Here is a 69,137-nt window from a genome sequence, read left to right on the forward strand (position 1 = left end):
TCACGCCAGGGGTGTATTAATAGCACAAGGGGCTCGCGGAGCTTCTGCGAGAGCCGAGCCCATATTTTAAATGCAAGGAACTAATTAGGAGCGAGGGAATAATTAGTGCTACACCCGGCTTTCCTTCCCCTCCCTCCCCCCCTCGCTTCATTTGCAAAGAGCTAAAGCAAATGTCTTTGCTGGAATCTTCTGTGGCTCTTGAATATTTTATGGCTTCCCTGTGCATTGCTATTCCATGAGGCTGTCAAAGCCATGCTGCCTCCCCTGCTCCATCCCAGCTGAAGCGGCTGACTCTGGCGCTCCTGAAATGTAATTAGTGCATCTCACGTTGGCTCACATGCGCAAACCCGGCCGTAAAGCCGTCCTTAGCGCTTCTCTCGCAGCCCCTCGCCGTGGCCGGGTGGCGCAGCTCGGTTATTTTGGCACCTCGAGGCTTCCTCGAGTGGCAAAGTTCTCGGCGCTCCATATGGAAACGCAGATACGGCGCTGCGGGTGCGAGTGGGAAAGCGGCGAGGATGCTGAGAGCAAGGAGGGGGAAGCGAGGCAAGGAGACCTCCGGGCCGGCTTTCCCTGCGTGTTTCTGGGTGTCGTGGGGCTGAGACCACGTGTAGGGAACTTCTCCAATCGGGCAGGTTGCTCCCAGGACCCCACAACTGCCTCGGGGGATCTGCTGGTGGCACGAAGGAAACCACCGGCTCCGAAACATTCCCCGCTGCAGGGAGCGGCGGCTCTCCCCGGCGCGAAGTCTCTGGTCTCTAATAATAGTCGGGCTTGTGCTGAAGCCTTTCCCTCGCTCTTGCCTCTCCCCAGCCATCTGTTTTCAAGAAACTTGTGGAATTCGAGCCGCTGAGATCTCATCCATATTTACTGGAGGGGCAGAGAGCGGCTAGCAGAGCCGAGAGCTGGGACGGGAGACGAGGCCGAGGTATGGAAGGGGTTCGATTGCACAAAGCCCCATTTTCTGTGGAAACAAAGAGCGAAAAACACGCCAGGAGTCCAGGCAGTGCTCCTCCGTGCCCCGGCTGAGCCGCCTGGGAGGAAGGCCAGCGCTCCGACAGCCACGGGGCTGCACCCGGGGTGAAGGTGCCCACGAGCCCAAACCGCAGCCTCTGCCAAACCTTTAGGGTCTGTCACCATCCCCGTGTGCCGGGGGTTGTTTGCAAGGACGGCAACGTGCTCGTGGAGCCTCTGCCATTAGTACGTTAGAAGCTTATCATGTCTTTCCACCCTCTTTAGAGCCTTGGAGCTCCCATCACCGCAGTATGCCGGCATCGCGCGGTACCGTCGTGTGGCTGCGTGTTAAGAGCTGAGTATGATGTTTCAGGGTTGTATTGCCCCAGTATCAGAGCAATTAATTTATATTTTCATCTCTCTTATTGCAGGCGCAATCGCCGTCTGTGGTGAGTGCTTTTACTCGTCTCATTTTAGGGAGGAATTAAGTGAGTTCGAGTGAATTTCTCGAAAAGCAAAGCAGCAGTAGGAGCCAGGCGGCCTGTCTGATCTGAAAAAATTAAATCATTTCCAACAGCACGTTGGCAAGTGCGTTTTTTTTTTCCAAAGGGAATATTTTCTTAACGGTGTATTTCAGCATAAATATAGCATCAGCCTAAACCCCACCAGTAACCAAGTATCAATTACCTTACGCGTTCCTTGCCCGCAGGAGAGCTTTCACGGGGAGGCAGGCACTCCCTGAAAGTCGTGTTTTACTCCACATTTCCACGGACTCCTAGGATTGCACGTGGACTGAAACATGCCTGTAGCTGAAGATCAGGGAGAGCTCTGCAGCCACGGGTTTTTCCTGCAGGACTTGTGTCAGGCAGCAGCACGGAGGTGCCAGCACCACGTCGATGGGCAAGCGGCCGAGAGGAGAAAGATCTGCCGGCGGTGAACACAAAGCCTGGAAAACATGGACAGGAAAAAACCTTGCGGCCCCTCTCTCTACCTCTGAGAGCAATTTTCGTTTCAATTACCGTCTCCTCTAGCAGGTTATTTATTATGGGAGCATGGTTATGGCTGACTCAGGTCAGTGTATTGGATTCCTGGCTTTCAATCGAACTTTACTAACGCGGTGCCTGTTGCCAGCCTCAGAAACGCACTTGCTGCTCGCATTACTTACAGAGGCGCTTTACAACATTCCCTGCCTAACAAACAAGCTGTCAGTCCGTGCGCCGTGGGTGCTTAAGGGTGGCAATTTTATACTCAGAAAGCGCATTTCCTTATTAAATATTTTTGCAAGTTAAAAGAGCCGCCGTGGGCTGAGTTGTCACCTAATTCTGTCAGTCTCTTTGTGGGGTATTGTGAGAAGCGCATCAGAGGAGACTCTGTAATCTTCGTGCTCAATCTCATCACGCCACGGCCTAAATTCACACGTACAAGGAGTCCTCGGGATGAGACCTTGACTTATTTGTTTCTCTGGGAGCGGAGCGCGTGGAGACGAAGCCGAGGGGTCTCGTGCTTTGTGCTGGGAGCGAGCCCCGCTTGAGCCAGCGGCGAGCAGTTGCTGTGACCGGCACGAGGGCAGCGATTTTATGTGGGTGCAGTTATCACCGGCTCGCGAGCACGACAGCCACAGACCCTGAGAATGGCTCAGATCCCCAGGCTGTAAAGCCTTCGCCCCTTCCTGCTCTGGGAATATCTCCTGCTGTGGTCCTTTATTGTCCCAGGACGCTCAAATTCATCTGATCATCTGGTTGGATTTGGGCTTGAAACAGTGTGTTCCTTCTTGAGCTTTTTTTTTTTTTTTTCAGGTTAAACAGTGGCATTTTGAAGGCAATTTCTCATAATGACGCTTGTTCTTTTTTTTTGGAAAAACTGGAATTAGAGCAAAAAGCTCTTCTTGGTGATGAGGAGCCCAGGAGACAAAAGCTACTGCAGCCACACGCTGCTAGGCTTGCCGAAAGAAGACTCTGTTTAGAATCCCAGTGTTGATAAACACAAATCAAATGCAAATTAAATAAACGCCTTTCATATACTCCATTCTCATTGAGATCCGACAAAAATACATTGCACATCAACAAGCGGGTCTTATGAAATGTTCCAAAAATAAAAACCCTCTTGCAATGAGGCCAAAAATGAGTTCGTCTCCGTGCATTTCCAGCTGCTAAGGGCTGTTATTCCTCTTTGTCTTACAGCAGCGCTCAAAGATTTGGGCTTAAATTGAACCCAATGGTGGCAGGTGTTGTAAAGAGGTTAGTAAAGGGTCTCCGTGTAAGCAACACGGAACGGAAAATGTCAGAGCTGAGAACAGATCCCTGATCTGATTCCCAGCACATTGCCTCTTACAGATGAGAGCTCTTATCTGAAATAAATGATTTTGGCTGTAAAGCTGGTCTGCAAAGGAAGGTAAGTTACATTCACGTCTTGCTCTCTCTCTTTTTTTATTTTCTTTCCTTTTTTTTTCCCTGCGAGAAGCCCAGGAAATAAGATGGAAACTGCTGGGAACAGCCCCTGCCTGCCTGTAGTTGTATCTCAGTCTGCATCCCTGCTTCAGAAGCTGAAAATGATGTTTCATCATCATCTCTCCAGGGGTTGAGGAGTGACTAAAGGCAGTCACAGAGGTACCAAACAAAAAGCCCCAAGCCCAGGAAGATTTATTTCCTTCGGGAAATCCTGAGATCATCCCAGGATAAGCGCACTGATTTTACTAAAAAGCATTAATATTAAAGCATCCGGCACACTGTTGATCTACATGGATGATAATTAATGAATGATAAAGCAAAACACAAGCTGACGACATGATCTCTTGGCTTCTTTGTCTTCCAGCACCATTTAATGCAATTTAATCCAAGCACTCAAGATGTTTCATTTAAAAACACGCGTTGTGTGTGGTATCAATGCGTACACTGCTGGTTTTGAGCCAGGAACCCTGTAAATGTACCAGGCGTGATCCTGAATGGCCAGGCAGGCGAAGCGTTTTGAATCTCCATCCTACAAAAGCTCTGCCATGCTGCTGGAAAATGGCTCTTCCCATACCCAGCCAGCCACTCCGACAGCAACCTCTCCCAGTTCTAGCAGCTCGGCGGCTGGATGTGGTTTCCATGGAAATAGACGTCAGATCAGCAAAAAACAGGGCAAGTGTTTAAAATAATCTCTGTTTTGAAAGCTTTATATATTTCTGTCACAATATTAACCTTCCTTAAGGTAGGATTTTTATTTTTTTGGGTGCAAAATCCGTGGTTTTAGGATTGTGCACAAGAAGGGTGGGTCCCCTCGGAAAAGTCCTTTCTTTGGTATTTTGGGTACAAAGACTGCTCTGCTGGGCTTGTGCTGTAGCAGAAGATTTGTGCTTTTCTCTGGCCATCTGCCTTTTATGTGTATTGACTCTTGGTGTTAACTCAAGTGACTGCAGCATGAGAACGACCGCAGCAATTGTACACGAGTCACTTGTACAGAACATGCAAAAATGCAGCCAGTTCATTTAAAACACATTTGCGAGCAAGCCACTTATCTGTGCGTGGTAATGGTGTTATCCGGGGAAGGGAACCGCTCCTAATGCAGCCCGTAGGACAAGGGAGGCTCCTCTATACGCAGCCATTGCACGTTGTGTGGTACGGAAATTGTGTTACGAAGACAACTGTGGCTTTTCTGGACCTGCTGGCGTCACCTCATAGGAGAGGGTGGCCGGGTGGCCAACCAAAAAATGTCGTTTGTTTGGGTGGCCACCCAAAAACATATCCCCAAACGTCATTCCAGGGGCTGCGGGGCCAATGCGTTGCCCGACCCAAATCCCGTGGGGTCAGCCTCTGGTGGCTGCGGCCCGGAGGTGCACAGAGGTACACGGTGGTCATCTTGGTGATGGCCAGGGGACCTGAGGTGACCACGGCCATGAGATGACCAAAGGCGCTGAGACAACGGGCTGGCCTGGAGGTGAACAGGGCTCCTCGGGTGGCCGTGGCTCTGCAGCGACCGCGGGCCCTGAGGTGAGAGGCCGTGGCCCTGAGGTGGCTGTCGCCCTGAGGCAGATGGCTGTTGCCCTGAGGTAGCCATGGCCCTGAGTTAGTGGCCCTGAGGTGTAAGTGGCCATCCCTGAGGTAAGTGTTCCTGAGGCACAAGTGGCCATCCCTGAGGCACAAGTGGCCATCCCTGAGGCACAGGTGGCCATCCCTGAAGTAAGTGGCCATCCCTGAGGTTCCTGAGGCACAGGTGGCCATCCCTGAGGTGTAAGTGGCCATCCCTGAGGCAGGTGGCACTGAGCTAAGCGGCCATCCCTGTGGCACCCTCCCTGTCACGGCTACATCCCCCGCGGGGCAGGGCCCCCGCTCCTTGCCAGCACCGGGGTGGCAGACAAAGGGAGTCCCGCCGCCCTCAAGGAGCGGCAGGAGGGCGCCCCTCAGAGCCGCAGAGCCCCCGGGCCGACCCGCGGAGCCGCCGCGCTCCGCGTCGCGACCCCGCAGCCTCCCCCCGGCCGCGATCGGCCCTCGGGGGTCGCCGCCCCGCATCGCCTCCCCCCGCCCCCCGCGAACTACAACTCCCGGCATGCAGCGGGCGGCGGGGAGCGGGGCGCGAGCCCCCCAGCCTCGCCCTCCTTACCCCCTCCCCTCCCTCCCGCGGCGGGCGGCACGTGCCGCCGGGCTCGGCCAATAGGGGCGGGGCGGGGCGGGTCACGTGCCTTTGTTTGGCGCTTTTGTGCGCGGCGGGGCGGGCGGGAGCGGAGTGGGGCCGGAGCGGCGGAGCGGGCAGGTGGGTGCGCGCCGCCGCTGCGGGCCCGGCGGCGGGCCGAGGGTGGGCGCGGCGGTGGCGGCAGCGGCTGAGAAGGGCCGGTGGGCCGCGGAGGGGGCGTCGTAGCGGGGTGGGGAGTCGGCGGGAGGGGTCTCAGGGCGGCTGTCAGGGCGAGGGAAGGCGGTGCGGGGGGCCCTGAGGGGCCCCGGGGGGCTCTGAGGCGCCGTGGAAGCTCTGAGGGGCCGGGGGGGGGGCGGCGTGGGGTCGTCGGTTTTGTCCGTGAGGGGGGTCGGGGGTCGTGAGGGGGGTCTGTGGGGGTGCGCGACGGGGTGACGAGGAGCCGGGGGGCTGCGGGAGACAATGGGCGGGGGTCCCATTGTCCCGCCGTCGGCTCTGAGGGGGAGCCGCCCTGATGGCGGCTGAGGAGAAAGGCGGCGGCGCCCCCTCCCCTCCCTGACAGGACCCCGCCATTGTCAGTGGGGAGGGGGCGGGGCGGGGCCGTTCCCCCGGGGGGCGGCTGTGGGGAGGGGGGGGGCGGGGGGGGATGGGAGGGGAGGGGGCGCCGGGGGGTGCCCGGATGTTGCCGTTGGCCCCGCCCCCTCCCCGAGCCCCCCGCCCGCGCGCGCGCGCTCCCCCTCCCCCCGCCCGCCCCTCTCCGGCCGTTTGAATTCGGTGCGGTTGGAGAGGCGCGTGCCGGGGGGGCGGGGCCTCCGCCCCAGCGCGCCGCGCTCATTGGCTGGCGGCGGGCGGCGCGGGGAGGGGACGAGGCGTGGAGCCGGGTCCTAGCGCCGCCCGCGCTGCCTGCGGTGGGCGCAGCCCTGGCGGGCGCTAATTAAATCAGCGGCGTCTCCGCTCCCACCCGTGCGGATCAGCCCCGCCGGCCGCTAATTACCAGGTGCAGGCACCTGTCGGCCCCTTGTTCCTTTTCCCGCTGCTGTGGGGCGTTGGGAGGAATGGCAGCCGTGTGCCTGCTGCTCAGAGCCGTGTCTCTTTGTTACCCAGGGGTCCAGCTGTCGGAGGTGTCGCGGAGCAGGCTGCTGGAGGCGATTTCCCTCGGTCATGGCTACTTCTGGTACGTAGCATTGTGTGCCCGATGTGTTTCTCCTCCACCCCTCTTAATTTCCCATGTAATTGTTGTGCTGTGCTAAATTTAACTGTTGTCGCCAGGCTTTTCTACCATCTCCAGGCTGCTTTGGAGAAGCTGTTAAAGCAGTGCTTGTGGAAACAGAACCAAAAGCCATCTCGAACTAGGCTGATAGCAGATGGGCTTGGGTTCATCTGCACGCCATCTGCTCAGTTAACAAAACCGACTGTCATCTAGACATCTTGGTGATCAAAACTGGTGTGCTGCTGCAGCTGAAGCCATACGGGGCTGACATGCCTATGCCCCTGTGGAGGTGTTTAAATGGCAGGATGCTGGCTTAGGTGTCCCTTGCAGAAAGGATTTCAGTGCTTGGCCCTCTAGGTCAGGTCGTCTGAAGAGATTCTAAGTGCTCACCTCTGACTTCTCATTGAAGAAATATATATTTGTTTTCCATTTGGAAGTAGTGCTGTGCTTGTTTTTGTGAGTCTGGATATTAAAAGCTAAAATGAAATGCCAGGCACTTGAGTAATGTACCCAGGAAAAATTGCGAACAGAACTGCCCACTGCACTTTGCAATGGTGCTGCTGCTTAGAACAGAGTTATCTGCTCTGATACACCTGTATCCTTAAGGGAGCTTGGTGGCTTTCAGCTCTTGAGGATGGCTGTTCCAGTTAGCTAAGTCAGTTTCATGGCTTAAAATCCCATTTATTTCTCATGTTCCTAGATATACAAGTGAAGGAACTGGAGAAGCGTGCCTCTGGGCAGGCATTTGAGCTGATACTCAGTCCCCGCTCAAAAGAAGCAGTCCCGGAATTCCCTCTTTCTCCCCCAAAGAAGAAGGATCTGTCATTGGAGGAAATTCAGAAGAAGTTGGAAGCAGCAGAAGAGAGACGTAAGGTAAGTTTGCAATAACAGGTTAAAGGAACTCTGCTCGATTAATCTGTGGGGTCTTAAATTTGTGTTACGTAAGAAAAATGAGTGGCTTGCATTATGATAAATGGAATATTAATTGAGCTTGTTAGACTATTGGGCTCTTAGGGAGACTTATTCCTGAAGTTATTTGGAATGGTCAACTGAAAAACTGGGGAGTTAACTGAGAGGTGATGCTCTTCCAGAAAGAAGCTGTTCTTTTCTGTATTTGTGATGTCATTAAAGATTGACCTTTCTCCTAGAAAACCTAGCGGTGAATCTATAATTACAAAGCTTGTGGATGCCGTATCTTGCTGTAAGATCTTGCTGTTGATGTGGTTTAGAGCCCTGGGCTGTGCAGAGGCTTAGGAATTGAAGTACAGCCTCACGTGTGACTGGAATCACAACAGCTCACTGTTCTGAGAAGCGAGAGTCTTCTAGGAAATCTTCTAGGAAAGATCGATAGGTATTAATGTGAAACTGTACCCGTCTGGGAAAAATGCCACTTGGGGATTTGTGAGTAATGACAGAAATTGGCTTCCCTGTGTCATCGGTAATAGTGAAATATGGGCTACGGAGGTGAAGCAGGTACTGGGGGGCTTTGTACTGCATCAAGAACTTGTGCAGATTCCCATTAAAATAGCAGAAAAACCTCTGCTCAGGAGATGCAGGCACCTGGATTGTAGCTGCGTAGTTTGTTCTACGTTCAAAACACGCCCGGTCTGTTTTGTTAGTCTCATGAAGCAGAAGTCCTGAAGCAGCTAGCCGAGAAGAGGGAGCATGAAAAAGAAGTGCTTCAGAAAGCCATTGAAGAAAACAACAACTTCAGCAAAATGGCAGAGGAGAAGCTGACCCACAAAATGGAAGCCAACAAAGAGAACCGTGAGGCACAAATGGCTGCTAAGCTGGAACGCTTGAGGGAGAAGGTAGGTGTGGAGTTGTGGCTGGGAGAGGAGGTGTCAGTGCTCCTCACTCCCAAACCAGATAGGGACCAGTAAACGGCTGCGTGAGGGAACTGGTACCAATGGACAGCCCTGGGTGTCCTGTGGGTCCGGTCTCAAAAGATTATTAAATCTATGGGGGACCTTGTAGAAATCCTCCTCGGGGGGGAGGAGGGTGGGTGGGGTTACAGCCGGCTGCTCACCTTCTCGCAGGCTTTTCTCAAGCTGGGGCAGGTTTCCTGCTGTGAGCCGGGGATGGGATGCAGGCCGGGGCGTGCTCCGCTGTGCGCTCTGCCGCTCACTGCTCCCCTGCTGTTGTCTTTCAGGACAAGCACATTGAAGAGGTTCGAAAGAACAAAGAAGGCAAAGACCCCGGTGAGGCCGAAACCGACTGACTTCACCCTGGAAACTGACACTCTCCCCCTCCTCTAAATATCCAAAGACTGTACTGGCCAGTGGTTTTACTTTTGGTTTTGTTTTTTAAGTTTCTAGAAACTGATGTAGAACTGTAAAGTTAGATCCAAACTGTACGCTTTCTTTGGGGGCTAGAGGGGAGACCTTCCATGTTTCACTTTTTCTAAAGTGTTGTCTTTCCAGTGTAGCTATCTTCTTGTTGCATCCTTTTCTACTCCAGAGCACTTGCTACTGGGTTGATGGCTAGTACTGTATCAGCTCTGTAAGACATTTGTGAAAGGAATATGTAGTAAACTGTTCCATGCTCAATATGTTACACTTCAAACAAATCTGACTCTGTCCCAGTCTTCTAAAATACTGCTGTAACTGAGTGACTAAATAAAGCTGCACAGTGCTGTTACCATGAGAATCATTTCTGGAGATGACCTGAGGAATAATGGGTTGGCTGATGCCTACAGCAGGCCTCCTTACCCAGCGCTGATCGAAAAATCTGTAACAGCACTTTTCCTTACACCCATGGGCATGCTGCATAACTGTCTCTTCCTAGAGCACGCTCATTGTCTCGGTTGCACAGTGGGAGCTTTGTTTGGACACCTCAGCAGTTGTCAGCTGTGGGGTGTTTTTGTTCAAAGGGCTCAGAGCCACCTCCCTTCAGATGCTGATGCCTCGACAAACGAGTCCTTGTTGCCACATGACTCTGATCTGACCCTCTTATGTTTTTGGTAAGGGTTTCTGGAAGATAACTTGTGCTGTTGAATCGGGATCTGTGTACCGCTCGCTGCAGCGTCACGGGGTAAAAGCCAGACCCGCTCCGTGCTGGGACCGTGCACGTCCACCACCAGAAAATGCCGCTGAAGACTTAACTTGGGTGTCTGCTGCAGCTGTGTTGGGATCAAAAACTGTGCCCTGGGGCGAGTCTGGAGATAATGCCTGCCCGCAGAGATGCATGCCGTGCTTGTTTTTCTGGGAAGTGAAACGTACAACTGTACTTGTGCTGTGAGTAAAGATGCTTTTAGGTGGCGCATGGCTGTATTGTACGGTTGCCTTAAAAACAAAACCAACCACCCTGTAAGATTAACGCAGTGTCTGGCGTGTCCACGAGTGCCCGCGCAGCTTGGCAGTGAAGATGAGGTGGTGATGGTGAGTATAAATAGCCGTCCATGAATGAAGCATGTCACTATGGAGTGTGACTTCCTCAGCTGAAATAGCTTGGCATTAACGATCGCCTTCCCTCGGAGGAGGGGGGCTGTGGCTTCTCAACTCCTCGTGCTCTGCTCCGAGGCTCAGTCCCAGCTCCCCCTCCTTGCTTGTGGGGCTGGTTTTGCTCCGTGCCCAGAGCTCCTGGCCCTGACCACACACCAGCCACCGGTATTCTGAGGATGGAAAACCTGGTAAGGATGCTTTTAAAGGGGCTCAGTGAGTCCTGGATCACTCACCATTGCCCTGGGGCTTGCCAAAGAGGGAGGCTGACTTCAGAAAGCTCTCGCGTATCGCACTTCGTGCTCTTGGTTGTATTGGGAAAATGCAATAAAAAGGGGGGGATGGGGGGGAACACAGGGACACAAAGCCAGGCTGTGCAGAGGGGGTGGCTGAGCTCTTGCTTAAAGACCTTTTCATCACTTGTACCTCACGCTTCAAGGCAGGGAGGGCCGCACTTCTGCCTGCTCAGAAGCACCGGCAGCAGGGGGAACAGCAGGCTTTGTATTTTCAGTGGCACCAAGCACAGGGCTGGGAGCTGCGATGAGCTCAGCGCAGGGAAAAAGACCTCAGGCCTGTGAAAGAAGGTGAACAGCTCTGGTGCTGCGTTGTGAGGCCGCCGGTCACAGAATCAGTTCCCATCTTTATGCTAACTGAAAACCTAAAAGCTCTGCTGCTTAACATGGTTGCTTGCTGCTTGAGCGAAGTCCCAGCAGCCCAAATCCTCTACGCTTTCCCCCTTCTTTCCAAGGATGAGAAGGATGCCAAAACCCAAACGCTATTAAGAGCACGAAGACGTTAAATACACGGCTTTGACTTGCCAAAGCTGTCACATGGGAGCCTGGGGCCTTCTGTTCCCTTCAGTTCTGCTTTCTGTGCCTTCTTGTGTGAAATGGAGCCTGAGGTGTGGGGCTGGGGCTTCTGTGGGGGAATGGAGCGGTGGATGCACATCCTGAGGGGAGAAAGGGGTACGAGGAAAAGCCCTGCCCTTGCGCAGGGGCAGCAAAAGGGGAAAATTCCTCTGCTTGATGAGGAGAACCTGTCTGAACAATGCCCAAAATGACAGCAAAAACCTGCAGCTTCCTTGTTCCTTCAGTGCCCCTTGCGCAGCAGCGAGCTGCACGAACAGCACCGGGCCTTGTAAGGGCGTAACGCCGATAACCCCATCACGCCAATTTCCACCACCACCAAGGGAATAACGCCAATAACCCCCATTTTCACTGCCACCCCCCATAAAACCCAGGTTTTTCAGCCGGGCGGAGGCTGCGCATGGAGCCCGCCCCCCCCTCCGCGGGCATCCTCCGCTCCCGCGGCCCGGGCGAGGCCCCGGGGGCGGCTCCCGGCGCTCGGCAGGGCCGCGGTGCGGGTCCCCCGTTTCCCCCCCTCCCCCCCGGTGCCCAGCGGACCCCGAGCTCCCCCCCGGGGGCGGCGGCACCGAGCCCCGGTGCGGGGCGGGCCCGGCGCAGGGGGCGGCCGCTGCGGAGGCTGGGCGGCAGCCGGGGCTCCGCGACCTCCGGCGGGCAGCGCGGCCGCGGCGGGGCTCTGCAGGTGCCTTCGTGGGCAGAGGGGGGAGAAACCGGGGACAGCTCCGGGCTGGGGGGCACCGGGACGGGAACCGAGGGGAGGAGGTGGCGGGGGGAGGGGGGGTGAGGCTCCGCCGAGCAGGGGCCTCGCTCCGTGGGAGCCTCCCGGAGGCGGGAGGCGGTGGGGGGGGGGGCGAGGCCCGGTACTGAGCCGGGTTTGCGAGCAAGGTGCTGGAGCTGCGAGGGGCTGCGGCTGGGGCTACGGCCCCGAGAGAGGCTCGGCCGGGGGGGGATGGATGCTGCGGAAACGCTCCGCAGGAAATCCCGGGTGCGACAGGGGCGGGGGGGGGGGGGGGGGGGGGCTGGAGCCCGGCCCGAGCAGGGCTCGGGGTTCCCAGCGCTGCCCCAGTGGTGCTCCAGCCCTACGCAAGCATCCCTTAAGGCTTCGTGGCTGGGAAGAGCTTTGGAGGTGAATCCTGTTCCTGCGGGCCTGGGAGGGCCTGAAGCGATCTCCAGAGCTTCCCCTACCTCCAGCGCGGGGATCCCGCTGCCTGTGCCCCAAAATCTCCCCGGGGGCACCTTTCCCGTGGGAACCATCATGGGCCAGAGCTCCCCACGCATTGCAGAAGGGCCTTGTCCTGGAAAGGTTTGGTTCGGTCAGTGCTGCTCTCGCCCACATCCACCCCAGCGGGACCCGAGGCTGCTCCAGACCAGCAGCGCGGGGCGAGGGCTGGCGCAGTTACCTCCCCACGGCAGCCCACACACGTCACAGCATCACGGGAGGGCTTGGGTCAAAGGGGAGCATCCTTAGCCAGACAAGGTGGGAAAAGAGCTCTCAAGAGGGGATCTGAGCAGCAAAGAGCCGATTTTTATCCCTATCTGTGCTCCTCAGGCAGGCGTGGGTTATGGGCCTGTCTGCTCCACTGTGATGAGGAAATTCTGGAGTGTAAAAAAAATACAAAACAGCCCCACTCCCTCCTCCTGTTTCCAAACTTTGAAAAGCTTTTCCTGTCTGAGCCGTGCCTGAAATGACTGAACTTGCCAGGAGTTAAGGCTGCAAAGCAGCACCGGGGCTGGACGGGAATTTGGCTGTTTTCCTCCCCACTTGTCTGAGCAAGAGCAGGTAAACGGGCGCGGGGGAGCTCACCTCGAGCGAGCGCTTTTCAGTGAGCCTTTAAGGCCTCCATGCACAGGCAGAGCGGGGCTGCCTTTATCTCGGCAAGGACAGCAGCTTCAAAAGCATAAATATAGGAAGCTTGCTCGGAAAGATTACGCTGCTGGATGTCAGTGATGCAACCGGATAAACTCACTCAGGCTGCATTGTTTTTGTGTAGTGTCATATGGCAAATGCGGAGTTCAAAACAGACGGTGAAAACCTCAATCAGATTACGTCCGTGCTCTGTTACTTCGTCCCCCGAGGCAGCTCCTCGTGAGGTAGGGCAGGGTGCCTGGCCAGAGCCTCCAGCATGGATTCTGCAGGCGGCTGGCAAGGGAAGATTGGGGCCGCTCCTGGAGCGGGAAGTTTTCTCAGGATGTTGTGGGAACGGAACATCCCGAATCCCTGGGAAGGGCCGAGCCGAGCTTAGCTGGGAGTTGGTGTATCCTGGTGAGTTAATTATTTTGTTGATTAATGCCGTGCTGGTGTCCTCTGCCTCTGTAGTCTTCCAGCCTGTCACCTGCATGGGGCACTCCAGCAGGGCTGAAGTATCACATCAGCCTCCTTCATATTGCTATTTTTGGTGGCTCTCTTATTTCAGCTACAGAGACCACGCTCCAGTCATGCAGGATTTTACCTATTAAAATAAAAAAAAGCATTCAAACAGCCCCTGTTGCTGAGTTCGGTGAAGTCGCCATTAACCTCCCCAGCAAAACTTTCTTTTTGTCCCAAAGGTTGTGCCGGGTGGCGGCGAACTGGACTTTGGCAGTGTCATGGCAACGGCCGTCCCTGAAAAGCTCAGCCGCCTCTTCGTTAACGTGCGGCAGGTCCCTCAGCTGCTGGCCCCGCTCTCCCCCTCCACCGTCAGCAGCGCCGAGGTGCCGAAGGTCTTCTGGAAGCCCTACATCCACGCCGGCTACCGGCCGGTGCACCAGACCTGGCGCTATTACTTCTCGACGCTCTTCCAGCAGCACAACGAAGCCATCAATGTCTGGACCCACCTGGTGGCCGCCCTCATCCTGCTGCTGCGGTTCCAGCAGCTCTCGCAGAGGGTGGATTTCGGGCAGGACCCGCACGCCCAGCCCCTCCTCATCATCATCGTGGCGTCCATCACCTACCTGACCTTCAGCACCCTCGCGCACCTCCTGCAGGCCAAGTCCGAGTTCTGGCACTACAGCTTCTTCTTCATGGACTACGTGGGGGTGGCCGTCTACCAGTACGGCAGCGCGCTGGGGCACTACTACTACGCCATCGAGCCCAGCTGGCACGAGAAGGTCAAGGGCTTTTACATGCCCGGGGCCGTCCTGCTGGCGTGGCTGTCCTGCGCGGGCTCCTGCTACGCCAAGTTCCGCTACCACCAGTCCGCCCGCCTGCTGAGCAGGCTGTGCCAGGAGATGCCCTCGGGTCTGGCGTACGTGCTGGACATCAGCCCCGTAGTGCACCGCATCTACACCGCGCCGCCCTCTGAGCACGCGGACCCGGCCCTTCTGTATCACAAGTGCCAGGTCCTGTTTTTCCTCATCGGCGCCTTTTTTTTCTCCCACCCCTACCCAGAGAAGTGGTTCCCTGGGAAGTGCCATTTCTTCGGGCAGAGCCACCAGATCTTCCACGTCTGCCTGGTGCTCTGCACGCTGGCGCAGATCGAGGCAGTGGTGCTGGACTACGAGTCCCGGCGGCACATCTACTCTTCCCTGCACGGTGACCTGGCTCACAACTTCTCTGCCCTGTGCCTCTTCACCGTGACCTGCTCGGTCCTCACGGCCACGTACATGGCCCGGAAGGTGCAGAACAAGCTGAGCTTCAAAGAAGATTAGGAGCCCTGCGGGAGAAGTTGGGGCGCTTCCCTGAGCGGTTCCTCTGCAGCTGGTTGCGGCGATGCCGTGGCAAAGGCCACAAAATTCGAGGAGAAGAGGAATGAGACGCTTTGCGAGCTGTTTCTCGGCACTGCCCTGGTTAGGGAGAGGGGGAATAAGAGCTGCTCTTCGTGCTTTTTTAATTCACAGTTAATCCCAGCTTGTTCTCAAAATGGTACACTGTTTTCGTTCAAATGTCTGAATAAACAGCTGGAACAAAACACTGGTGGTGGTGCAGCCCTGTGCCTTCGCAGATGGGGGCTGGGAACGTTTCTGGGATGTTCCTGAGTCTTTTGGGCAAAATGTCAGGAGCTGCCGACCGGCTTCCCTGCTAGCGGTGGCAGCATCCGACCCACTAAAGCAAACGGAGCCATGGGGGCCTGTATAAATCATAATGAAGGGTAAAAGGTTTATTTATAATCAGTTCAGGCCCTTTTTATATAGGTTAGGGAATTGTGCAGAGCTGCCCAACCAAAGAGCATGCTTGGGCTTGGGGTGGTGGCATCGGAACAGCTCGGGTTGGAAGGGACCCCAGAATATCACCGGGCCCACGCTGGATGGGGACAGGGAGCCTGGGTGGGACGTCTGGCACCATCCCCTCATGCCCTGTCAGCCTCCATCAATTAGGCTTCTGTCACGGCCCTGGGGAGGTCCTGCCCCCAGTGGATTGTTCTCACTGTAAAAAAATTCTTTCTTATCTCAGGACAAAACCTCTCCGGGTGCTGCCTGCGCCCATTGCCCCTTGTCCTCTCCTTGTGAGGAGGGAGCCCCCGGGCGCCTTGTGGCTGCCCTCCAAGTACGGGAGCCCTGCGGTGAGGCCCCCGGGCCTGCTCCTCACAGGGACAGACCCAGCTCCCTCAGTCCCCACTGCTGGTGTGAGCAGCAGGCTTTTGGGGGCCGCTTCCAGTCCCGTCACCCAGAGCATTCAGGAAGGTGGCGAGCAGCGAGGGGTCTGGCGGCGATCCCTGGGGGACCCCCTTTGACAGGGGCTGCCGGCCGGGGTAAAGCCGTGGATCGCCCCCTCTGAGCATGGGCTCTTCGCAGCCCCCCCACCCAACCCCTATCCCACCAGTTCGTCTACAAAAGGCTGCGGGAAGCAGTCTGTTTGCTGAAATCCAGGCGAGCAGTGAGGAGCTGCTTTGTTGTGTCAGCCCCACGCCTGCTGCTGCGGCCTGTGGAGGCACGGTGAGACAGGCCGGGCTGGAGGTGGCAACCAGAGGGAGGTGAGGTCTGCCAAGGCTTCCTTCTGTGGCCCCTTCTTCCTGGGAGCCCCAGGCGGCCGTCAGCTTGTTTGTCACCAGATTGCACCGTCGGCTTTTTTGGGTTTGGTGCGGAGCCCTGGTTGCCTCCAGATCTGCCAGGAATTTACAGACGAGTGGAGGACTTGAAGAGCTCCTCTTATGTGACTGCCGCCATGGCCTCTTCAATTTTTGGTGCAGCCTTACTCCTTGCTCTGATCAGGTTTATGATTTTTCCTCTTTGCCTTCGCTATTTTGGTGGAAAAACAAACAGAGAAACCAGTTTTACTAAGACCAGTGAAGGCTTCTCTCTTCTGTGATTCTCAGATTTCCCTAGGCATTGGCTTCTTGCTGTACCAGACTTTTGCCCAGTCCCGTTCCTTATAGGGTCCGATTAACTGCTTTATTCACCGGGCTGCAGCCGGACAAACAGCCACGTGGTGAGCAGCAGCTCTGCACGAGCACTGAACGAGCTTTGCTCATCAAGGGAGAGCTCCACACAAACACATCTACGGTGTCTTCAGGGACAAGCAGTTGCCTCCTCTTTAAACGTGCTGAGGCACATCAGATTGGACATTTCTTGGCTGTAGGAATGGGGTTTAAATATTGTCAGCTTTGATCTACAAAATTGCTGTGGAAGAAATTCCTAAATAGTACTAAGCTGGTTGTGAGCATTCAGCATCTTAGCAGGGAGTGTTTTGTGAGTACAAGCACCCTGCTTGCTTTCCAGGAAGCTTTTTGCAATATAGCAAAGAACCTGAGCAGCAAAAAAGGGCGTCCTAAGTAGAATTGTTGCCTGAAAGCTAAGCTTAAAAATAACTAGTGACCAAAAAACCACCTTAAACCTCTTGGGCAAATGCCAGGGCATCTTCAGAAAGATCCCTTGGGAAAGCAAACCCACAAGTCTGCACCTACTAATTCGCACGTATATCATAGCAATAAAAATTGATTCTATAAACCAGCACAGAAAAGTAGCCAGAGATCGAGCGCGTGTGCCTCTCTCTTTATGTGCTACTCTGTCACCTGCCTCCAGCACCGCTGGATTTTGCAATCATAAAGCCAGTACTGAGTAGTGTGCCTGTCCACATTTCTCATGACCATTTGTGATCCTGATGTCACTATTGAATGAGACTCCAGGAGTGAGTCTGCGTTGTCCCACAAGCCTGTAGGACACGTGGCTGGTGTCTGTGCCTCTCGCTATCCAGCTGGCCGTTGTGGGTCAGACGAGTGCAGTAGAAAATCAAAATCAATTGTACACATAAAGTGCACATTATTGATGAGTAGGAATGAAGAGGTCTTATCTTAGGAGAATATTTCCACAATGGAATGATTTTTACGCTGTTTGACCCTGAGCTAAGAAGACATAATGTAGTAGGCAGATGAAATTTGGAGGGTATTTTGCAGCAAAACCAACTACAATGAAATGTGGGTGATGTGGCTTCCTGACCTGGGAGAAAATGAGTATTCTCTCTTTATGTCACTACACGTGTTATTGCTAAACACTGAATGCTGGCAGGACAGTCTGTGTAAATATCCCTATCTGCACAATATCTGGACTAAAGTAAAGAGCAGCGTATTGCTGCCATAAAATTGCCATCAGCACTTGAATTCATTTTCCCTCCTGACCGGTCAAGTTGTCATTTGACTGAAATGCCCTTTTACATGAGATAATGCATCTTGGAACACTAAGTGCAGAGTGATAAAGGTTCCTCCTAACATAAATCTTTTACAAAACGAGGAGATCCCCAGGCACCATAGCTCAGTCTCGTCTAATTCTTGGGATTTTCAAACAAAGCTTCAGAATCTGTGCTGGGGGTGTCCATGGACCACTCAGATGGATTAAGAATCTTTTGTATCAATGGCAGAAAAATGCTGGAAAACCTACTTTAAGTCTTTAATAGAAATGGTTGGCTGGAGACCAATAGCTTGCCAAAAGGACTGAGTACTTCCAGCACTCTGTCATTTAACTGTGAAATCGGACATGACCTATTGACTGGTCCCTAGCACCAAAATTAAAAGATATTGATGAGCGTCGGAGTTTTCAGCAGAGGAAGTTTATTCATCCTGTACAGGCCACTTGTATTGGCGATACACTTTAGCAGGGCACTGATGAGAAAAATCTAAAAGAGCATTACGGTGCTGGTTATACTTCTCGACGAATATTGATCCTAGCGCAGGAGTAGCATCTTAATACCAAGTGTGCATAACAGGTCTGAATTTTTGGCTACTGTGCTGCTAACACAAGCTCCAGGAAAACCTCTGTACACAAAGCAAGCGTATTTCTTTCCCTAGCTTCCCTTTTCTACAATGAGGTCTCTTTCTCTTCCCCCTTCCAAACATTTTGCTTGCATTTACTAAATTTTAGAGTATTTGAATGGGTGTCACCTGCTCCGTTTTTACAGGCTATGTATAATTATCACTCCATCTTCAGTGTGTCTGACAGCTAGACTGGGGTGGAAATACCACATTATAAGGGGTGGGAAAATGGAGTAGCAGTTGCAATGTTTAAAAGAAGTCAATATGACAAGAGAGGTGGTGTAGAGAAAATAAATGAGAGGTCAGGAATCACAGAATATAAGGACAGGTGCTGAAGGATTGCGTTTGGAGCTGCCCAAAGTAATGTTACTGTGTTCTGTTTTGTTTTGTTTTGCATCAGGAGTGCAGCACTACGCTGTTATAACAGATTTTCTGCAGAACGTTACACCACATTCCTTTTGGGAGGATTTACTTTCTTATATTTTGCACAGCCAAGCTGAATGTTGCTATTGTGATATGTAAAATATAGCTTGGTTGTAGTTAGCCTTTTTATAACCCTGTGTTAAAAGAACGAAAAACAATGCCAGAAGGTAATTCCAATGCCTTGGCAGAACCAGCCACTGAAAATCAGTATCGATAATTATGCCGTTAATTGACCAAGTTAATATGGATACTGTGGTCACATAATTTTTCGTAAGTAATGTCTCATGGGATTACAGGGATAAACCATCTTCTGTTGGTCAACAACTATTTCATTTAAATTGATACAGGAAAGCTTTCTATTTGCTGTTTTTTGAAGGCATAAAGAGTAGAGTTAATTGTAGGGCACTACTGCCATGTGCATCTGTGTAGTGACAGAGGTCTTCTGAAATTCCCATTTCAATTCAAAATAAGCAAGTTTCCTTTAAAAAAAAAAAAACAAAGCAGACCACAAATGAATCAGACAACAAAACCCTCTGCCCCAGGCAACTGGAGGGTCTGGTAGTATTTTGTCCTGATAGTCTGAGCTGTATAGCCTGTGTCGCTTGGGAACTCCACATCGTCGTTCATCGAACCAATGAAACTCCATTCCCAGACACCGAAGGGAATGAAATTCTCCCGGTTCATCAGAGTAACTCTGCTTGATGTCTTTGATCACCCATTTACCCTGTACCAAGGTTCACAAAGGGCAAAAAGCCTCCAAAGGTGGAGGCTCGTGGAGCACCCTTCTCTCCCTCCTTCTACCCTCTGTTACGAGCTCCTACCTTGGGCAGTTTATGGCGGGGCTGTTTTCTTCTTTTGGAACCGTACACATGAGGTGCACGGGCTCCTTGTTCCACCACGCTGCGCTAGGACGCAATGCAAAACTTGAAGTTGTCTAAACCAGGACCTCAGCATTCCTGCTGTAAGTGAGGTCGCTATGAGGTCCGATCGCTCCAGCTGAAAGGACTGCGTTCATGATGCCTACGTTCATGATACCTGCCTATGCCCAGCATCAGAACAAGCAGCGTTTTGCAATCAAATTAACAGGTAAGGGTGTGGGACGGGGTGGGGTGGCCTGGGGTATTGCTTTCTTTTTTTTGCTGTTCACCTGATGCTGAGATGGTTCTTAAAGCTTGGGAAGTGCTGGAGAGGGGAAAGGGAAGATCGTCTGAAGGAAGTCTGAACAGTGGATTTTTTAAATATATTTTTTATGGGATTTTTCCCCGTAGATGTTAATTTGATTAAGGTTAAATTATGCTTGGAGCTGTAGCAGACTGGCCAGCAGATTGATTTTCTCCTCCCTCCATCCCTAGCAAGTATAAATTCAGTGTGCAAAGCTTGCACTCCGTCGGTTGCTCCAGTAGTGAACCGAACTGTTTATAATGTGAAATGCGCTCACACGGATGGAAGATGTCAGGGGTCGTAAGTTTTCATTGGATGCCATAGAGCTTAATTTTACAGATTTTTGTAGCGAAAGGTATGTTTTATTTTCAATGTGCTGTTTATTTGTCATTTGTTTATCTTTTTAAAATGTCTAACACCTATTTGTCTACCAATACAAAAGTGTATTGTCATGTTTAATAGGCTGCCTTAACATCAAATTTCCTCTGTGGTCATCAGGATTGCAGCCAAGACTTTAACATCCATTTACTTTCTTAATATTCTTATATTGCAGGGTGAAAATTACTTACATATGAACTGAAAACTCTGTTAACTCATCCTTATCCTTAAAAATCAGACTATTCTGTTTTTAATATAACTGAATTCTGAACAAAGTGAAGTTATTCCCACAAATGTAACTGTTATCCCTGCACGTACAGAAGACAGATATTTTTGTTAGTGTGTACACCCACAGAAGTGCTGAAATGGAATTTACAATCTTGTTCACTACATAGTATCCTGTAACCGAGGAAGAACCAAAAACATGAAGTAAATGCAAGGTGTGTGATCACACATATATTACCAGTTTATCTGTACTCAGATAATGATTTGTGAAAATGCTGGTAGGTAATTTTTGCATAAATCATTCATTTTTCATAGAACCGCAGACAAAGATAGCAACACTGGACACTCAGACACTCCGTTCTGTATTTCATATGCAGGTATCATTGAGCAGAGGAAGGTGGTCCGATTATGGTGATTTATTTATTTGCTTATCACTGCGATCCACAAACCAAAGGCTACTGTTTGCTCCCAGTTATATGTTCAAAAATACTTTTGTAAAATTTAACACTGCATTTTTAGTGAGGTGTTTTATTCCCTCATGGGAGTCTTTGTATAACCAGTTTTCACAGCAAAACAGTTAATTGGACATTACCATAACCCCAGCTGCAGCACGGGGCTCAGAACACCTGAAAACGAGGACCAGGAAATATTTCTCTGTTTGTCTGCAGAGAAATAAAACCTCATTACCTTCACTTCATGGGTCACGTTGCCAGCTTTACAATGTGGGATAGGACATTTCCTCCCACTAATTATTTTCATAATGCATTAAAGAAGGACTGCAGATTTGATACTTTTTCTCTCATACGTTTCAGTGTTAAGATGGCAGAATAACCATGGGAGACTGGAATTTCCTTGGAGGCATTTTAGAGGAGGTCCACATTCATTCCACCATTATTGGGAAGATTTGGCTCACTATCCTCTTTGTATTTCGAATGCTTGTCCTCGGAGTGGCAACTGAGGATGTCTGGAATGATGAACAGTCAGAATTTATCTGCAACACCGAGCAACCCGGCTGTAGAAACGTGTGCTATGATGAGGCCTTCCCTATCTCCCTCATAAGGTACTGGGTCTTGCAGGTTATCTTTGTGTCTTCCCCTTCCTTGGTGTACATGGGTCATGCCTTATACAGACTAAGAGCCTTAGAGAAAGAGAGACAAAGGAAGAAAGCTCAGGTGAGAGTGGAGCTTGAAAGCACTGAATTAGAAATGACCGAATATCGGAAAAGGCTGGAGAGAGAACTCCGGCAACTGGATCAAAGGAAGCTGAACAAAGCACCCCTGCGAGGCTCTTTGCTCTGCACTTACGTGATACATATTTTCACTAGGTCTGCAGTGGAAGTCGGTTTTATGATTGGCCAATATCTGCTTTATGGGTTTCGGCTGGATCCCCTTTACAAATGTCAGAGAGATCCATGTCCAAACGTCGTTGACTGCTTTGTATCAAGACCGACAGAAAAGACGGTGTTCATATTATTCATGCAATCGATAGCGACTGTGTCATTGGTTTTAAATGTCTTGGAAATTATCCACCTAGGATTACGAAAAATTAAAATGGGTCTTTGTGGGCAGGAGGACAACAAGGGTGGCCATGGCAATTTCTACATAAACAAATCTAAGAAATACTCTGTGATACCACGGTCTTCTTTGGGAATGCCTGCAACCCCTCCAAAAACTCTTCCTTCTGTACTTAGTGGTTATGCATTTTTAATGGAAAAGCAAACCGACACTGCCATCTACCCGGTTCTAAATTCTCCTCCCATGTTTCAGTCTCTTCAAAATAACCATACAGAAAATAGCAGCAACTACACCCATCACAATCAGGAAAATAAATTGCCGAGGAAAAGGCCAGCTACAAGTGCTTTAAATGATCAGAATCGAAATATTAGCACAAATAACGAGGGCTTGCCTAGCAGGCCTGAGACTGAAGCAAATAATTCTCAGAAAGAAGCTGATCAGAAACATTTCCTTGCTGGTACTCAGAACGCAGATACAGCTCCAAGTATGTGCTTGAGAAGCTTTGCTGAAATGCCGTCACAACCATCACTGCAACCTTGCACTTTTCCCGCTGCCAGCTTCAGAAGGCAGCAAGGAATCATTTCCTCCTGGAACTGCTCCGCAGCCGTCGAGAGTGCTGGCTCTTCCACGAATTCCCTCACAAAGAGCAGCAGCAGAAGACAAAGTGGTCTCAGTGCAAACCAAGGGCAGCCACCTTCCAAAACCGACGCCAGAAATCGCAGCCGCCCAGACACTCCCGACTCCGTTGGGGAGGTGAGCTCCGGCTCTCGCCAGAGCAGGGGCTGCGGCAGCCCCCAGCTGCTCCCCGTGTCCGGGCGCCCGTCCCTGTCCAGCAGTGCTGGCAGCCGGCGTGCCCCCACCGACCTGCGCATATAGCGCGAGCGCGCCGGTGAATCACGCTACCCGGTGCCGGGGTAGTGACTGGAAGTTGTGATATACGAGCTTTTTATAAGAGTAGCCGCCTCGTTTGACTTCCACCATCTGTTTCACAGAAGTGAAAATAGAAGTTGTGTAGCCCTTTGCTTATTAGCTAAGTAACTTTTAAACAGTCTGCTTCTTGGCAATGAAAGGATGGCTTGAAGCTCAGTGCCAAACTTGTACGTTAACACCCCAGACAAGAAGGAAAACGTACATCATATAAACCCATGCATTAGGAAGTCAGGACTAAAATTACAGCTGTACCTAAACAGATAAAAGTAGAAGACAAAATTACAGTCTAAAAATGTATTTTACAAAGACCAGTAAATGAAATTAGGCTAAAGAAAGCACTAGAACACCTGAGAAACATGAATTATCAATAAATAACTTCATTCTTAATCTAAGAATTCACATAGTTGATAGCTCTTTGGAAGAAGAATGTCAAGTATATTCTGCTGTTTGAACTATTAAATACAAAAATAACAAAACATTGGATAAATGTTTCATTTATTCTGACTCCACAGTACGTATGTTTTCAGTGTATCACTGCTGACTTCTTCAGCAGAGACATGGGTGATTCTCCCCTTTTGTGTCACAGCGCACAGACACGACGCTGTGACTAGGCCCAGGCTTGGCAACCTCCCCAGGCGACGGGCCTCCCCAGTCGTTTTGGTGTCAGTAATACTCTTTTTGGTGTCAGGAATATACTTTTTGATGTTGGCAACACTTTTTGGATGTCAGCAGGAATCTTTTTGACATTGGTAACCAATTTTTTGCTGTCAGTAACACTCCTTTTGATGTCACTAACACTCTTGTTGACGTCACAGTGCGCAGACACAATGCCGGGACTAGGCCGAGGCCCCACAGCCTCCCCAGGCCACACGCCTCCCCAGTCTTTTGACATTTGTAACCCTCATTTTGTTGTCAGTAATGCTTTTTGTGACATCACTAACACCTTTTTTTTATGTTGGTAGCACTCTTTCTGATATCACAGCGCACAGACACAACACTGGGACTAGGTGGAGGCCCAACAGCCTCCCCAGGCCGCAGGCCTCCCCAGTCTTTTGACATTTGTAACCCTCATTTTGATGTAACGCTCTTTGTGACGTCATTAACACTCTTTTTTATGTCAGTAACACTCTTTCTGACATCACAGTGCACAGACACAACACTGGGACTATGCCCGACAGCCTCCGCGAGCCGCAGTCCTCCTGTGTCATTTTGACACCAGTAGCCCTCACTTTGACATCACCAACGCTCCTTTTGACGCCACTAACACTCTGACGTCAGCAACCCTCATCTTGACGTCACAACGGCAGGCCGAGGCCCCACCCCCGGCCTGCCCAGGCCTCCCTGGGAGGCCGCCCCCCGGGGCGTGTCTCCCGGCCCCGTCGCCATGGCAGCGGCGGCCGCCCCGGGGCCGTAAAGGAGGCGGGCGCAGGCGCGCGGCCGGGCCGATGGCGCACTACAAGGTAGGGGCAGCGCGGACCGGCTCCGGCGGCGCCCCCCGGGGGCTGCCCGCGGACCGGGACCGGCCTCGGCACCGGCCTCGGCGGGGTGGGGGCCGGGCTCGGGCCCGTCCGTCCCGCCCCGCCGCGCTGACCGGCCGGCCGTCCTCCCGCAGGCCGCCGACTCGAAGCGGGAGCAGTTCCGCCGCTACCTGGAGAAGTCGGGGGTGCTGGACACGCTCACCAAGGGTACGGCGGCGGCGGGGGGGTGCTGGGGGGGCTGGGGGGGTGCGGGGTCCTGGGGGGTGCCCCAGCACTGCGGGGGGTGGGGGGGGTTGGGTGAGAGGGCTCTGCTCACAGGTAACCAGTGATCTGCCAGAGGGAACGGCCTCAAGGTGTGCAGGGGAGGTTCAGGCTGGAAATGAGGAGACATTTCTGCTTAGAAAGAGCGGTCAGGCGCTGGGACGGGTTGCCCAGGGAGGTGGTGGAGTCACCTGGGGGTGTTCAAGGAGAGGCTGAACGTGGTGCTTGGGGACAGGGTTAGTGGGGGGTGGTGGGGGTAGTTGGACCAGGTGAGCTTGGAGCCTTAATGATCCTGTGAGGGAAGTAACAGGAGGTGTGCCCCAGGACTGGTTAAAGGTCCCTTCCTGAGCAGGGCCTGGATCTTCTGAAGCTAGCCGGTAAGCTTTCATGGAACCGTTAGGGTTGGAAAAGCCCTCCAAGATCACCTGGTCCAACCGCCCCCCTACCACCAATGTCACCCACCGACCGGTGTCCCTAAGCACCATGTCCAACCTTTGTGGAAGTGACTCCGTATCAGAATGGGGAAAATACTTGTGCTACACTGAAGGATACTTTTTTTTTTTTTTTAATGGCTTCCTCTGACTTCTTCTGAAGTGTTCTCGAGAGCCTTCCGGCAGTGTGTTAATATTGCTGCTCGACAGCGCACGCTGTTTGAAGGGTGATCAGCAGATCCGTGATGTGAGGGAATGGGTTTCATGCTGAGGCTCCCAGCCGGGTGTGTGGGTGCTGTTTGGCTTCCTGTAGGTGTGTTTGTACTATCGCAGTTCGAAGCACTCTGAGATAGCAAAACAGCTCTTCCAAGCACTGTGACGTCTTGATTTCACTTCTAACTTAGGTGCTCAGTGTAAAACCTGTGCAGTTCGGGCACCTGAAAGTGGGAGAGGGGCATCTAAGTTACCTGCAAACAGTGCTTGGGAAGGATTTGTGGAACCAAACATCTACAGATCTGTGCGTGCGCCCCTGTGGGCGGGTGGGGTGGTTGTATTTGGGAACTTTCTGTCTGCTCATGGGGCTGGGTGCCCCAGATACAGGACTAGCGTATTTATGGCTAGTGTTATTTAAGCTGTTGGGGTACTGCTGCTTGTGCTGAGCCCTCTGGCACTCTGTTGCCCACAGGAGCTTCAGTCCACGAAGGTTTTCAGTGAAGTGAGGAATTTAATCACCTACTCTGACAGTAGCCTTTTAGTTCTGTACCTGTTTGATGGAGGCTTGCTTTTATGCTGAAGGTTACAGACGTGCTGCTATACTAGTTCTATACTATCCCCTAACTAGTCAGTGACTGGTTAGGGGATCAAAAACCCCCTTCTGTCTAGCTGTTACCCTGTGGGATGCTCTGTTCTCTCCTGTACAGCTCTACTCTTAACAACAAAGGATGTAGGTGAGAACCTTGTTAAACAGAAGAATGTGCTATAAACGTGGCATGCAACACTTAGGCCTTCTGACTGTTGGTATGAGTGTTAAAAGTAAAGAGTTGCATGAACTTTTTGAAACTGTCGAATGTTTTCTGTTTGCAGTGTTGGTAGCCTTATATGAAGAGCCAGAGAAACCAAATAGTGCACTGGAGTATCCTTTTCCTCTTCCGTGGAGTGCTTCTGGGGACTTGCCACGCAGGGTCAGTGCTGTTTCTCACTTGCAGGTGAACTGGAGAGACTTAATCAGAGTGCTTAAACTCAGAAAATACTTTCTGTGGATGATTTTAGTTACTATTAGCAGTCTTACAGGTGGCTCTTGATCCACTAAGACAATATATAATAGACAATTGGAAATTCCTCTGGTGCTAAACTGCTTCCAACAACCTTAAGGCAGCTGGCATTTTCCAGCGCTTCTGGCTGCAATTTATCACCACAGCATTTGGTAATATTCACAGGCATGTATCAGATGATTCTTGGCTGAAAACTTGTCAGAGAGCTGACCAAGTCTGGCAGGACGCAAGAGAATCGTGCTCATCGGTGTGTCAGCTTTTATGAAATTAAGTGACAGGTACTACAAGATGTTGTAGACCTGCGGTGTTAGATTTGATCACTGTATCTGTGGCTTCTGAAGTCTGCTGCTTCATGCTGCCCCTTCTTCTGGTATTATTTGAGTACAAGAAGGCAAATGAAGTTAAAGGCTTTGTTTCTTGCTGTTTGTAGGCAGCCTACCTTTTTCCTTTTTCTTTCTTAATGTTTGAAACACAAGTTGAAAAGCTTCAGAGGGAAGAAAAGGTTGGTGTAACACAGTGTGAGAATCTCATGCACTTATGCCATTTCTTTGTGTGATATACCAATGAACTTGAAAGGCTTTCATATTTTTGTAACTTTATCCCATAGGATGAAAAGCGCTGTAGTAATCCAAGTGGCTCAATGCAATTTTGGTCACGTTTATTGCATCACTAACTTTTAATTAAGTGTTAAAATTAAAACAGCTCTGCTGTCTACCTGAAGAAGTACTTAACATCCAAATACCAGCTTTCTGAAGCATCATTTGGGAGCTTCAGCTCCTGAGAATCCAGAAATAGAGGCGCTTCGCCTGGAAGTGGCAGAGATGAAAGAAAAATACGAAGCTGTGTTGGAAGAAAATAAGAAACTGAAAACCAAGGTAAAAATCTGTCTAGTATTCTGAAGTGCTTCTGCGTTTCACAAGAAGATACTTTGTTTACAGTACAGCTCACTTTCACTTGAATAACTGATAAATGTTGTTAACATTGGTTAGCCTTGGGGCTGAGGAATGCCAGCTCATTCCTGGTGGACTTCTATGTAGTATATTTGTTTTTTGATGGGAGACTTACATTCTACAATGTAGCTTTACTACCTAGAGAATTTATTTTCTAAAAAAATATATGTATGAGGGCTAATTCTGCATCATCACTCAGTCCTAGCTGGGTGTTTTTAAGTTACTTGATACGATGTAGCTTATGCTTCCACAGGAGCTTTGAAAAAGGGGGTGGTGGTGGGAAGGTAGTACATCTGCGACAGAGGCTTTTGAAGGGCTAGCTGAAGGAGGAAAACTGTGTATTCGTTTTTGTATCCTGGTACAGATTTATACACAGCAGGATTTTACCAGTGGAGGTCACTCTTAGCACGTTGAACATTAACTTGCCCTTTAGCTAAACCAGCTCAGGTTCTGCTGTGCCTGCAAGGCTCCGGAGCGCTGGTGAATGCAGGGCTGTTTAAGGGGTCCCTAGGCCCTCTAAAAGAGCTCAGAGATGTGAACAGCTTCCCTTTATCAGAGGGTAACGGCTGTAAAGTGAACAAGAAGTCTCAAAGTAAAACTTTGAGAATCTTAATGAGCTAGTGTCACGGCTTTAAGCTCATGCCCCACTGGGGGCTTCCATGTGTCTGAAGGGGATGGCTCTTCTCCTACATGAACATCCCCATGTTTTGTCTTGTATCGGGAGCAACTACCCCTGCTTCCCTCCTGGGAGGAGGGATTCTTGGGTGTTACGCCCTCTTCTGGAGTGTCCTCTTGTTTGCCTAGCAGTCCTCCTTAGTACCTGCTGAGTCCTTGCAGCTGTACCTGTTCATGCTTGCTAGGAAATACAGCAGAGCACATCCTGCCCCCTCTTCCAGCAGTGGCATTGGACCAGCAGTCTGCTTGGTGTAGCTGAGCTGAAAATGCCACTCGTAAGTGGACGTGTGAAAGCAGAGGGAGCTGGGTCTCTCTTAAAGAGGTGTTGCTACAACTTGTTTCAGGAAAGCAAGCTTTCCATAAGCCAAGCCTTTTAGTTTACTCATACTTTGGCCTTCTTCATCTTCAAATGTTAATTTTCACTTTGTATTTTCTATTATTGTTTTTTTCTTTTGTTCCCTTATCTTCTACCGGCCATTCTGACACAGTAGAAGTTTTCTGGATGAACTCACACGGATGTTCTCAACAGGGAGAACTCTGTTAGCTTTATTTTCAGCATTCCTCTAGCATAAAATGCACCCCTCTAATTGTGCCTGAATTGGTAGCTGCAGTCATGCCTGAACAAGTGTTCTGCTGCTGTGCTGATCTGTGAGGAGCTGTTCTTTTCCTTAAGCTTACTGAATGCTGTGTATTTACGTGGGGCTGGGGGCAGAAATGCAACAGCTGGGTCCTTCACAGGAAAGAAAACTGACCTCAGGTTGCATACTGGCCATCTTGTGTGGTAAACTCTAGAAGAACATGCTAGAAATGCTGTTTTTGTGGTTCTTGTGAATGCCTTGGTGGCTGCTCTAAATCAGTGTTGCTACAAGGGACACGATGGTATTTTGGTTTGTGTTGATGTATTGATTCTTAACCTACTTCATGGTTTGCAGGATTAGGGGTAGAATCTTAAGTGAGGAAGCTGCACTGGCATATTTCAGACTTCATTTATCAGTCCTAGCACTCGAACTGTTTTTGAAGCTTGAGCTTTTATCTTACCGAGGCCAAGTAAACATCTTTGTTTTCCTTTGGAAATAACTTTCCAAGTAAAGGTCACACTTTTAGGCATGGCTGCCTAGGCCATGCTTTCTAGAACGAGTAATCAAAGCTAGAATGATTTCAGGAAGTGTTTAGATACTATTGCTATGAGAACAACTATTTTATTTAATCATATATCAGTACAAACTGAAACTTAGAAGGCACTGATCAATACCAGCTGCTGTTCCAGATTAATAGTACTTCATGAGACCTAGAACAAGAAATAGGGGGAAAAAATGAAAGTGTATTTGAAAAGCCCACTTCTTACAGCTGTGATTATACAACGCAGCAACTTGGTGCTCTGAAGGAAGGGTTATTTTGTTGCTTAACAAAACGGTCATGCATAACTGCCAGTGAGGGATTAAAATACAAAAAGTAAATGCAGCACTTCCAGAGCAGACTGTCTTTCACATTTCTTAATGTAGAAATTGTCTCTAAGATGTTGCAGCTAACTGAATTCCTCTCTTTAAATCCACAGCTGGCTCAGTATGAACCACCTGAAGAAGAGAAGCGTGATGAATAACAGTAGTTTTTCCTTTAATGCCTTGATTTAATAAAGGGCTTCCTGAGAACTGCAGTCCTGACTCTTCTGTGTGAGCTCTGCACATCTATTTAGGTACCCGATCATCTGAAATTAGTGTTTTGAGTGTGGTTTTTGTGCAGCTGCACCAGCAACTGATGAATTTAGACATGCTTGCCAATCTACTTGCTTTCTGTGCTGAAGACAAGGTTACTGATAATCTTAACTTGTAGAGAAATGTGCCTGCCAACTTGGTGTAAGTTGCAGATCGTGGCCAGTGATCCTGTTAACCTGCTGATCTCCTGGTATTCTCTCAGCTGGGAGGAGGGAGGGACCAGCTATAAAAGCAAGACCCCCAAAGCATGTTTCAGGCTGGTACTGGGCACTGCAGTTAGGCTTCTGCTGAAGCTGGTGTAGGGCAACTGTCTGCTCAAAGTGGCATGAGGAATGGGTATAGCTCAGTGAGGGACACAGCACGCTGCTGGAGCTGCAGTACCACCTGCATCATTTCACAGTGCTTCTGAAATGGAAAGTTGTTCTTTACAGAAAAGATGCATTTCAGAGAGCATCATTCTTTCCAATCCTAAAACCTAGGTACCTTAAAGGCAACTGTTGGCAGGAAAAAAGGGAGGAGATGGGACAGAAGTGCAGTAGCTGTTTATGTACAAGATCTACTGGCTAGAAGAATAAGTTATTTGTTTCTAGGATGGGCAGCTGGTCTTAGAGGTGTGGTGAGATAGAGCAGAACTGCTGAAGTCAGTGTGCAAATAGAAATCAGGTGCTAATGGATGTAACAGCTTCTTACCTTGCTGCTGTACCTCTTCTTGACCTAGAGAGAACAGAAGAGAGCGAAATGAGCGGGTAATGGTGTTAACTCTTAACAACAACAACAAAATAAATCCCAAACCCAATGCCCTGCTTCCCTCTCACCTGTGTTGCAGAAGGTAAGTCAGGATGTGTATGCCGCATTAAGTTGCGGCCTGGGGAGGGACAGGGAGTGGTGATGCTGTAGGAAACGCGGTGCAGCTGAACATGTGCTGTAAGGTGGTGCTGCTGCTCAGAGCATGCCTTGACCTGGGAGCAGCAGGCAGGTCAGGTGTTGGGCTGAGACAGTTGCAGGGCTAGAAGGCATGAGCTGGGAGGTAATAGTGTGCACTTACACTGGTCACTTGTCACCTGTCCTCGGGTTTCATCTGAAAACGTACGCAGGGGAGCCTGGTTGTGTGAGCCTTAAACGGGGTGGGACAGAATGGCAGCCCCGCAGCACAGCTTCACGCGAGGACCGAGCCGGGCGGCTGCTGCGGGGGAACATTAACGAATAGTTAAGGAGCAGGGTGAGAAAGGGACCGGGCAGGGCGAGCCCCGCTCCCGGGGCGGCCGCTGGGGCCGAGCGCTGCGGGGCGCGGCGCAGCAGGGAGCCGGCCCGTGGCCACGCCCCCAGCCCGTAGCCACGCCCACCCCATTCCCTACCCTGGCACGGAGCCACGCCCACCCCATTCACTACGACCCTGCCCATAGCCACGCCCCCACATATAGCCCCGCCCCTCGGCACGCCTCCCACCGCTCGCCCCCTCCCCTGGCCCCGCCCCTCCCGCTCACGTGCAGCCGCGCCGTCAGGTGACTCGGGTCTTGTGCCCGGAGCCACCCTACCTTGCTGCCGCCGTCAGCCAATGGGCGGCGAGGAGCTGACCGCGCAGCCAATGGGCGCGGGGCCGGGCGGCGTTGGGTTGGCGCGGCAGGCGGAGGCCCGGCGGGGCGCAGGGCGGGGGCGGCCATGGCGCTGCAGTTCGGCGGCGCGGGCGCGGCGGGCGCGGCGGAGGAGCCGGCCCTGGTCGGGGGCAGTTTCGGGGCGGCGGACGCGTTCCCCAAGGACTTCGGCTACGGGGAGGAGGAAGAGGAGGCGGAGCTGGACGGCGGCCCGGGCTCCGGAGGCCCTGGCGGCGGCGGCGGAGCGGGAGGGCCCGGCGGAGGGGCGGGCGGGGCGGACTCCAAGCCGCGGATCCTGCTGATGGGGCTGCGGCGCAGCGGGAAGTCCTCCATCCAGAAGGTGAGCGCTGTGCCCCGCCGTTCCTCCGCACCGGCTCCGGTGAGGGCAGTCCCGGGGGAGGCCGCCCCCGGCGAGGAGAAGCCGCCCCGGGCGAGCTGCTCCCCGGCCGAGATGTCCCCCCCCGGTGGTAGCCCCCGCAGGGCAGCCGGCCCCGGGTCCGCCGCCTTGCCGAGGCGCTGCCGGAGCGCAGCGGGAGCAGCCCCGGCCCCGCCGCCGGTTCCCGCAGGGGCAGAGGCTCCGCTCCCCTCCCTGCTGAAGGCCGCGGCGAGGTGCTGGGCGAGGAGGAAGTGGTGCTGGGCGCCGCGCGGAGCCGCCGGTGGTTGGTAGTGAAACAACGAGAACCTGAGCGGGCTGAGGGGAAGTGGGGCGGCGGGTCCGTGTTCTGCAGCCCGAGGGTTTTTGGTTGCAGTCGCTGCTAAGAGGTTCTGGGGTGCTGTTCTGGGTAGGGGCTGTGGGTGAAGCACAGGGGTTGTCAGCCCAGAGGAAGCGGGTCTCCGGTTTCCCCGTAATGCAAACGTGGAACCCTTTGGGGCTTTCTGTGAAACTTTTATGCAGAGAGACCTTTTCTGGGCGTTGCACTGTAGGAGGAAGGAATCTGCTGCTTGTAGCTGTGCCGTGCATGCTGTGTGGTAATCCCCAGGCAGTGCTGCGCCACTGGGTCCTGAACTGCAGTCTGGGACTCCTGTCTTCACCACAGACTTGTTCCTTTCCTTAGGCAGGGTTTACAAATCGTACTGGAGCTGTCAGAAAATGTTTACTTTGTGTTCTGAACCACGGCTGCAGATGGGGCTGTTGCCGCCTTTCAGGCTCTCCAGTCACCTGTCAGTACCTGGGCCCGTTGCCCCCCCCCCGTGTGTGTGCAGATGTGATTGCACTGAAAGGTTTCTTCTGGGTCTCTGGGCACGGGAATGCCAGTCCTCACAGACTTATTGGAGATCTTAGTGTTATCCACAGCTGGGAGTTGTGAAACCTGAAAGCTAGAGGGAACCAGTAACCCCAAACTGTGGCTGGATTTGAAGACTTTGCAAGTCACTGCATAGATGCAGCCTTTCTTTTTCTTCTAAGCAAAGCTGGCAGCGTCAGCTATGTCAGCTACAGGCTGCTTTGGGAAAGGGGATGATGACGTTGCTTCTCTGAGACTCATCTGCTTTAAACTTAATTCATTAATTCCTGCTCCGTGTGAGAGATGCTGAGTTCCGAAGGAGTGTTGATTTCCAGGATGCTTTAGAACTGTTCTTTAGACCCTGAGGAATGTCTAGTCCTCGCAGTAAGGCCACTACCTACCTAGAACTGTTCTCACTTCTCCATACCAGTGTCCTGCTGTATAAAACCTCGTTCAGACCCTGGCTTCCTCAAATGTTTGCCTTGAGGAAGTGCATTTCTTTCCCCTTATTTTTAAAAAGCTGACATGCTACCTCGAACCTCACCGTGCAGCCATTAGCTGTGCTGGAGCTGTTTGTCTTGCAGTTTGACAGCAAGTGTTGCATTCAGTCTTTTTAATGGTTGACTTTTATAACGGTGGGAAACATTTAGAAGAAGAAAATTGAAACATTTCATTTTGCAGCCCTAGCGTTCAACCACCTTACCGCTTGTAGTAACTTTTGTGACAGGCAGTCCATTTGCTGTTGAAGCTGACTGCTTTTGTTACAGACTGCTTGGCTGCGGGCTTACATGTTACTGCTTGTTCAGGAAAGGGCTAAAATCCCAGCGGAGCTTTTTGAGTCCTAGCAATAACCGTGTCTTTCATCGCTCAGCTTAAGCTGGTTACCAACTGGGATGACAGTTTGATAGTTTTCAGCATTCCTTTAGGGTCCTTGGAAGGAGAGGGTCAGCAAAGATAAATGAGTTGCTACCAGAAGGTGGGAACTACCTGGCAGTTCAGGCCCCTAAAACAGAGATGTATTTCTGTACGCTTACATTGTAGTTTAGGAGCGGTCTGATTCTGTTGCACTCTAACTGCTTTTAGTCTGGTGTTGGGCATTTTGTAGCGGAATTTCTTAGACTGACAAAGAACAGTTCTTGAAAGCTTGCGGTTAATTCACACGGTGGCTTTATACCCCATGCTATGTGGCTAATACAGCAACATTTCAAGATACTGTGTTGGACTTGCGAGGAAGAAAGAGTAACTGGGATGCCCGTGTCTTTAGGCAGTATCTCTATTAGGCTCGTAAAAATATTTAGCTGAATTGAGTTGCTTGGCTCTGTCTAACAGCAGGTTATTTGCTTAGCTGATGAACCAAGCTGTCTGTGCACCGAGAGGGAAAACTCAAGTTCCTGTAGGAAAAGCCACGCACTTTAGAGCGGATAAACCTATTTGTAAGATTCAAGGCACAGAACCTTTGACAATCTCTTCTACTGAGGCCAAGTCAAGGCTATTATCTGTGTTCTTTTAACAGGTGGTGTTTCACAAAATGTCTCCCAACGAGACCCTGTTCTTGGAAAGCACCAACAAGATCTATAAGGATGATATTTCCAACAGTTCGTTTGTGAATTTCCAGATCTGGGATTTTCCTGGACAGATGGACTTTTTTGATCCAACGTTTGATTATGAGATGATCTTCAGAGGAACAGGTGCTCTAATATATGTTATTGATGCTCAGGTAACTTCTTAACGATTCTTAGTGACTTGTATTTTACTTTGTGAGAGGAACAATCGGGAATCTAATAATCTGTATTTTTAAATAAGGTTGTGAAACATTACTTACGTATGAAAGGCTGTGTTGGCAATCTCACTTCCTGGTGTGTGATTTTTAGTTTTGTGAACTGATCATGTGGAACATACAGCCCCAGTGGAGGCGGTGGAAGGGGGCAGGTACTCTGAAGTACGTTTCTGCACTTGTGGGAATCTGATGTGCTAAATGGTCTGAATGATCCGGTTATCCCCTTCCTGTGCTGTTGAATCCTATGGAGTTCATTTAATAACAGCATGCTTCTGACCTCAATGTCAAGGTACTGGTTCTATTGGGTATCTGTTAGCTTCTAATGGACTTAAGAATCGCGCCATTGGAGAGTACCTGGTTATTGGGACCGTTTTGGAGATTACTGCTGCATTTTGCTGGAGTTGAAGTGTAACCTGCCTTTTGCTATGAAACCTGGCTTTGTATAATTGCGCCTTGCATAGCTAATGAAACAGTCTAAGCCACTTGGATTCCTGAATCTCCAAGGTATTCTCTTCTCCCAAACTTCTGTTTCATCACAGAAGTGAAATGAAGTTCTTGTACTGAAAGGAGTTATTGAAGATAAAGGCTGTTCATTCATTCCTGCCAAAACTTATTTACAGGATGACTATATGGAAGCTTTAACAAGACTCCACATCACAGTTTCAAAAGCCTACAAGGTCAACCCTGAAATGAACTTTGAAGTTTTTATTCATAAAGTTGATGGTTTATCGGATGACCATAAAATAGAAACTCAGCGGGACATTCATCAGAGGGCTAACGATGACCTTACAGATGCGGGGCTTGAAAAACTTCACCTTAGGTGAGTTACGTGTTCTGGCATATGTGATTCTGCTGTTGCTGATATGCCTACAGACAATGGGGTTTTAGATGTGATAGTGGACTGGAGCAAGGTCTCGTTAGTTTCTTAAAATTATAAAACACACTGCTGAATTTTTGGCCAAGTGTCAGCTAGCTACCTGACTAAAACAAGGCAGGCTAGCGTATCATTTTCCAATCAACAGACTTATTCATAAGCTTGCTGATAATTCAAGATCCTCTTGCAGAGCTTTCATTCAGCGTAACAGGCCGGATTTGTACAAGTGGCCTGGAGAGGCAGGGGATGGAGGACAGAAGAAGCTGTGTTCTAATACAGTCTAGCACTGGCTTTTCAGTATGACTGGTGTAAAAGCTTGGTCTCTTTCTTGATACTTGGCCTGCTTTTTAAGGAATCTTTTACTGACACCTTAAAAACAAGCTATCTTTTTTTCTGTATTTACTATTTTAATTCTCATGGAGCCTTTAATTATGTCCAGTCTCTCAGTGTTAGTGCGACAAAATGGAAAGCCAGGAACAGGACTCGATGAAACCTAGTTAGACATTTAACTCCTTCGCATTGAGTATTCTTGTAGGCTCAGTGTGTTGTGAAAGCAAATTCATTTTTTTGCTCTGTTCTCCCATCTCCTGTGGAAGCCTGCATCGTGTTTACTCTAGTCTCAGAAATGATGTTCTTGATGGAGCAGCCGAAGATATTTGTGATATAGCATCCCAGTTCAATTACCAGCCTTGAATGTTAGAGAATAAAGCTGTAACATTTGTATTGTGATTCTAGTAGACTCATGAATCTGTTCTTTTTTCCTTTTCTCTTCCCTCCTCACCTCAGCTTTTATTTGACCAGTATCTATGACCATTCAATATTTGAAGCCTTCAGTAAAGTGGTTCAGAAGCTCATTCCGCAACTGCCAACACTGGAAAATCTACTAAATATCTTTATATCAGTAAGTGTTAATTGAACACAAGTGTAAGTGGAATATGTGGGACAATAAAGCAAGTCCTGCTAAGGGACACTGGCCTTGGGAGATTCGGGTGGCTCTCAGCATTGCTGTACTCATCCTAATAGTCTGCATTAGAAGTTCTGTAGCAGAGCTAAACTGTACTGCTCTGTACTTCATCCAGGTTTCTCAAAATACTGGCAAAGCATAGTTTGGCTTGTAACTGCTGATAAGGAAGGCTTCTGCCAGCATGGTATGCCAATTAGTCTGTCAAGGCGCTTAGTAGTGTAATGGAGCTGTGCTGGCAAGATGCTTTTTTCATACGAACTTCGCCTTAAACCAAACTGTCGATTTCATGTGGCCTGCAGGACCTTTGCCCTTGTTTTAGTGTTGGTGTTTTTTACAGAATTTGTGACGTAGAATTTTGTGCTGTATACTTTAAATCAAATGAGATACCAACATAGGGACGAGGCTGAAGTAGCCTGTCTTTCATTGAAGTTATGTCTGAGACTGTTGTAGGCATGCGGACAACATGGAAAATTACAGTTGTGATTGAGAGGAGCTGTGTGGGTCAGGTGCATCACCCCATGCTGCTGTTTGATGCCGGCTTCCCGTTGGCAGAGGACTGTAATGACCTGGCCCAGTGGATAATGGGCATGTTCATGCTCGTGCTGCTCAGTGCCGTGAGAGTACAGCGTGGCCCTGATGTTTAAAGGATAGGTCAGATCTTTTCAGCACGCTGCCTTGGGTACTCACACAGGCTAGGAGAAAGCAATAATGAATGCTCCTGGTGCATAAACAGAATTTAAGCTTTGCCAGAAATCCATGGTGTATGTGTGGTTAACTCGCTTAACAGCAGAAGGCTTCTGAACTTAGGAGCACGTGAACTTTGCTGAAGTGCTCAAAGTTACGTATGGGATGGTACAATTGGCTGGGTGCTCTTCCGTCATCCTAACCACCATGATATGGTATTCTTCATGGAGTCAAAAGTTTAGAAGTTGACTTTATTGGCTCTGCATGTCAGTCTACATGGCAACTGCATCACACAGTCACTGAACTGCCAAGATACTACAAGTGTGTGCTGACACACTTTGCTGCTATGAAGCAGCTCATCTCTGAACCTGGTTTATCAGGTGAACATGCAGCTCTTCTGGTGTTAACAGAACCACAGAAGGTGAAAAATGCTGAACTTGGATTCTGGTAGCATAGTAAAATACAGTTTATTATTTACTAGATTGTAATTAGAGCTAAAAAGAATTCTAACCAAGTCCCAAGCTTTACATTTTGTCAACTAGAAGGTGATACTGGTATCTACTACAGCTACAAGGATATTGTATTTATAAACTATATGCTGTAAGTCTTGATTCTGTTCTAAGCCTCTAAATTAGTTGTTTAAAACATTTTCTGATATTAAGAATGTGAAAGTGTATGAATTCTATTTGAGGTTTTAAAAATGCAGTTATTTTAAAAACTCACCCAAGTTCTTTCTCTTTCTGAAGAATTCAGGCATTGAAAAAGCTTTTCTCTTCGATGTAGTCAGCAAAATCTACATCGCAACAGACAGTTCCCCCGTGGACATGCAGTCATATGAGTTGTGCTGTGACATGATTGATGTAGTGATAGATGTTTCCTGTATATATGGGTAAGTGCTGAATACTCTTAGGAAAAAAATCCTTAAAAGTTGTAGAATAGGTTGCAAACTATGCAAATGGTGTTGGCTTCATCATCTTGCAAGATGCTATTAGTTGATCTATAGAGCATATTGGTTCTGTAAGTAACTAGAATAATATAACAGACGATTTGGCAGCTGGATCAAGTTAATTGTAATTGTTTTTGTCTCTCCACTCATGTCTGTAGAAAGCCATTTGACATTTCGAAAAGGCAAGGGTTCAATATAAAATACGAATGCTGCTGTCTTGTTTGGCATGGTATGTTAGTATGCAGATATGTTAGTACCTGCAACAACTGGGGTCAATAGCATACTGTAGCTCCGAAGTGTAACTTGCAAGTCACGTTGCTATTGGCCTTGCTATCTCAACAGAATAGCTTTTGCCAACTTTCAATTTGGCTCTGGTTCCTCAGCTTTGCTAGCTCTCTTTGATGGATGCTTATAGCACTTGTTTCTCCTGGTTTGTGGCAGAATTATAGTTCAAAACACCTTTTTTTTGAAGTGGCTCTAGAGATGCGGTAACTTATTTTAGAGGTGTGGTTGTAACCTGAAAAATACAGTGCTGCCAACAAATACGGCAGTGTTTAATGGTCTCTCTCTTGATGGGTCGGCCCCAGGGCTGTACAACCTTTTGTCTTTTTGCAGAAGTAGCTCTACAATACTGCTATTGCTTCTACAGTAACCTAAGGAACACTAATAATTTGTCCTAGTCTTTTCTTAAAAACCCATGCTGTTTTAGCTTAACACCAAAACGTGTCCCCTGTGTCACAGGTGTTAGGCATTTGTCATGAAGTTACTTATGCGTGCCTTACTAAACTATGCCTTGGGTTAACTCATTCTTTCTTAGGTTAAAAGAAGATGGTACTGGAAGTGCTTATGATAAGGAGTCAATGGCAATTATCAAGCTCAATAACACAACGGTCTTGTACTTAAAGGAAGTAACAAAGTTTTTGGCATTAGTTTGCATTCTTAGAGAAGAAAGTTTTGAGCGCAAAGGTAAGAGCCTTCCCTGTTTGGCTTTTGTCTGATGATTTTTACCAACTATAAAATATTAGCATGGCCTTACAAGTCACCCTAATTTTATAAAATTAAATTTATTTAATTTCTTCTGGGAGTAATTTTCTCCCTTCATGGAGCTAAAATGGTCTTATTTTTATTCTTGTGAATCATTGCTTTAATGCTGTCCTCCTGTTGAAATGACTCGTGTAGCTAATGAGGCCTGTGTCATTACCATCTGCTGTAGTGCAGTCATCTGAATGGAGTAATGCTTATTTGTTCTGCTTGATAGGCTGCTGTGTTGTGATAGCCATATTCTCATTTCTTCATCCTCTATTTCTTGTGTTGCACTACTGCGACCTTTTTAACATAGGACGGAAGAAATTAGCAGTGGTAGGCTAGTACAGTACGTGGTAGGAACTTAGAGCAAAGGGTTTAATGTGTTGCAAGTTTAACCAACTATACAGTTGCTTGGACCAGTAGCAGACAATCGGTATGAGTGGTCTTGCATGTATTATGGGGTAGAAATGAAAGCATAAACCCTAATTTCAAAGTACTTGACTTAAATAGTGATGGTGTTTACCTTAGCATTTACAGACTGTTCAAAAGAAGAAAAGCAGGTATGTTTTAATAACTGTACTGTGTTTAGAATCATTCAGGTTAGAAAAGACCTCTAAGATCCTCCAGTGGAATCTTTAATTTTTAACCTAGTACTGACTCCAGTTTTACTTGATCTCAAAAGTTTTACCACAGTTAGGATATACATCGGTGACACCATCAAAGTGCAAGATAATGTTGAATGTTATCTGCTCTTTAATTATGAATTTACACTTTGTGTTCCAAATGAGTACCTTGTTTCTAAAAAGAGACAGTCTAAACAAATGTTGGCACTAGAGTAAAAACTTAACTGTTAAATCTTCTCGATCCATATTCATGCTGAATCAAGTAACAAAATAGCTGTGTGTTAAATGAAACATACTGATTTTGAAGGTCCGACTTACATACGTGTGGCAAGCTGAGCACAGTTTTTCCTTTCCCCGCCTCTCCTTCTTGACAGGTCTGATAGACTACAATTTCCATTGCTTCCGCAAAGCCATTCATGAGGTCTTTGAAGTAGGTGTTGCCTCCCACAGAATCTGCAACCATCAAGCAAGCACCTCGAATATGAAAGCAGTGACTCACAATGGCACGCCTAGGAATGCAGTCTAGAGGGAAACTAAAGACATTGGATAGACTTGTCAGCTCTTCAGTCCAAAGATTTGTGGAACAAGAGAAGAGTAGTCTGAAAGCCTGAAGTATGTTTCACAGGAGAAGAGCGGCGCTAACTGTGGCACAGCAGCTTGTAACTCACGTCCGACAACTGAAACTACTGTAAAAATACTTTGAGGCCAGTGGAGTTAGAAATGTCAGTTTGAAACCACCTTTATTGCAAGTGCAGTGGTATTTCAGTTTGGAGTCCTGTTTTAACAGTCTGCCTATGACTGACTGCCCGGTCAAAACTTACAAATGAGAGAGTTGAGTTTAATGTGAAACACCAAATGGTCACTTGCTCAACGTTTTTTAAATTATCCTGTAGAATGTCCAGTTTCGCTTAAGTTTAACCTCCTTATCATGCAAAACATTGGTGTTAATACTTAAGCTTGTGAAAATCACGCTTTCTGTTTTGTGAGGCTGGTCTCACAAATCATTCCATAAAATTCTTGCTTTCCCCGGTTTGCTCAGAGTATCCTTGTGAATTCTGTACTTGTTAAGTGGACACAAGGTAGAGCTCTGTTCTAGTGACTCGATGTTTTCTTGGAGAACTGAGCTGGAGTTTTGTTTTGAGAGATCATGATACTTTGCTTTCAGACAACACTTCTTGTTATGCCCGCTTTGATGGAAGGGAAGTGTTAAAACCCAGGAATAAACTACCTGCTCTTTTTTGCTAAAACATGGATGTCATAAATCAGTGTGATTAATCCTATTCACAAAACAATTGCATGGCTAACTAAACTGAAATGTCTGCCATCTGTTGGAACATAGCAACCAGTTTCAGCCATTTCCAAACGAAGAAATGATCATATTACTGGCTTGTGATGGTAGATCTCTCCTTACCCTCTGACTGATAATCAAGACAATTTTTAGGAAACTATCTGAAGGTGTTATCCTTGAATGGTAATTAAATATTGGAGTGCCACAACCTAATAATAATAATAATGGACATTTGAAGCGTGTTGATTCTGTATTGTGGCAAACAGCTTCTTGTTTGTTGCCATGCAATCTGAATAGAATTGCGTGTATTCTGATTTTGTGAATGCTGGCCGTCATATTATGGGAAGTGTATCTGAATAGTTTTCATCTAATTTATTGGTAATATTGCTGCAGATGTCATATTGTACATCGGCCTTGTTATGCAGTAAGCTCAGCTATTGGCCCATAAAGATCTTGCCACTCTTTGCCTATCCCTATGTGTGTATAGGTGTTCCGAAGCCACTGGACCAATTGACTATACAAGTGCCACTCTAAAGGTTTCTACAAGAAGGTCTGTAACTGTAAACGATCTCTGTGACTGATGTATTTATGTGGTCAGACATAACCACAAGATTGCTTATGTGCTTATAGAATTGATTTTTATTGAACTATGTAAAAATTAACATTCATGCATTTACATTAGGGTGTATGCACATACTATGTAAATGTTTCTCCTTTGATTTACAGCTGTTGTATGATACTCTATACATAAAGGATCTGCTCCAAAAGTTACTCAAGTCAGTAGGAGACTTGGGAATTCAAATGCTTTAGTTCTGGTCTCTGTTGGCAGTTGTCATTCTGAACCTAGGCTTAGCCCCTTTCTGGTAATGGAACTGCAGGGTTGTTTTTTTAAGGATATGCTGTGGGCTTGTAAGATTGGGTTTTTGTGGCTTGCAAGCTCTGTGACAGTGTTCAGGTACTCAAGGTGAGAGGAGAATAGGCAATATCACAGGAAGTAACAAGTCATTCCCATTTTTGTAGTGAGTTTTCCACGTTCAGAGTATGTGTTCCTCTCTGTCTTCATTCTACATGATTCTGTGCTAATAAAATGAAGAAAGATCAAACCATGGCACTATTGTTTCTGTTGGAGGGTGAGACACTTCAACAAAAGTCTAATAAAATGGGCCTATATGATTAAGCAAATAATGCCATGTTATCCTCATTATTTTTTTAATTTGAATATTATCTTCCCACGTGAGATTTAAAAAAACCTAATCAACCTTGGCTTTCCTCTCACATTAAAGCTGACTCTATTGAATACTCAATATTTGGAAGATAACTCTAGACTTTCAAGGCATGTAATTGATAAAGAGATTTGTTCTCTTATTTTGATTAATGATGAGCATTAGGCTGCATTATGAAGTTCTGCTTTCTAGTGTGCCTTTTCTGTTTTTTCGGTTTTCTTCCGCTTTTATGTGTGACTATTATTATTTTTGGTCTTAATTATCTTATTCTTGAATGATTGCATTTACTAAAAGTTAATGGTAGCTTCTCAAACCAGAACATCACCATACTTGCATGACTGAACATTATTAGCTTTAGAAGTTAAATTTATCTCTGTTAAGGAGCAAGATCTTTAAATTACTTAAACTAGTCTTAATTTTCTTTCTAACACATTGATCAATTAAAGTCAAATGCTGCTATGCAAATAGAGTGTAGCTTACCCTGTTGCTGTTCTAGCAAGGCACTTCTCAGATTTTGCTGAGATCTTTGTGGTCACGGAGGGGAAGAAGGACTGGAGTTCCGTCTTTTCCTCCTCCTGCGGGGAGACCTGGGTCCACTTCCTTTGCTGACCTGCTGTAGGCAGAGATACTATTAGAGAAAAGGGAAGGTAATATGACATTCCCTCCAATAATGGAGGTCTGAAACTATAAAGGAGGTCATTGAGTAGTGCTTCACCTTTTTTTTTTTTTTTTTTTTAATATCTCTGAATCTACAGTCTTTTTACAAAGACCTAAGGATGTGCACTAAGTAAGAAAAAAAATGGGTAGAAGGGGACCAGCCTCCATGAAGGGATGAAATACTCTTTTGAAGAGTAGGGCAGTCTCTGTGAGCTGCCTTCAAAGCTCTGAGGAGCCAGGTGCTCATCACAGGCTGGATTTCCACTCGACAGAGGAAAAGGATGGAGGGCAAGGCCAGCCCCGGGCAGTGGTTCAGACCTTCAGGCTCGTCTCTAGCTGCTGTCGTTAAGACCCGAGTCCCCCCCATCGCCCGGCTGGCGGAACGAGTGCCCTTTCCCTCGGCCATTCCCTCAGCCCTTCCCGCCCTTCCCCTCCCTGAGGTGCGGCCGGGACTGGCCGGCGCCTCACCCCGCGCTGAGGCGAGAAGGTGCCCGGGGGCTCCGGTGCTGGTGTCCTTGCCCGTGGCTACCCGACCAGCTGGAACCCGAGGTGCTCAGCAGCCATGGGCTCGGCCTTCTGCTGCGGTGATCGCCCCAGTTAGCAGGGGGTAAGTGGTGGGAAAGCCCCTGGCGCAGGGGGGCGGTGGAGCGGCCATTTTGTCCCTGGTTCCCCTCATCGCCTGAGGCGGGCGGGGAACTTGTGGCGCCCCTCGCCTGAGGAGAAGTTGTGCCTGGCAGCCTTTAGCCGCTGTGTGTCGACGCCTCGTGGATATGCACTGACCTGCTGAAGGCTCGGAACCTTTCATCTGGGCCTCGCCGTGTGAGACCTGATGGGCTTTGGGAGCTGTTCCTCAGTCTGAGTACGTACTGCCTGGCGCCTGTGTGTCCACGGGCTTTTCTCTTTTATAAAAAGACTTTGAGTTCCCTTTAGTGCTGAACAGCTCTTTTTAGCTTTGAGTACCTACTCGCAGTAGATGGCACCCTTGTAACATGGCTACAAGAAGTTTTTCAGAAATGTTTCCTAAAGCCATCTTTGCTGGCTGTTTGAAGTGCACCTTCAAGGGACGAGCAGACGTCCCGCTGCACGGTAAGGCACGTGCTGAGGTATTTAGAGGTTTCCTTGAAGACTATGTTAACCTTTAAATAAGAGTAGTTGAGGAAAATTGGGTTTTCCTCAAAAATTAGAGAAGTGTTCTGGAGGAGGTGGTTTTGATAGTCTTTTTTTCAATGCTGGAGTGTTTTTTTGGCTCAGTATTTGGTAAAAAATCTTTTATTGTTTGGCTATTTATTTTGTTTGGCTTTTGTCCTGGCGGTTAATTTAAGGACAGAGTAAATGTTTTTGTCCCCCCAAAACAATCACGTTAGGATATTTTCCTTTGTGCTATAAACACAAGTGTATTTTCCATGCCTTAGAACTATTATCATGTTTCCTTATTTTCAGCATGTCTTTTCATCTCATTTTTCTGGTCTTAATTTCTGAAGACCTGTCTCCTAAGCACAAACAGGAAAGAACTACCGTTTTTCTCATTTTCCATTAACACTAAATTAACCCTAGCTCGTTTTCTGGGTATGCTTTGGAAGGCATGTAACGGTGGTGCTAGTGGGCATCTGTTGTCTCCAGGCGCACAACTTCTTTAATGTCACATGTTAAAATAGTGCATCTTGTAAAAATAGAAGGGAGAGCTGTATCACAGAAGAGTCTTGGCATTATTTTATTCATTGCTTCTTATCAATTTTAGTCAGGCAAGTACTAATTGTGTATTATTTCTTCAGTGAGTCTAGGGGGAATCCTAAAAAACATGTTTGTGTGGGGGCTGGGATGGCAAACTTGGTTTGAGTAAAAGTAGACTCCTTAAAATAATAATAATAATAAAAAATTGCCCTCCCCCCAACATCCTAGTTCTGTCTTGTAGGTGAAAACACTGCACATCACAGGTACGAATCATGCCAAGCAGCCAGTTGTTACTTCCTTGTCCATTGATGTAGGCTTCAATTCGACAGCTAGTGTGCGCAGCCGTACGTTGTTACCTGCCTCTCACTTGAGGGAAATGCTTGGCACAACTTCCAGTGTGAGCTTGTGGTCTTTCTACTGACACAGTTTAGGCAGGTTTTGTTTCCTTTCGCTCTTTTAAGAGATCATTGTCTTCCGAACAGTGTTACAGCTTGGAATGTAATAGCACCTAGCACACGAAAATAGATTCTTTAATATCTTCTCTGTTGTCATTTTTATTACTGACCTTTTTACAGCATAAACACAGAAGTCTATTGAAATATAGTTCCAGCTAGTATTAATAAATCAGTCCAAGCTAAGCCAAACCAATCTATAATGGTTTATTTTTTATTTTTTTCCAGTGTCAGAGAACACAGATTCAGGGCTCACAAATACTCCCTAAAGACTGCTTTGCTGCTTTTTGAGTTTTACTGATGGCAAAGGAAGGATGATGGGTCATGTCCTCTGTATTACTGAGGCTGCGGTCAGTGAGTAGTACTGGGTATTTGTTACAAAATGAAGCTTCCTAATTAGCTTTTATGAACTACTGATTTGTCTTTGGTAGCAGGGAATTAAGACCATGTTTGCTAGCCTCATGGATGTGATGGAGGATGAAAGATTGTTCTGTCTGTCCATTTCTGTCCTTTGTCTATTATATTAGAATGTTCTAGTTTCCTTGCCTGCTTTTCTTACCTTAGATAATGCCACTTTTTTTCAGCAATCAACTAGGTAAATAAGAACTAATTATTCTGATTTACCTTTCAGACACTTGGTGAGGCAAGTGAAGAAAAGCATTCAGGGACCATTCAGAAGGAAAAGAACCAATTAAAATCAATCTGTGTTTAAGCAGAAGGTAAGAAAAATGCTGGAGGTTACAACTGAGGCATTCGAAGAGTAGAGCATTTGTAAGGCCTCCACTAAAGAATCTGAATTGTTCCTTTTGTGGAGATTTTCTTGTCAAGGCAAAATAGACAGTATTCCAGAATGCAGGAACAAAGCTCAGCTTCAGGAGAGAAACAGGGAATCCTTTTTTAAACTAGACCTAGAATTAATGCAGCCTTTCTAATAGAGTATTTATATATGCTTCTAGCAACTACACATATCTAAAGTTAACCAGTTAACCACTTTGCCTTCATAATGGGATCATCTGGAGATGAGATACCTCCTCCTCTGAAGTATGTTGTAATCCGAAGGTAGGATCTGCTTCATTTAAAACGTGGAATATGTGTAAGTAGCTGTCGATTCTTTCATATTTTTCTTTCCTACCTTGACAGGAGAAGCTGTCCCAGGTTGTCCACATCTTGCTTCTGATTTTTTTTCTTTTTTCCAGGATGGAGTTCGTGTTGTTGTTGCTCCCCCCTTTTTCCCTTCCATGTCTTTCATTCTGCTAACCACTTATTCTTTATCTGAAATCAATTAGGAGAAAGAAAAGAAGAAACATCTCCATTAACAAGCCTGTATAATTGTACATGTTTTTGAGAGATTGGTAATTTGGGTTATCATTGAAAGCAAGGAGGAAAAAAATCTTGCTTCTCAACAGGCACATTCACTCTTCAAAAATTCTTTGAGCTTCTTAAACCATGTGTCACGCTTCCGATCTGCAGTGTGTCAGGGCTAACTTTTGTCATGTGTCACATACCTGATAACTGGAACTCACTGGGATAAAAACATGCTCCCAGGCTGATAGTGCACTTTGTTCGGAGCCATCTTCTGAGCTGCTGCAGTCACTGGTCAAGTTTTGAAATACCATTTGAAGATCAGCCAGGTGCTAGGCAAGACTTTTTTACATGGAAAGTGCTCTGATGTGCAGTGGCCATCTTTCTATTTTTTTTTTTTAATGTGGTATTTGGTACAAATATCGATGTTAATGCCTTACGGAAAATGGCACTTTGTAGAGTAGGGGGTATATTACAACTTTGAACTAAGGAGTGATGAACAGAAGTGTCACCTTTATGCAGGATTACCTAAATGTTAGACAATTATCTTGAGACTGTGATGGTCTGAGCTTTTCATTGACATTGATGGTACATGATTTTTTTTAATACTGTTAAAGACTGTTAAGAGATTTTAAAAAAATACCAGAAGAATACCTAAAACAGTCCTCTTTAAATATATATATTTTTCTGAACTAAAAATAATAATGGGCAACCTCTCTTTCTCTTGTCATCCCAAGTACAAGGTATAGCCTTTATCAGACTGCTGAAGGCATGACTCTGTAGCAACCTTTCACTTTCTAAGAGATAAAATCCCTACCTTTTATGGTTCCTGAGGGAGTTTAGCTTTTTCCTATTAAAAATGAATAATAAAATTCAAAGCTTTCATCATAATGGGGTTAGGAAGGAGGTGTTTCGCTTTTTATAGCTATACCAATGACTGAAAAGCGAGTTGAAACCATCACAAAATTAGGGAAGAGGTCATCATTAGAAGGCAAGTGAAAAGAAGATTTTGTAAAAGCACTTTTGGATTTAATTCAAAGATTATTTCTTGCTGGTGTCAGTAAGCAGGCCATCCGCATTTCATACCAGAAATGAAACAAAGGGTTGGTGTGAAATCTCCAGAAATGTAGGGGAAGAGATACTTCAGCATGAACAAGCCCTCTGTCGATGTTTCCAGGATCAGTATACAGTATGATTAATACCTCTCTCTCTGCCCTCGGTTCCTAAAGGACAACTCAATACCTTTATTCCATACTGTGCAAATGGCAAGAGAAGTGAGAGAATTTTGTATACGTTGGTCCCTGTGCAGTGAAAAATACGGCAGGTACCTGCAATAGGCTTAAAAGACAGCCTGCAGTAGTCACGGTGGACAGGCAGAGTTCTGAACAATTAGATCTCCGGTAGCATAGAAAATGAGACAAAAAAAGGAGACTGGTCTGGAGAGAGCCAAGAGCAGTGCTGATTATTTCACCACACACCTTTCTCCACTCTGATCTCTAGATCCAAATCAAAACCCTAGAAAGATTTTTCACTATTTTTTTTTTTCAAATGATAATTCTGTTTTTCTATGCATTTTTCATTTGTAATACCTGTTCCAAATCAGCTGCGCTAATAGAACTGCATTAAACTTTCCCACTGTCAGGAATTGATCTGAGTAAACAGTAAAAATTATCTGGAATCCTTTCACAGGGGACTGTAATCTCCAAATTTATCTATTTCTCTCCTGTACCAAAACACCCAACTTCAACTTGGAACTACCCCTCCTATGACTTACTGTGATGGTTTGTACAATTTCTCAGTAATGAGCTGCTTAAAGCATTATGGCCATAAATGCTGGTTTATGATTGTGGAGCAAGAAAGCTTGCTGCTGGTTTTGCTGCTGCTTTGTGTTGCATTTTGCTGTGCGCCAGAGCCGGTACTGAAGAAGGAAACGCTGCATGCCGTGGTGTAGTTAAGGAGCTTGGTAGCAGTGACGTCTTCGTCCCTAATTACATATCTGTGCTATTGATGTTTTAGAATTGTGTGTTCCATAGTAGCAAACAGTCTGCTTTTATAAAAATCTGTGCTTCCTGTATAAATTATCATCCTAAGAGGAGAAAATTGTCACTTTTTGGTTTCTGGATCATTCTAGAAGTTAGAGTGAAATACCAGGTAAAAATGAACTACCTGCTGTTTTTTTCAGCTTGCGGTGAATGGATTGTTCAGTGTTCCCTTGTGATCTAAGGGTTTACCTTTTTTTGCCCTCTAGATGGCTGTCTTGTTCTCTTATAAAGAACGCATTACCAGAAGAGTCTAGCAGAGCTGCAAGAGAAAGTTTTTAAATCGTCACAGTTTTTAAATGTTTACATATTCACAACGTGTTTATGAGCAAAAATGTCGGGTAGGGAGGACTATATGACTGCAAACCTGCTGTGAGCAACTGTGAGGTGATGTCTGCTGCTGCTGTGCTGGAGGAGAATAAGTACTAACTTGCTGGGAAGCACTGAAAATATTATCTAGTACATTTTTCATGAAATCAGAAACCTGTTAATTTATTGTGGGAAGGAAAGTCCCCTTGTGTCCACAACAGTAGTAGTATTTTTCCCTCTACTTAATTCTATAGGAATTTTGCTTAGTTTAAAAACCTCTTGAAAACCTTTTGACTCTAGCCAGAAGTGGGTGTGGGCTAGAGATACCGAGGGAGTGTTCTTGCAGCATGTGTAATTTATCACGAATGTCTTATTCTTTTTTTTTTTTTTCTTTTCAAAAGACTTCTGGCTTCAACTTGAAAACTTCTATGTAGATGAAATAAGTCTTCGGAGAAAACTTTTGTAGAGGATTATCTTTAAGTGGAGTGTTGTGAATTAATTCACAAAGACAAATAACTCTTTCAGACGCTTTATATAAGAAGAGCCACAATGCAAAAATCTGTGTATTTTATGAGCATTGATGTTAAATTCCCCCCCCCCCCCCCCATAAAACACCAATCATACGTTCATTTTGGCTATTTTAATAATTTTTTACAACGTAAGAGTTTCCTGAGTATTAATTACTGCTCATTACACTTTGTTTAAGGGGACAGTATTTGTAGTTCAGTGCCATGCCGCAGCTAGTGCTCTGATTCATTATATAAGTTTTTATTTTATGTAACTTGAAAAATTTTTTTTTTATTATTTTTTTTTATTTTTTTTTTATTTTTTTTTATTTTTGGTATTTGCATTTTGAAGCATGCATTGGGTTGCTCTTAGTTATATGTGATGCTTATGGCTGGGATTCTTAACAGTGACTCCCTGCATCCAACCTTGTGGGATGTGTAAAATGGCTGACCTTGTGCATTCTTGCTCCAGTGCATTTTTGAGTACCCAAATCGTTACTAACAAGTCAGGCTTTTAACCAGATTTGTCACTATAACTTCTTGTAATTCATACAGTTGATACTAAATAAGAGCTTAAGAAAACCAAATCTTAAGAAATCATCAATCAGCAGTGTAGAGTAAAAACTTTCTGAGGCTTTCGGCTTATACGTAGGAAAATTAAAAGTTTTGTTTCTTTGTTTCCTTCATTTGCATGGTTAGATATAACTGCTTAGCACTGGAAGGAGCAAGTCAAGTGTTTGTTGTTCAGCTGGCACTTATTTTTATTCACAAGTAAATCAACATAGAACATGACCTTGGTATTTGATCTATTTAAGTACAGACAGAAGGATCTACTCTACTGTTTTCTGAATTGTGATGAAGCAGTTTCATTTTTGCAGTGTTCACTTGGTCTCTAAAAGTCATTGTATCATTTTTTCCCTTTCAGAATTACTGAAACTGGTGTTTTCTCATTAAGTGGCATACTGAACAAGCAGTGCCCTCCTTTTGACTGCAGCACCGATCTTACGGTGTTTAGAAACAACTGTGTAGTTAATTGCTTTTAAAGACAGTTGTTAAGAGATGATGACTTATATGATTTATCATTGATTAAAATAATTGCTTTCTGGAAAAGAATCTCTAGTCTAATAAGTTGATGCTTCTGAAGGGCAGATGTTAAGATTATTAAGCATCCTTCTGTCATAAAGAAAGGTGCTGGTTTCCATAAGTGACGATAATTAACACACTGGGATAGTAACTTTGGTTACGAGGTGACTAGCTTAATCTGCTTCTACTGCTTACAGCAGGTCATAATGTTATAGATAAGCAGTTATGCTTACTCCATGATTAAGGATGAATCATGTTTGAAAATCATGATGTAAAGCATTCAGTGATCTTATCAGTCATTCATAATAACTCCCATGTCATGCAGACTTTTTATGGAAAAGAGCAAAGTAATTGGTATCCGTCACATGCACTTGTGTTAAGATCACAATTTCCATGACAGTACTGCGCTTTAATAGAGTCTGTCAACTTAGCTTAGACTGTAATGGCTCACAGCACATCAGTCTTAAAGAATACATGAATTTATTATTGAATAAGTTAACTACAATTTTACAGAGAATTGTGCTGCAGAACTATCTTAGGGTCAAAAAGTTAAATATAAGAGAAATCCAGTGCAATTAGGCCACACAGCTTCTCAAATAGTAGGATGAGGATAAATGGTCAGTTCACTTAATGAGAAACAAACAGACAAAAACACTAACCCCCCCTCCCCTTTTCTGGTGTTAAGAATGTAGACAATAAGCTTACATTTCGCTTTATTGCATTATGTGCATTTATTTAAATTAGGCAGTCTTGAAAATTCTATGTATTTCCAACTAAGTAGATGGCTTGGCAACATTTTTCAGAAGCTTTGGAGCCTGAAGTTGTTTGGACTTCCAGAATTGCATGGTGCCAGGCCATCTGAACCGTTTGTTATAAAAAGTCAGAAAACTTTAGGAATAAGAGAAGGATTAGGGTTTATTGATGGAACTTCTTTGTATGAGAAGGATATGTCTCCAGAAGTAGTGACTGTGAAAGCGGCCATGTTCAAAGAGAGGAGGATATGAAATTATTCAAAAGTAAACAAATGGAAAACTTATTGGGGGGAATTTTCTTGTTTGGAAGATATATTTTCTAGTCAACAGAAAGGTGATTTTCACTTAAATGACTGTGTTAGAGTCCTTCAGTCAAACGTTGATTTTTTTCTTGTATTGTGTTCTATTTTCCTGATAGTGTCTTTTGAAGTAATACTTGTTGAAAATGTCAGTGCAAAATACAAGCCTATCCTTTTCTCAGACTTAAATGAAAATATTATAAAGGCAATGTGAATTCAAATGAAGCTCTGAATTTTATGGCCCAGCTTTGGACCTTGCAGACCAACGTGCTCTCACAGATGTGGGGTGCAAAGCTTATCGAGTGAATCGTGTTTTCTTTATTTCTTCTTTTTAATACTATGTGGATAATGTGAGATATACTGAAAACAGGAATCTCTTAACACCAGTGTAGGATAGGCAGGCACATAGTGAGCATTGATTGACTTTTTCACAGCCTCAGAAATCGTGAACGTCCTTGTTGTTTCAAGTTTTTCTTTTTTTTTTTTTTCCCCTCACGCATTAATTTTTTTCTTACATTTTCTGTCTGTGAAGCTTGCTCCCTTTAGCCTGCTGCCATATGCTGCTAGTGTGAAATGATGTTTGCTATCTAAGTGAAGAAAAAAGGGAAATACCACGGGTATAGGTATATCTACGGTTTAATGGCTTGTGTGACTGCAGTTTATGTGAATACACCCGAGCAATCTTCAGTTCACTTGGACGCTGCTGACATTGTGACAGCAGAATGGAGTTGCGGTACATTCTAGAGAACTGGAGAAAATATTCAGGTGTTTGGAACATGCTAAGATCCATATGAACTAGGCAGTTAAAAGTCAGCTTAAGCAAGCTTGATTGATTTGAAGGTAGCTATATCTAAAGGAAAGAGGCATGATTGGAACACTTGAGGTTTCCAATCATGTAAAATTATAGTAGATATAAGGTTGTGCTGTCATATTCAGTGTTTCCATAGTGCTGTTCTTCTCCGATTACATAAAAATACTGCTCTTTTAAGATCATTGCTGTCTTCATCTTTTTTATTTTTAACTCTTTCTCATTTCTTATTCTTTCCGATAGTAGTGCTGATAGGGTCTGCATAAGAAACCATCCAAGTTCTAATGTGCGCCCTCCTTTTAGTTTTTTTCTGCATAGCCTGCAAGCCAACAAAAATGTGAACTGCAGACTTCTATCATTTGCCATTACTGTAAGGGAGTTAAGTATTTTTTTGAGAATTATCAAAGGAAGATACTGTATATAAATATTCTACTTGTACAGTGCTGCAAGCTTCACTTTCACATTTTTTATAAAGTTAAAGCTGGAGGTGAATTTGCAGGCTTTCTCTTGGTTTATTTAATTATTTCCAGATTAGTGGCAGCTATACTTTGCAAGGATGCTTGTCTCTGTAATGGATCAGGGCAGATGCGCCTTTATGGGGTCTTTGCAGTCAGTCCGTTTGAGTTTCAGGTTTATTCTAATCCTGTACAGAAGCTACTGTGTGTAATTCATTTTATAAAATTTGTGACAAAATTTCCCATCATTTACTCAAGCTGGAGTTTTTTTTTAGTATCTGCTATTGTATTAATAAAGTGTATATATAAGTAAATAGCTCTGTAGAGGATTGTTTGTCTAGTTTTACACATACAGATGGATAATCTGTAAAGCAGCTTCAACTTTTCCTGACATCATCCTGACATCATCACACTAACCATCTTCCATCTGCTCAGGAATCACTGCTATGTTTCTCTGTATCTTTTAGAGATTCAGCTTAGCAGAACTGTATGTGCATATTCTAAATCTGTTGTTTTTGTTATCACGTATCATGTTTTTTCTGCAGAAAAATAACAAAGTTTGTTAGCAAAAGATTTCTAGCTACACAAAGGATGAACAAGAAAGAGTAGTAGTAGTAACACCTACATGACATTGCGTGTTATCTGCATGTCTCAAGACACTGGGGCATTCCATTGGAGTGGCATAACAGCATGAAAAAGTGCAAGTCTGGCGGCAAGTTTGTTCTGTATATTTGTTGAATTGGGTGCTGCCGGGTGATTAGTAGCTGGCAAATTAGTACTGCTCTGTGTGCATGTTTAAGATGTAACTGATGCATCTGTTTCTTGGCTTCAGTAACATTCAGCTTCCCAGAATTGGCCTTCCCAATGGTGCACGAGAATATAGATCCGAGGGATAAAAAAATCTTAGCTGGTAGGATGGAACTTAGTAAGTGAGTCACCATTTTTGTTCTTCTCTTTCTTCTTATTAATTCTGCATAGGATCATAAATGAAAGAGAATTGTGTAAGGTATTTTCCCGTGCAACCTCTGGTTGGAATGCAGATGACTTTGCCTCTTTATTAGGATTTGATATAAGACTGTATTTTACCATATCTGATTCTCTACATAATACTCTGCCTTATCATAAATTTTATGACTACCTCATACCATAAGGTTATTAAATGTGAGCATATGGCTTCTGCCCTGGTGGCAGCACTAAGCACTCTGGCTGAAACGCACCAAGCATTTGGAGGAAGGAAAAGGAATACAAAAGAACAAACAAAAAAAAGGAAAGAAAAAAACCTATAAAATGATAATGAGGGAGCATGCAGTCCCTCTCAGCAAGCAGCTCACCAGAGCAGAAGTGTGGCCTCAGTCACGGCACTGTGACTCATTATTAGAATCCTTTGCCTAAAGGCTTGGAGCAGTGATGCAGTAGAACTTCACGCTGAGAAGCTGATAGCTCGTTGGAGTGACTGTGAGACTAATCAGGCAGCCACGGCTGCTGAAGGCTCGCGCTTGTTTCATGACAGGCATATTCAGAATCAAACATTAAGACTATCAGGTTTGGTGCATTTCTGTGAGGGCACAAAACATTCCAGCTTATTCGGTATGAAATGTTGTTTTTAGGATAATAAAAATTATCATCATTATTACCAGCCTCATTTCTCAGGGGAATAAGAAAATGTCCCTATGGAACTGCTGTGACTCTGACAACTTGTTTTGTAAAACATTTTTCTGATTTGGACGGGGCAGGATGTTCCTTTTCAACGTTAGGAGAATGTTTTCCTATTAGCCTAGGAAAGACATTACGAGAAAGGCTGTTCTTCTAGTGCTGCTCTCCATCATTAGAGTGATAGCACAGGAATTATTATGTTAGCCTGTTACTAAAAATTTGGTACCTTTTGCTCCTTTTCTATTCCTGATTGGTTCAGCATCTTTGCTTAATGTAACTGCCACATAACTCCTCTATTGTGATGATAAAGGTGTTCTTTGGTCACCTCATAACATCGCAGATTCTTTATGAAAGTATCTAAAAGCCTGTTGAATTGAGTAGAATTCAAGTTTCTTTGTTCTTAACTGTCTTGTGGGTTCTTAGCCATATAGCTGCTTATAAAGAGAGCAAAATTTGAGGTTAAATGTAAGCAGAGGCCTCCAGAAAAGAGAAGCCAAAGCCAGTGGGAAGCCCAAACCCAACCTGCTGGGTTGCACACTAGGCTGTTATTTCAGCATCTTAGTGCCCATGTCTTGTGTTTTACTGTGCAACATAATGCACTGGTTTCAGTCATGCAGAAATGGCCTTAAGATAAACAATGGGCTTAGGATTTCTTTTTGTTAATGATTCTGATACCTGACCTCTGGACAGATCACTTTTTTTCTCCATGCAGGATCCAGGAGGGAGGAGGTTCATTTCTATATAGTCCATCAGGGTGTAAAACAGGCTCCTGAGAACATGGAGGCTTGGGTTTAAAGCCCTGCTCCTAGTAGACAGACAGAACATACTTAAATTTGAGTGTACTGCCTCTCATGCTGGGGCTCTCATTGCTAAACTTTCTACCGTTACTCGTAAGGCAGGACTGCATCTGCCACTTCATCTTCACCATCTTTGAGAGATGCAGTTTGATAGTTTGCAGTTTGCTCTAGTGCACCGGTCTCCAAACTTTTTTCATGGCGCGTGCCTGTCAGTGCAAAGAAAATTGAGCATCCCCCAATATATTTTTTTATGAATAATGTGCATGTACTACTGCACTAAAATACGATGTGCATTATGAAGTTTAGGCAAAAATAAAAAAGGATTATTATTTTTTAAAATTTTAAGTATTAGTGTTATAAATATATGTTCTTCTTGCACCCTGGTGACTGTCTTGCACTCTCCTCGGAGACCACTGCTCTAGTGACTATATACAAGCTTAGCTGTTGCAGGGGAAATGGGCTTCTGTTCATTGAAGTCCAGCAGAGCTGAAGTGCCAGCTGTTAAGGTTTAGATGGCTCTGTGTCCAGAGGCAGAAATTAAAGTGCCTTAGAAATTTGCCTCGTGGAAACCTAGTCTGAGAATTCAGATACCCCTCAGAGTTAACTGACAACTGAATAGGGCATTTGGGAATGAGACTGATCGGTCCCACTTGTGAACTTACAGCTCAGTGCTTCTCCTGAGTTTTTCAGTTCCTTTTCTGAAAATCTAAGAGGAGAGCATGAGGTTCTTTATGCCTGTTTGCATGACCTAACCAATAATACTTACGCATACGCACAACAATGTTAGGAACAACAGTTATGAATTCTTAGGATTTTTAGTCTTGCTTGGAAACATGAACTGTCAAGATTTGGAAAACTGTTTTCTAAACCAAGTAGTCATGACACATGCTTTTGTCATCTCATTGCTCCCGTTGATTATATTTGAAAAGTAATGAATCCAGGAATGGTTTGAAGAAAAACAGTGTGGGTTGAGATGTGATTAAAGCAGAGATAGTGTAAAGGAGGGCATCCGATATTTTACTCTGTCTCTTTTATTTGAAATGAATTTGAAATGAGTAAGTGTACGCCCTCATATGTTCGTGTGACAATATACTTGACATAAGCAGCAGTTATACTTAACTATGACTTTGACCTCCTTGTGGCTGGGTTTAAATATAGTTTAAAATCTGAACAAAACAAAGACCTAGATTTGGATGCATTTTATGAATCTGTGTTGTTACACTGCAGCTATGGAAGCAAATGGACTACTGCTTGTGCTATTTCAGATGCATGCAAGTTGGAAACTTAGCTATTTAAAATAGTACCAGCTAATAATTTTAATGTTTTGGAGGTTTGCAAGTATTATTTGTGTCTGTGTGTACTTTGACCTGTTTGAAAATTTCATCATGCTTTGGAAATGTTAACTTACTAGGGCCTTACACTCAGATGGAAAGTATCAGTGTCTGGGTGTATTGACTACTGAATAGTAAGTTGCAAGCTGTGTGACCAGAATATGTGCAGATGATTTGCGGATTGCAGTACGTGTACTGAGAAAATGTATGAAAAACTTTAAATTCAAGGATTGCGGGCTGGAACATAGGAAGTAGTTGTCTGTTCAGATGCAGTGAAGTTGCTGTTTGTACAATGCAAATGCCAACTTGGTGGCACCAGGTAAAAACACTTCTGGTACGTTTTATTTAGCACCTGGATACTTGAAAATAGTGTTCCAAAGAAAATTAGGTAAGGAACGTTGATACAGTTTAAAGTGTGGGTTAATGGAAATACGGAGAAACTGTATTTCTGTGGAACTTGGGAATACATTATTCATCAAGTGTTGTGGTTTTTAGGGAAATGATCTGGGGTTGCTGTAAGACCTTGCAGTGCAGTGACAATTACCTGGTCTAATTTTTGTATATTGATAATGTTTCAGTTACTTGATAGGGTCTGATACTGCTGACCACAACAAATAATACGTGACAGATTTGGTGCTTTCTTATCTGCACATAATTCCAAGATGGATCTTGATTCATTTTATTTTATTTTCTATCAGTAAGTGAGAACAGTATAGGAGTTCTCTGTGATGGGCTGTTACGATACGGATTATGTGGACGGGTATCTGCCCCTTCCATCTTCCCTCCTAAATTTGTTGACCTTTTCTGTTTAAGTTGGTTCCCAGTTTTCCTTTTCAATGGTATTTGTTACCTGAAGCAGTTCATTGAGCGCCTTTCTTTGTTACTGGCTTCTTATAGCAGGAGTTATGGTAAACATACCATTTTCTGTCTCCTCTTCACAGTATCCCCTCACTCAATTTTCTCCTCAGCAGTCTCTTTCTAAAGAATTCCTTGTTTCACTTCTTAAAAATAAACTTTAAAAAGGATGGCTTAAAAGTCTGTGAAGTGCATCCTTCCGAGCTCTAAATGGCTAAAGCACCAGTGAGAGCCTTTTGACTTTCCTTCTGTTTATTGCTTTGGGCAAATAATTTGGTTGAAAATACGAACATTTTAGTGAAGTGCAGTATGCCGAGAGAACATTATCTCTTAATTTTAAATATATTCTGAATACAGGTAGAATGTGAGAATTGTTTAACATAATATTCCAGTTTAGTTATTGTCTAACAGAATAAGAAATCCCAGAGGAATTTTGTTAGCAAGGTAAAATAGAATCACATACATTCCTTATTATTGCAAAAGTTTCCTTAATCGCATTGTTTAAACTTTTCAATACACTATAATGCTTATTAGTGGTTTTTCATTTTGAACTGTCAGATAATTCCTTTTGCTAACTCTGGATAAATAGGGCTCTCAACACTTTTGGTTTTAGTTATAGATGATGTATATATGACCAGACAGCTGATATAATAAAGAAGTATTGTGTTTTCCACTGTGTTCAACTTAAGGGTTCAAATGTGTTAATGCAATTGATTTGATTATAATATTTTATAAAAGTTTCTTGCACTAATATACTGTTAGTGATTCTTGTTGTCGAAAGTTATGAGAGGAAATTAAATGTACTCTGAGCTGTAATGACAACAAATGGTCAGAGGACATAAAAATGGTCTCTTTTTCTTCCTATTTTCCATTAAAAGCTGTACGCTAACAAAAATCTTAATAACAAGAGGCATGGAAATGTATTTCCATTTAAATGGACTTGTGTGAGAGCCGAGGAAATAAATAAAATTTTTCCAAGATTTGGAGTATCAATTTGCTATGCAGTCTCCAGTAGCAGTTTCCCTTTTGGGCTATGTTTTCCTTTTATTTCTTCTATTTCTTTCTTTTTTGGCAATTTGAAATTTGATTTAGGTTTGAGTCAGAAGTATTCTGAGAGAAGTGACTAAGGATCTTGAATAGATCCCTTTTTAGGGAAAAATGTCACTTTTTTATTAAAAATAAAGTTAGTTTTTTTTTTTGGGGGGGGTCGGGGGGGGTACTGAACTTGTGGCTGGTTGGGATCTCTGTCCTTCAGTATCAAAAAGTCTTGCAGTATTCAGAGAGGATGATGCTGAATAATTTCCTGTTTAAACTTGTAAGTGCATAATGACACATTTCATCGTGAATCTTCAAGTCTAGCATGAGTTTTTAGGATTTGAACTTCTATTGATTGCTTTTTTCTTGGAAATAAAGCAAAGGAAATAAGATGTTGTAACTTGCTATTGAGGCATTACAGTGAGGTGAAGTGGTATTGAATAAAAGCTAATAGATTTTAAGGTCAGAGCCGAATCTTAGCAAATCTGAACTACTTAAAAAACAAAAAACACCACACCTTAAAATTTAATAACATTGTAGGAAACAGAAAAATTGAGCATAATGGAAATGGGACAACCTGATACTGTGTATGAACTGTTAATTCCTTGTTGAATCCATTAACTTCTAAAACACAATGTTCTGAGCTATATTTGGTTTTCTGGAGAAGAAGATGGTTGAAGGTATTGAGAAACTGGACAATCTGCTGTTTTAACTGGATTGTCTCTGCTATTAAAAAGTGGTGGTTTAGGGAGTTTTTTTTTTTTTTTTAAACTCTTTGTCTAATCTGTATGTATTTAGCTCTTTTCAGCTTGATATTCAAAAATGTACATAGTATTTGACATTCTCTTTCCCTGGAGATCTGTATACATGATGATTAAATCATTTGCTACTATTTTTTGTTTAAGAAGAGGCTGAGTTCTGCAAGTCTCTTGTAATGGTGAGGTTCTGTCTGTAAGTCTCTGTTGTTCCTTTTAATCAGGAACACCATTAAAACCTGTAACACGACTAGGTTGATGACTTCAAACTGCAGTGCTGGGGTAATTTCCCCTTGTCTTCTCTATACCTACGTTCATCCAGATGGTGCTTTCATCCATTTTTCCACAGCATTCCAGTGGAAGCTCAGATTGGAGTGCTTCCCTGAATCCTTCTCAGCAGTGGTGTTCTCCCAAGGTCTTGTTAGAGTGAGCTCAGGGGAGGCCACAAGAATGCTCAGAGGCTGGAGCCCCTCTCCGCTGAAGACTGGCCGAGAGAGCTGAGGTTGGCCTAGAGAAGACACGGCTCCAGGAAGACCCTACAGCGGAATGCGAGTGCCTAAAGGGGCCTGTATACAGGAAGGATGGAGAGGGACACTATCAGGGAGTGCAGTGAACTGACAAGGTAACAGCTTTAAACTAAAAGATGGGAGATGTAGATTAGCCATCAGGAGGAAATTTGTTACTCTAAGGGTGGTTACGCTGACACAGGCTGCCCAGAGAAGCTGGACATGCCCCATCCCTTGAGGTGTTGAAGGCCAGGCTGAAGGGGATTTGGGCAGTGGGGTTGGATCGTCAAGGTCCCTTTCAAACAAAACCATTCTATGATTTTCCTATTCTGTAACTGTGGCTCTAATCCCTTTTCTATATTCACTCTTTTGCATCTGGTTGTGTTAGAGTATAGCAGAACAGAATGTATTAGAATATAGTAGTAGTAGTCAAAAATCCACAGCACTTTCTATGCCTGAACAAATCCCATCATTAATAACTTTGCCAGTCCCAAAAAGGATGGAGAGAGGGGACTTAAGCCTGCAGAGGTGTGTATTTGTTGAAATAGGTCTGTGTGTAAGACTTTTCCCAAAGCAGAGGATAATTTTTCTGGCTTTATATAAAGCTTCTGGGGCCTTTTGGATTTACACAATTTTAAGTACTGAAGGCATTATGATTTTTTTTTAATATCATGGACTGTATAATAAATGCTCTTGATCAACTTTGGGATACTGCTTTGGGTTTGGCTAAGTGGGCTTTCTAGTGATATCAATATAGGGATATCAGTTGTTTATTTGAAAATGTAAAGAGATGGAGAATATACACACTTTTTCTCCAGCAGCATATTTCAGTTGTTGATTCTTCTCTTTAGTGAGCACAGTCAACGTTGTTGCACGGAATTTTAATAACCATACTCATAAATCCAAGATAGAAAATCCAGGCAAGCATAAGATAATCAGAAATCACTGATGATAATTTCTAGTCATTTTTCTGGCCTATGCAAAAGCATGGGATGATGCTTCGTGTCTGGTCTGCTCCCCTTAACCTCATGAACGGTTGTAAATAATTGCCATTAAAAGAAATGGCTTCTCTTCAGAATTATTTTTTTGAGATAATTAACATTTTAGTAACTTACAAGGGGCAGCTTATCATGTGCAAAGTTATCTCGCATGTGTCTAGATTCTTTCCCTTCCCCTTGCTTAAAACCTAGCAGACAGGTTTTTCCATGCTTTTCTAGCTCCAAAACGCTTACAGAAAATGAGTGACCACTGCATTTGAACACAGAGCGTGTCCTTCGTGCCAGCTCCTCTCTGCAATGCTGTGTGGCTAAAATAGAATTCTGCTGGAACACTGAGTCACGAGGGCTGACCCAGCAGAGCGCTGTGTGTGTGACACATAATGAAAGGTTGAACTGTCTGTCTCTGAGGTGGCGTAGCAGATCAAATCACAGAGGATCAGGCAGAGATATGTTGCCTTGCTCTGAGTGACAGAAGTTAATAATTAGTGACAATGATTGACAGATACACTCCATCTGCCGCTCTGACGCCTAGGAGCAGTTATTCCACAACTGTCTGCAGGCACAATGAACTCCTCTGGGAGAGAAAGCTGCTCTGTGATTGACAGCTGCCTCCGAGAGAGACAGGCCACTGACAGTAAAGTCACTGTCAGCAAAAGTGTTGAAGTCTCCCCCTGTTCCCTAGAAGTCTCACTAGCTGTATACATTTATTCTCTTTCATTTATCATGTCAGGTGTGGTTTTAAATATATTACTCGCTAGCCGTTTTCTTAACCAGGTTTTTTCAGTGGTAGAAATCCATACAGTGAGATGACTTCACCTAGCTCTAGCTGAATTAAGTACTAGGCACTGCCATACTGACACAGCTCTAGCTAATTAATCTGTCTGTCTGTTGGCAAAGAAGTCTTGCATTACTTCCTCTGTATATTGATATTTTGAATGTTCATGTAACAAAAATTTACATTTTGAATATTTTCAAAAAATATTTAGAAGGAATTTGCAATTTAACTTAAGTCGTGTGCCACTACCCCTTCTTAAGTGCAATATTGGAGTAGAAATAAAGATGATTTTTTGCTGAGATTGTAAGCTGTAGTTCCTGGACTTTGATAACACATGCAGTAAACTGATAACTGTAATTTGTAATGTAAAATCATCCTCAGTAGTCAAACCAAATTTATTCTGAATTCGGTAAGAGAGAAGCATAAGAAAAGGTATTGTAGCATGCTCAGAATGTCTCATCGCTTTACCTAATTATAGATGGCTTGTTCTATGAAAATAAGTACAAACAGCATTAAATTCCAGTAGGTCTCATTCCCAAGCATAATGCTGCCAGCTGTCAGTAGTTGGGAAGATCTAGGAGTTCGGTTTTTCAGAATGCATTTTCATGATAACCTTTCTTTTGGCCTGTAATGATCAATACAAGGCTTAATTTTCAATTTTTTAAAACCTTTTTTTTAAAAAAAAAATTGTGTTGTTTTAAGCAATTAGCTAATCCTCATGAGTAAGTTGCATGTTGTGATAGCTGATGAAAGTTAACTGGATCCAGTCAGAATGGAAAACTTGTTTGTAGAGAGGCCTGTTGAGCTTCCATCTTTCTGTTGTTCCTCTCTTGCTGTATCCCATTGCCGAAATCTCCGCTGATTCTCCTGTCAGGCCAGGAGGAGATACAGAAGTATGCTAAAAATAAGTACTAGGTTTGGAGAAGCAGTTCCGTATGGAAGAGCCATCACATGGTAAAGTTTAAGAGGTGAATGGTTCCAGGACCACGGTGCTCATGGTCAGTAGGTATTAGGTTGCTTTAGAGATAAGCATCTTCAAATTGTATTATAGAATAGTCTTAAATTATAAATGGAAGTATAAATATTAATTATTATAATATGATAACTGTACACTTCAATGCTGTTTGTAACAAGGAAAGGTGTTTATACCTGATTTTTTTGATCACAATTTCCTTCTTAAAAAGTACTATCTCTCTAATTCCTCCAGTTCTGATTGCTGTTCACAAAATGCACTGTAGCCTTGACTAGCCTCTTTAGAGTGTGGTTCTTTAAAGCTGAAGGTTAGGAAATTCATGTTTGGCATGCAGATGACACTTGAAAAGGAAGAGTAAGCTTTTTTTTTGGGGGGGGGGGGGGGGGCACACAAATGTTAGTCCTTCAAGTTGCAGCTTAATTTGACTTGGTTTTGAATTAAATTTTCCAAAGATGCCAAGCTAAAATGACTTTAGAATTGTGTGTGTATAAATTAAAGAGTTTGATGGAATGGAACTTTCCGACTGTTCCGCATAGTTATGGAAGTATTCTGTTATACGAAGACATGTATTTAGTCTCTAACAACAGAAAGCTAATGAAGCTGCTTTTGTAGTTAAAATGCAAATGAATTCAAGGCCAAATTAAATAATTCACCAAACTTGTATAACTCTTTTTATCTGATTCTGGAAGTATTTTGAAAAACTTTGTTCATGTTTTTCTTCTATTAACCTTAACAGGTGAGATCTATCCCTAACTCTGAAAATCATGTAGAAATATATCACGTAGTTTTTTCAGTTTCTGACCTGTGGCAATAGGAAGGCAGTAATTACAAACAGAGGATTAGCAGTGGTTGGGGGTTAGTGTCCAAAGTGCTTGTCTTATCTCTTCCCTAATTCCAGATATTCCCAGCATGCAGGAAATGTTTGTGTACTATTTCTGTACCCCAAAGGGCGTTTTAGTTGTTTTGCTGCTCTTCTGCTTGAAGCTAAATCTAAAACCTGTTGTGTCTGTCTGATTCAGTCAAATGCATACATTTTAGAGGAATGCAGTAATGTGAAGTCTTCAGAATGTTAAGCAGGCACATCTTCAGAAGGTAAATAATTTTCAAGCTGTTCTTTTTGATAATTGACTTGATCATTTTTTTTCCTTCTTTAGCCTAGATGTTTGGCTTAAGTTTTCACTTTAACATTAAATTACCCATTTATTTTTTTTGTCTAAACGTCGTTACTGTTGGACTTGCTTTCCTGAGTTTGCATTTGCATTTGAAATAGATGTGGGCATGATAATACTGCATTATAAAGGAAGATTTCAGCTGATATTTGGCACCAAAAAACAAAGCATAAAATGTCACAAAGTTATCAAATAGGATGTCTGTGCAAACTAAAATGTCATAGTTTCAGACTTAAACTGCTCAAAGAATAAGTCTGTAGGTGTCAAGCACTCGTACTACAGGAGCCCCAAGGAAGGAAAAGTGCAGGGCAATACTAAATTGTTATCTTTTTGTTAGTAGCACCAGAACACAGGAACAGTGAATTTCTAACTCGGAACAATAAGTCTGCCCCGTCCTTACATGAGGATGGAAACTTCCCTCGGTTTGTTTGAAACTGCAGCTTGGTCTTCAGACTTGGAGGCCTGAAAATCTTAGAAAAAAAAAATGATTTGGAAAAAGGGTATTGTTGCCTGCCTGTTTTGCTGCAGGAGATTTTAGTATTCTCTTTCTGCAAGAGAAAGAAGAGGCTTTGTGATTAATCGTGGAGATACTGTTAGAAGGTAGACTGATCTGGAGAATGGCAGAGGCCTTTTTTACCCCACAGATGTGCATGATTGTGACTGTACCATGGTATGTTAAGTAAAAAACTGTCCTTTGGTTATGTAGTTTTTTGGAGTCACCTTCAGGTGTTAACCCTAAAATTTAGAAACAAATAAATCTCACCTGGATTGCCCTTACAGCACATTCTGTTCTTAGCAATCCCATACAGTGAAAGAATAAATGGATACTAATTGAGGCTGTAAAATAACTTCATTTTGAAAAATTGAACATGATCCTAATGGCAGCATTCCAGCAAGCCAAGTATTTTGAATAGCAAATGGAAAAAAAAATCAGCTTTATTTCTGTTTTCTTCATTTGTATTAGCTTTGTAATACCTCAGTCAGTAAACGCGTTGTACTTCCTAATGATATGTCAGAGGAAAGCAGGCCCATCAGTTTGTCAAGGAAAAGAAAAATGAAAGAAAATACATTTGCCTTTGGTTTTGTTTTTTAAATGTTGCATTGTTTATAAAAACACATATCATCATGTGTTGCTTCTCTTGTTCTATGCAGGTGTTTTTTGTTTTTTTTTAAGGTGTGCTTCTGTTAAGCCTAAAAGAAGATTTGTATAAGCTTTTATATCCGATGTTTTTTATTGTTTGTGTGAAAGAACCCAGGGGCTACTGTGCTCTTTTTCAGAATCCTTAATTTTAAGAAGCCTGACTTGGCAGCATGTGTGGATGTTCATTTTTGTTTGAATCCTACAAGAAAAGACTTGGACCCAAGAGTAACTATGGTTAAAGTATGTTTCTAGCAAGTCATTGTATGAGTAAATAGTTTTAATCTGTGTTTCTTATACTTTTATGTACTGTAAGCTCACCAGGTCTTCTCACGTGCCCTGAGCATTTCCTTCCTGTACCTGCACCTCCTCTTGTGTAACTGCCAGTGGGGCTGGGGCTGTGCAGGATAGTGACCACGCAAAGCTCCTGTAGATTTGTAGCCAGTGGATGACAGTTGCTTCCGTGATCCCACTTGCTCTGGCATTGTGGGTGTGATTGTATGTGGCTTTTTGGTGGTTTTTTGTTATTGGTGGTGGTGGGGGTGGTTTTGTTTTTTAAGAATGCCTTGTCAGCCTCCAGGTAGCTGAAGCAGTGGTAGGTAGAAGTGTACGGTCATTGTCATCCTTCCAGTTCTGTTTCCCTTCTTGCCTCCCAGGTCATAATTTAGAGAACTTGACTAGAAAACTGTGTTACTATAAAGGAATCAAGTTCAACACACAGTTATTTCACTTATTCCAAAGTCTACACGAAAAAAGCTCCTATGCAATATGATAGCATTATGTTGAAAATGTAACGCAAATTTATTGTCCCCTTCTTAAGGGGGAATCAAACTCCTGTTCTGTTTAATGAGAACAATATTGGTTTTCCAGAATGTTACATTTTTGGGCTGTTAATAGTCAGGTCTTATGTCTTTTCCTATTTCAAATCTTTCCTTGATTCACAATTTGAATTAAAGAACAAGGCCAACTGAGAGCTGCTTCGATCAAGCTAAGAGGCAGAGACTACAACTTGGGAGTCTGAAGCTCTGGGCTTTTTGGACACATTCTTTCAGTCTGAGGCTTCATTTGCAAAGTTCAATGTCCATGCCTGTTAGCAGTGAAAGTCAAGTCTTGTTGAGTGTCTGTTTGCTAGCACAGCAGGAGGTACATCATCTGTCTTTGAATAGGGCTGCTGTCGTTTCAGCTGACATGTACAAGAAGCAGCATGCCTTGCAGAAATGAGTGTGTGATAACTATACAGCGAACAAAATATTCTTAAGGCATTAGGAAACTGAACAGATCTCACTGTGTTATACTTCATCTTCGCAATTCAAAATGACACATTTTTATAGGTTCAGCAGTCATAACTGAATGCATGTTTCTGGCCCTGTGAACATGACCCTTTTAAAAACCCTTAAGTTTTACACACTGCTTTGAAACACAGATCTTTTAGAGATGGTTTTGAAGGAAAGAAAACCTCCTTCATCAACTGAAGTGTAAGAAAGAGGAACGTTCTGGTTATGGTTAACTCACAGAACTTAATTAGTAGAATGAAAATGTATCAGGTGGGAGCTCTCCTCCCCCCATCCTCTCCATTTTTTTTCCTTCTCCTTTTTGGTTTACACCATCCATTCCAGTGTGTGCTACCTCAGCATTATTATTGCTGAGTTGATGGGTTTACCATCAAGACATGTCTAGCTTTAATCTTTTGTCTCATCATTAGCAGCCTGCTGTGAATCTGTTCTTCAGTTGCTGGCCATTGACTCAGTGATGCACATTTCCTCGGTGACATTTTCCCCTCACCGTTGCTTTTTTTCTACTTCCCGTTGTAGAATAATTAACCCTTTTGACCAGTGTACTGAGATCACTTCAAGTGCTATACATAAGCTCTGCAGGGATATGAGGAAACAGATGTTACCAGCACTTTATTGCTTAATTATGATTACAGATATTTCTGTACTCTGGAGACTTGTCTTCTTGGCAGTACGCTTGCCACCCATTCAGCACAGTTAGCGATGGTGTTCTGGGTTGCTTCTCCTCGTTATCTCCCAGCAGAAAATATATGGCACTGTAAGCTGGAATGAAGCAGACCAGACCTTGAAGAAATTAATGTGTGGATATTTGCAATGCCTAAACATTTCCCAAGTGTTATATTAAAAATATGTCTTGCATTGCATAACTGAGAGAGCTTTACCAACAGTCCTTCATGGAAGACCTGATTCTGCAGAATGGATCACGGGAGAATGGTTGGCCTGCGTGTGGTCCTTGTAGTTACTCGGACTGCTACTGTGGGTATTGTGTACACTGGTAGCTCCTAAATATTTAACAAATTTCTAAGGAATTTTGACTGTTTAGGAGAGCTATGGCTAATATTATTGATAATCCTGTTTTTTAAAGCAGAATTTTCAAGGATATTGGTCATTGTAAATAGCTAAAGCATCAGGGCAAAAACAACTGCATGCAAATGAATAACTTTTTTCTGTGTATTGTCTAAAGAAGTTACTAACAGTTTTGTTTAACTTTTAAAAAACAAAAAAAACAGAAAAAAAACCACCCACAAAACCCTGTAACCATCCTATTTTACATCTGTTACTTACTTTTTACCAGTTTGTGACATCTTTGTTTTTTCAAATGAGATTAGAAGTACAGCTTAAAACACGCCTCTACAGTAGCTTAATTCTTCCCTCAGTGGGGTCTGCAGAAGTTTTACCTTTGCTCTTATTCTGTGGATTGAGGGGTTAGTGCTGTGGAGAACAACCCTGTTTCTAGTAACCCTGTGTTGCTGTCTCCAAAAATGATGTGACTTGAGAAGATTTTTTGCAGTTGGTAATTGATTAAGCCTGCAGCTTGGATTTAGTTCCTGCTATTTGTTGTAGGTAGGTTTTCTCACATAGGCTGTGAGAAAAGATTAAGTAATTTCTTTTTCTTTTTTACTCTCTTGACCAGGAAACAGTAAGAGAACATGAGTGTTAACACTAAAGTAAATGGTCTGAAAAGAATGCAGACATATTCTTAAATGCAACGGCATGAAAATCAAATACTTCATTGCTATTGCTTATGTGTATTTACAAAACTAGTAATGAAAATACCTTAAATTTCTAAAGATAGCTGACTGGCATGTTGCTTACACAAAAATCTTGATTTTTTGCTTTTATAGACCATGTGTTAGCTCTTCACACGTTGAGGAGAAATTCATAGCTATTGGGTTTTGCTTTTTGATTGTGTGTTTTTGAAGAATATATTTGGAAGTTGAAAGAAATAGTTTGCAAAGCGTCATTTAGTTTTACTTACGGGGCCTTAGAAGGTAATTCAGAAATTGAGAAATATCCTAGCTGTTAGTGCTTTTGCTTACAGCTGGGCAATGGATAGTAATTAAATAGGACAGATGCTGCAGTCTACAAGTATGCTTAATTTATTTTTAAATAACTTGTGGGGATTTTTGGTAACTCTGCATTTACAATAAAAATGTTTCTGATCCAACCAATATTTTCCTACAGTGTTTGTTTGCACGGAGTGCACGTCTGCGTAATATAATCAGTTGTGAAATCTGTAACCTCTCAGCTATCTAAGGAAAGGAAATAAAGATTGCTTTCAGAGTAATGTTTTGTATTTGATCAGGATGAGTAGAAGCAGCACCGTTTGTTTATCTAGACAGATGAATCGGGAATGCCTATTAAAACCCCCCACCCTTTCAGGTATGAAACGGTAGATTTTTCTCTGAGATGAAAGAGCTCGGGCCTAGAACAAAGCGGCTCCAATTGAAAATAAAGCTTCACATGAATCACATCAAAGACACTTCTGCTATTGTTAGCTTCTCTTGTGCAGGGGAAAATTGTCTCATTAAAAGCAGGAAAAGCACACTGTTTACATAAGATGAGCCTGATTTACGGCATACAAGGGCTGCCATATTTACACCACCTTGAGCTCTTCTGCCACAGGAGAGCACTTCAGCTATCACGCGATGGCTCCTTTGAAGGTGCGTTCCCTTGAAAATGGATGCCCACAATCGCCCCTGTTCAGTTTCCACTCGTCACTAATTAGGTTGTTACAGATAGAGCAGTATCTAGTAAGTTGAAATGTAAAACAACAGAACTATGTCTGCAAAATTAGCTTCGCAATTACGTTGATTAAGCTGTATGGTGTTGGAAACATTGTTGTACTACGCTTAAATCCCTGTTCTTGTGGGACCTTCATACTTTGGTCATTAGGCCAATGTTTGCCTAACTGCTAGGGATATTTTTACAGAAACCATATCAAAATAATTATCATACAGTTTTACAGAACACTATCATTATTGTAAGGTTTTCTGAAAAGGCAGGACGTTAATGCATGAAAAATATTCCTGATCATGGAAATACAAATCTAAATTACATCTGATGGTTTTTTTTTCTTTTTTCTTTTTTTTCCCCCCATGATTGTTGTTGTGTTTCTGGTTGGTTGCTTTTGTCCCTTAAACTCTCCTGGGTGCAGCTGTCAAAGGGAAGAGCACAGCTCTATTGTTCTTCATTAGTATGTCAGCGCTGGCTAGAAATTTGGAGCTAGACAGCCAAACTGCTTTTGTGTGTTTTTCACAATACGTTATCAGAACTGAAAGCTCAAGTACTACAGCCATACAGAAATAAGTACTTAATACTGTGTTGAGTACATACAATACAAATCACAATGTACAGTATACATCAAATACATGGGAAATAATGATGTTCAGATAGATTGTTTCCCTCATAGATGATCTTCGGTTCTTTTGTTGCTGTTTATGTTGCTTCTGTGTGGTCACTTCAACATGCTTTAGGAAGATTTAAATCTGACTTCACCTGGAATTCCTTTCTGTTCTGTGATGGTTTGTACCATCAGCAGTGATGTTCCCAATTAGAATCACTTAGCCATGTCAACTGACCAGTTGTTAATGAGTCACAAGCCTCTTGAAGACAAAAGTGTCACTGCTCTGGTGTTTGTAATGCACAACCCTTGTGGTGTTGGCAGAA

The 69,137-nt window shown here is 44.9% G+C and overlaps 5 protein-coding genes and 1 long non-coding RNA gene across 9 annotated transcripts; 5 read left to right on the forward strand and 1 right to left on the reverse strand.

The window, feature by feature from the left end:
- Window positions 1-5,579: 5,579 nt before the first annotated feature.
- STMN1 (stathmin 1) lies at window positions 5,580-9,407 on the forward strand. Its single transcript, XM_035345560.1, has 5 exons — window positions 5,580-5,679; window positions 6,661-6,730; window positions 7,467-7,639; window positions 8,386-8,577; window positions 8,919-9,407. The coding sequence occupies exons 2-5, from the start codon at window positions 6,718-6,720 to the stop codon at window positions 8,985-8,987; spliced, it is 447 nt and encodes a 148-aa protein (XP_035201451.1). The 5' UTR covers window positions 5,580-5,679; window positions 6,661-6,717; the 3' UTR covers window positions 8,988-9,407.
- A 2,216-nt stretch (window positions 9,408-11,623) lies between these two features.
- Window positions 11,624-14,958, forward strand: PAQR7 (progestin and adipoQ receptor family member 7). 2 transcript variants are annotated; one of them, XM_035345558.1, is made up of 2 exons: window positions 11,624-11,751; window positions 13,617-14,958. In XM_035345558.1, exon 2 carries the CDS (start codon window positions 13,656-13,658, stop codon window positions 14,694-14,696), a length of 1,041 nt encoding a protein of 346 aa, XP_035201449.1. In that variant the 5' UTR covers window positions 11,624-11,751; window positions 13,617-13,655; the 3' UTR covers window positions 14,697-14,958. The 2 variants fall into 2 exon arrangements, with proteins under 2 accessions (XP_035201449.1, XP_035201450.1); XM_035345559.1 differs by lacking the exon at window positions 11,624-11,751 and adding an exon at window positions 12,543-12,849.
- A 4,613-nt stretch (window positions 14,959-19,571) lies between these two features.
- Window positions 19,572-23,358, forward strand: GJA9 (gap junction protein alpha 9). Of its 3 annotated transcripts, none has more exons than XM_035345541.1 (2): window positions 19,572-19,738; window positions 21,229-23,358. In XM_035345541.1, exon 2 carries the CDS (start codon window positions 21,250-21,252, stop codon window positions 22,804-22,806), a length of 1,557 nt encoding a protein of 518 aa, XP_035201432.1. In that variant the 5' UTR covers window positions 19,572-19,738; window positions 21,229-21,249; the 3' UTR covers window positions 22,807-23,358. The 3 variants fall into 3 exon arrangements, with proteins under 3 accessions (XP_035201432.1, XP_035201433.1, XP_035201434.1); XM_035345542.1 differs by lacking the exon at window positions 19,572-19,738 and adding an exon at window positions 19,773-20,168; XM_035345543.1 differs by lacking the exon at window positions 19,572-19,738 and adding an exon at window positions 21,116-21,138.
- An 866-nt stretch (window positions 23,359-24,224) lies between these two features.
- MYCBP (MYC binding protein) lies at window positions 24,225-29,580 on the forward strand. Its single transcript, XM_035345545.1, has 5 exons — window positions 24,225-24,320; window positions 24,473-24,545; window positions 26,114-26,162; window positions 27,047-27,176; window positions 29,482-29,580. Exons 1-5 carry the CDS (start codon window positions 24,306-24,308, stop codon window positions 29,524-29,526), a joined length of 312 nt encoding a protein of 103 aa, XP_035201436.1. The 5' UTR covers window positions 24,225-24,305; the 3' UTR covers window positions 29,527-29,580.
- On the reverse strand, window positions 29,499-43,914 carry LOC118177651. The gene is made up of 3 exons (XR_004755884.1): window positions 43,904-43,914; window positions 30,122-30,132; window positions 29,499-29,631 (listed from the first exon to the last, which is right to left on the reverse strand). It is a non-coding gene; the product is annotated as an uncharacterized LOC118177651 (long non-coding RNA).
- Window positions 31,263-41,817, forward strand: RRAGC (Ras related GTP binding C). The gene is made up of 7 exons (XM_035345544.1): window positions 31,263-31,570; window positions 33,967-34,170; window positions 34,851-35,050; window positions 35,891-36,005; window positions 37,499-37,641; window positions 38,516-38,664; window positions 39,722-41,817. Exons 1-7 carry the CDS (start codon window positions 31,298-31,300, stop codon window positions 39,871-39,873), a joined length of 1,236 nt encoding a protein of 411 aa, XP_035201435.1. The 5' UTR covers window positions 31,263-31,297; the 3' UTR covers window positions 39,874-41,817.
- Window positions 43,915-69,137: the final 25,223 nt, after the last annotated feature.

The sequence above is a fragment of the Oxyura jamaicensis genome, chromosome 23, assembly GCF_011077185.1.
Source record: "Oxyura jamaicensis isolate SHBP4307 breed ruddy duck chromosome 23, BPBGC_Ojam_1.0, whole genome shotgun sequence".
Taxonomy (NCBI): domain Eukaryota; kingdom Metazoa; phylum Chordata; class Aves; order Anseriformes; family Anatidae; genus Oxyura; species Oxyura jamaicensis.

Bases quoted from the DNA above. Each gene is read 5' to 3' on its own strand.
- PAQR7 (XM_035345558.1), top strand. From the start codon at position 13,656: ATGGCAACGGCCGTCCCTGAAAAGCTCAGCCGCCTCTTCGTTAACGTG.
- RRAGC (XM_035345544.1), top strand. From the start codon at position 31,298: ATGGCGCTGCAGTTCGGCGGCGCGGGCGCGGCGGGCGCGGCGGAGGAG. The intron at 37,642-38,515 runs GTAAGTGCTGAA...ATTCTTTCTTAG, and splicing joins GATGTTTCCTGTATATATGG to GTTAAAAGAAGATGGTACTG. The intron at 38,665-39,721 runs GTAAGAGCCTTC...CCTTCTTGACAG, and splicing joins AGAAAGTTTTGAGCGCAAAG to GTCTGATAGACTACAATTTC.
- MYCBP (XM_035345545.1), top strand. The intron at 24,546-26,113 runs GTACGGCGGCGG...TTCTGTTTGCAG, and splicing joins GCTGGACACGCTCACCAAGG to TGTTGGTAGCCTTATATGAA. The intron at 26,163-27,046 runs GTATCCTTTTCC...TCCAAATACCAG, and splicing joins AAACCAAATAGTGCACTGGA to CTTTCTGAAGCATCATTTGG.
- STMN1 (XM_035345560.1), top strand. The intron at 7,640-8,385 runs GTAAGTTTGCAA...CTGTTTTGTTAG, and splicing joins CAGCAGAAGAGAGACGTAAG to TCTCATGAAGCAGAAGTCCT. The intron at 8,578-8,918 runs GTAGGTGTGGAG...GTTGTCTTTCAG, and splicing joins TGGAACGCTTGAGGGAGAAG to GACAAGCACATTGAAGAGGT.
- GJA9 (XM_035345541.1), top strand. From the start codon at position 21,250: ATGGGAGACTGGAATTTCCTTGGAGGCATTTTAGAGGAGGTCCACATT.